The sequence below is a fragment of the Macrobrachium nipponense genome, chromosome 20, assembly GCF_015104395.2.
Source record: "Macrobrachium nipponense isolate FS-2020 chromosome 20, ASM1510439v2, whole genome shotgun sequence".
Lineage (NCBI taxonomy): Eukaryota > Metazoa > Arthropoda > Malacostraca > Decapoda > Palaemonidae > Macrobrachium > Macrobrachium nipponense.
This window is the reverse complement of record NC_061089.1, coordinates 70011543-70083631: the sequence shown is the minus strand read 5'-3', so window position 1 is coordinate 70083631 and position 72089 is coordinate 70011543. Positions and strand designations below refer to the sequence as shown.

The 72089-nt window shown below is 36.2% G+C and overlaps 1 protein-coding gene across 1 annotated transcript; it reads right to left on the bottom strand.

Annotated features, from left to right (window-relative positions):
- Positions 1-35189: 35189 nt before the first annotated feature.
- Positions 35190-59637, bottom strand: LOC135194995 (solute carrier organic anion transporter family member 74D-like). The gene is given in 16 exon segments (XM_064221255.1): positions 35190-35469; positions 35863-35964; positions 37395-37498; positions 38389-38528; positions 39378-39455; positions 40109-40247; positions 40622-40808; positions 41818-41982; positions 42894-43103; positions 43902-44042; positions 44771-44909; positions 44912-44973; positions 46030-46272; positions 51523-51655; positions 52418-52615; positions 59614-59637. Coding segments are annotated over 16 exon segments (2247 nt in total). The 5' UTR covers positions 59623-59637; the 3' UTR covers positions 35190-35272.
- Between the last annotated feature and the right edge of the window lie 12452 nt (positions 59638-72089).

Here is a 72089-nt window from a genome sequence, read left to right as displayed (position 1 = left end):
TTGCGAACACCTGGAGACCCAGAATCCTAAAATAGTCCCATATTTTCGTGCGTCCTTTTAGAGGCCTTTTCTTCCCCTATCGAAAATAATTCTTCAAACTCTGTCCCTCGAGAGGGAAGAACTTTTCTCTCGAGAAAAATTGTTGTTGTTTTTTATCCTGAAGGTTTTATTTCTCTGATTTCTTCCGTTCGCTGGATTTCTTATGATGCCGAAATATTTGTCAGCAGTTCTTTTCTGATATATAAATTGGTGAGGTCAGTCATGGAGATAGATAAGTCAGTGTGTTAGTTCTTTGATATTTGTAAACACACGCACACACCTTCTCATACCTAAACATCAAACAGTTATATATATTTGATATTTTTTGTTGTGAATTGTCTTTTTTTTCATCACAGCGATTAGGAAACATGCAAGACTACATACCTCCAGTGTAGGACAAATTAGCCAGATACTTAAGATTTCCCATTTGTTATACCGGATACAAGGGAGCTCACTTGTGTGTGTTTATACACGACTGCATATTCTTACACTTGTCTTTTCTGGTGTTTACATGAATAGCATTTTCATGCAATGGGAGTTGCAAGGACGTTTACTCTCATATATTTCTATGCATGAATGCGCATTCTTATGCTCTATATCTTGCGGTGTTTATAGAAGTAGACATTTGCATATAACAGCGGGAATGCATACTCGGTTTAAAAGCTTCGCAGCTAAACTGTCGTGTTTAGCATCATTGCTTTGCCAGCGACTATTTCTTTGCCTTGCCAGCGACTATATTTGGCAGCCGCTGAAAACTGTTAAACCCGGATTTGACGGAGGACAGCGATGGCTGTGTTGTTTTTCTGTTCGTCGCAAATGACTGTCGCGGCAAAATAAATGAACCATTTCCAAATGGGATGATATTGAAATGCAAAAAGTTTTTAGGTCGTCCATTCCATTTTGGGCGTTAACAATTTGGGATTACGAGGAATATACATTTTTTTTTTCTTTTGCCCCTCTCCGCATTTTATCGTTTTGGTTCGTTATCGATTTTGTGTTGGTTACAGCGGAAACGTCAATTGTTTATAGATTGGATGGAATACATTGAATGCAGTATTCCGTGAAGCCCGTGTGCTTTACATTTTAATTTAGTATACATGAATAGGAGGCCTTGTTACAATAGTTTGCACCTTCGGCCCCTAACTGTAACCCCTTTCATTCTTTTTACTATACCTTTAGTCATATTGAGTCGAGTTGAATACAGAATTTTGGCCACTAGCCAAGCACTGGGGCCTATGACGTCAATCAGCGCTGAAATGGAAATTGACAGTAAAAAAGGTGTGAAAGGTGTAACAGGAGGAAGACCTCAAGCAGTTGCATTATGAATGAAGTGTTAGGAGAGGGTGGAAAGTCAGGTGGAAAAAAGAGAATATGAAGGTACAGTAAAAACAACGAAAACGGTTGCAGCTAAGGGTCGAAGGCACGTTGCGAAGAACCTTAATTAATGCCTACAGTGCACCGCATGAGTTTCATCGCGTAACTGCGAGTTTTACCTTTGTTTATACCTTCGTAACCTGTGTATACTTTTTTCTCCTTTTGGCGCTGATATTCCATTCCTAAATTCCATTCCTATATTCCATTCCAGTAGTGTGCAATTTTCCTGTGATGTCTCTCGCCTCTCCTTTAGTTTTCTCATTTGTTTTTACTGCCTCTTTATTAAAGTTCGTCGCCCCAATGTCAAAACATTCACTTGGAGGTCCTCCTCCACGGGTCTACTTTGGGGAACTTAATTTTCGGGTAATTTTGCGAGATGAGTTCGAGATTTAGTGCCTTCAGGGGAACTGTTGGGATGTCGTCTAAACTGTTTCATTATCTGGCATGTAAAGGAGAGAGAGAGAGAGAGAGAGAGAGAGAGAGAGAGAGAGAGAGAGAGAGAGAGAGAGAGAAAATGAACCCGGCTCCACTACAAGTTCATAACTTCCTTACACAGCAAAACTTGATAATGTTAGGAAATCCAAAAGTGTTTTTATTTTCTGCTTCATGTTAATATATACCTGTCATTACTCTTTTTCAAATGAGTTGATATATATTCACAGTAATGTATGTGGTGAAACAGATGTAATATAAGTCAAGCATAAAATGGTAGATTTCTATATTTTTACTGTTGACCTGTACTATTTCTGAACAACGAATCCATATTGAGTAAGTATTTAATCACATCTGGCACTGAATCATATACTTTATTGTGGACATGTATATTTAGAGTGTATAAATGTTGCATAGATACAGTTTTCTTTATTGCTAATTTATGATTATGTCTGTTCAATTATCCAACCGTTTTCATAATAATTAGGTATATAGCAATCATCATTTCCTTTTCTTTTCTATGTCAGTTTCCCAAGACTCTACTTGGTAAATATATTTCTGAAATTTAGTATCCCCCGAAATTTCGTTTTCTCGATTGTCAGTTTCAGTTACTAATCCCTTTTTTGAAACGACCTCAGCAAAGTTTATTAAGTTTGAATTAAATTTAACGTTTTGTTGGTACCGTTATTTTAACAATATCTCTTTACATGAAACCTTTCAAAGTTATGTATTTCTCCCACCACGCTCAAGAGGAAGCCTTCGAATGCTTTGTAATCGTGACAATTATTAATAATGATCATCAATGAATATGAAAATACCCTCATTTGCAACGGCCCTTATTACAACTTCTGTCTTCGCTTAATGTAATGATTCTATTTACAATTCACATTCCTTTCCATATTTATCGATAATTGAAATGGTCATTTCTGTCGGTTCAGATCAGAGTAATGTATTCGAGTTTTAACTCTGTCTTGCACGGACAGCTTGTGCAACATACTGTCAATGCAAATAGTCTGAATAAACAAACAGATCGTATGTGTTGCTCATACATTTTCAGCAGTCGAGGATTTGACCATTCCTGCCTTTTGTATATATATATATATATATATATATATATATATATATATATATATATATATATATATATATATATATATATTAAAGATAAATGCCACGAAGGAAAAATAAACGAAGGAGTCTGCGAGATCTTTCGGCTGAAAAGCCCTTTACTGAAGCAGCTACTGACAAAAATACGAGAAAGACAATACAAGAAGGTTCGTATAACTGACAGATAGAGATTATAAAAGGATTAGTGCCTAGAATCCGACACACCTGGAAGATAAGAAACCTTCCCAAACAAGCATAAACAAAGGGTGCAATTAAAGGTTTAAGACAATCATCTCAGATACAATCATCCAGACAATTAAAGGATTATAGGTGACAGCTATACGGAACCTGGTAGACAAAAACCATATTCACAAAAAATGACAGACATACATTACAATAAAAATTTTTTAATAACTCTAAGGCAACTGATTTTTATTTAAGTCAGTAATTATATATTTGAGGTCATTCTTAAACATGTTACAGATACAAGGGTCTAAATGAAAAAGGCCACGACTAACATTGAAATTACAATGAAAAGTAAGTTGTATTAAAGCAGATTCTAAAAGATTTCGTGATAAGACATCTCTTGACCGTGCAATTACTGAACTGTCAATCCAATTAATTCGGTGGTTGTTTTCACTTAAATGAATAAATAATGCATTAGATTTTTGCCCAGTTTTTACAGAGTATTTATGCTGGCTTAGCCTTACTTCTAAGCCCTTGCTCGACTGTCGAGGTAGAAAATTGAGGGACAATCCATACATGGAATTTTATATATTATGTTGTTGCTTTCTCTGGGGCCATTTTTTATTAACATTCTTTTTAGTGTGTTATTATAGGAAGAAACAAGGTTGACATTAAAAGCTTTTAACAATGGTTTAATGGTTTCAAATCCGTTAAAATAAGGCAAACTGAGAATGTTCTTAGAATTTTCTTTCTGTGTGTTGTTTTCAGTATAAAACTTTTTGTGGGCTTTATTATAACAAATGTCTAATATATGTGAAGGATAGCATAAATCTTTCCCTATTATTCTTATGACTTATAAAAAACTAACAAAAAATCCTCTTGATCAAGTCATAAAAAACTTCAATAGCATAGTGAAAAGTATCCTTAAAGAAAAAACAGAACTACTAGGCAAATTGTCAGTCAATTCTCCTTCGCTACCTTACTTATATGGATTAGTCAAAACGCACAAAGAAAATAACCCTATGCGGCCTATTATCAGTACTGTTGGTTCAATTTCATATAAAAACTCGAAATATATCACTAAGATCTTGTCCCCGTTACTTGGAACCATCTCCGATTCTCATATATATAATTCTCTAGATTTAGTTGATAAATTATACAAAATTGCTCTTTGCCCTACTGATAGATTTCGTTAGTTTTGACGTATGTTCTCTTTTTACTAAAGTCCCTATAGACTCTATTTTAGAATATCTTAGCAATGAACTAACTCAGCATGAATTACCTCTACCTATAAGTCACATTATTTCACTCACGAGTTTGTGCATTTGTGATTGTAAGTTTATATTCAATGGTGAATTTTATCAACAAATTTTTGGCATGGCAATGGGAAATCCTTTATCACCATTGCTCTCAAACCTGTATATGGAATTCTTCGAAAAACGCTACTTACCTAATATCATTCATATTCCTGTAAAGTGGTATCGTTACGTTGATGATTGTTTAGCTGTTCTTCCTGTCGGTATTGATGTAAATGATTTACTCTCTAAATTAAATAACCAGGTACCATCGATTAAGTTTACTCTAGAATTAGAAAAAGACAATTGCCTCCCTTTCTTAGACGTTTTGATACATAGAGAACCATTTCAATGTAAATTCAGTATTTTATAGGAAACCGACTAACAACTTAACTTATGTTCATTTCTTCTCAGGCCACCATCTTAATATAAAAATATCAATTTTTTCCTCTATGTTTTTACGAGCATTGCGAATTGTCAGTCCACAATATTTGGATCAAGAAATTGAATACATAAGAAAAATAGGGAAAGATTTATGCTATCCTTCACATATATTAGACATTTGTTATAATAAAGCCCACAAAAAGTTTTATACTGAAAACAACACACAGAAAGAAAATTCTAAGAACATTCTCAGTTTGCCTTATTTTAACGGATTTGAAACCATTAAACCATTGTTAAAAGCTTTTAATGTCAACCTTGTTTCTTCCTATAATAACACACTAAAAAGAATGTTAATAAAAAATGGCCCCAGAGAAAGCAACAACATAATATATAAAATTCCATGTATGGATTGTCCCTCATTCTACCTCGGACAGTCGAGCAAGGGCTTAGAAGTAAGGCTAAGCCAGCATAAATACTCCTGTAAAAACTGGGCAAAAATCTAATGCATTATTTATTCATTTAAGTGAAAACAACCACCGAATTAATTGGATTGACAGTTCAGTAATTGCACGGTCAAGAGATGTCTTATCACGAAATCTTTTAGAATCTGCTTTAATACAACTTACTTTTCATTGTAATTTCAATGTTAGTCGTGGCCTTTTTTCATTTAGACCCTTGTATCTGTAACATGTTTAAGAATGACCTCAAATATATAATTACTGACTTAAATAAAAATCAGTTGCCTTAGAGTTATTAAAAAAAATTTTTATTGTAATGTATGTCTGTCATTTTTTGTGAATATGGTTTTGTCTACCAGGTTCCGTATAGCTGTCACCTATAATCCTTTAATTGTCTGGAGATTGTATCTGAGATGATTGTCTTAAACCTTTAATTGCACCCTTTGTTTATGCTTGTTTGGGAAGGTTTCTTATCTTCCAGGTGTGTCGGATTCTAGGCACTAATCCTTTTATAATCTCTATCTGTCAGTTATACGAACCTTCTTTTGTATTGTCTTTTTCTCGTATTTTTGTCAGTAGCTGCTTCAGTAAAGGGCTTTTCAGCCGAAAGATCTCGCAGACTCCTTCGTTTATTTTTCCTTCGTGGCATTTATCTTTTATTTATGGATTATCACGTTCCTAACTTTCGTGATTCTGTTATACATATATATATATAATATATATGTGTGTGTGTGTGTGTGTGTGTGTGTCTGTGTGTCTGTGTATATATATATATATATATATATATATATATATATATATATATATATATATATATATAAAACTAGATGTTTATATTTTACTTAATTCAAATACTTTTTAGTGTGTGCATATCATGTGAAAGGTGATTTGGGTTTCACAGATTATCTTTAACTCGTTCTTCTTCTGAGAGAGAGAGAGAGAGAGAGAGAGAGAGACTCCTTATTGGCCATTCAAACACTGTATTAATAGCCATTATGACACTGTAATAAGATTTCATGGGTGCTCCTTCTTGCCAATATAATTTCTTCATTGTCTGCTTGGAGCTTTGTAATTCTGTTTGGTTGTTACCCTGTTCCAGTTAATATATTTGTTAATAAATGTTAGTTACACCTTTGTATGATAAAGTGAGCTCTTAATATTAACTGACGATATATTCGCTCTATACTCTTTTGCATGGTAACCTGAGCTACTAGAATCACGGAATCGTTTGTAAAAAGCTCCCATTGTAGCGTAGTGCCGTCAGTGCACCTCACATGGTTCACTGTAGGCATTATTTAAGGTTCCTTGCCGGGTCGTAAGGTCCCTAGGGGCAACCCCTTTCGTTACTTTTATTGTACATCCGTTCATATTCTCTCTCTCTTCCATCTGACTGTCCTCCTCCTCTAGCAATTGTTTCACAGGTTTTCTTCCTGTTACACTTTTCAAACCTTTTCACTCTCAATTTCGCTTTCAGCGCTGATTGACCTCATAGATCCCAGCGCTTGTGGCCTTTTCCCTCAATTCTACATTTCATTCCGTTTCAAAAATGCGAAGTCGACGTTTTACCTCTTTGCAATGATGAGTTACTTTCGGGAAAGAATTGTCCTTCCCATGAATAATATATTTCGTTGGACCACCAAATCGGCCCCGTGTCATATCCCGTGCGTCAGCAGCACGACGTTTAATGAACGCCAAACGCGGCGCGTTTTTTAAGTAAGTGAGCGATTCTCTAACGCGGGCGTTCAACTGCGCAGACAACGGAGATCGATGCGTTCAAATTTTAAGTTTGCAGTGAAAATGAAGTATATATTGCTTCTATTCACGGGATCTCATCAATGCGAGCCTATATATATATATATATTATATATATATATATATATAGTATATATATATATATATATATATATATATATATATATATATATGAATATAAATAATATATATATTATGACGTAGACTATATTTTATATATATATATATTATATATATATATATATATATATGTATGTATATATTTATATTATGACGTTGACCATCGTAATAATATAAAGTAAAATATATGAACACCCTTATATAGCATGATTTCCTGCCAAAAACAAAAAATATTTGGTCACGTGATTTTTAAGGAAAATAAAAGAGTAAATCTGAACCATAAGTCTTTCTAATACATTCGACCCAAACTCGCAGATAAGAGCGGTTCCATTTAGATTGTGAAGGGTCTCAACCCCTACCCACCCACCTCCCACCCCCGGCCACACCAAAGCCTTAAAAGCCTTTCTAACTTTTCCCTTATGACGAGAACGGCCGAAGGAAGGTTCCCAGGAATGGGAATGGGAAGGGATTCCTAATCGCTTTCGTTCTTAAAGTTTTGACATTCGATGGGTTTTCGTTAAGCCTCGCCTCTGCTGGGATGATGATGACCTACTTGCGTCGGTCAGATGGATTCTTGTGGATTTTTATCTTATTTTATTTTATTATTATTTTTTTTTTTTTTTTAGATTTCTGTAAAGAACATTATTGTGCCTGCCTTGTCCTTCCGTCCGCACTTTTTAACTGACCACACTATTTTGTGTCCGTCCACAGATCTGAAAAACTGCTGATGCTAGAGAGAGAGAGAGAGAGAGAGAGAGAGAGAGAGAGAGAGAGAGAGAGAATAACCTATTCTAGCACCATAAAATGCACTATGTTCCCTTACTTCGACAGAGTTGTGATCTGATCTTGAGCATGAGAAGGGGCGAGAGAGAGAGAGAGAGAGAGAGAGAGAGAGAGAGAGAGAGAGAGAGAGAGAGAGAAATTCCTCATTCTGGTAATATTGGCTTCTGAGTTGAAACGCCAGACAGATAAGGTTGCGGTAATGATAATCTTGTTACTGTACCTCATTAGCCAAGGGAGGAAGGCTAATGAACTGTGAGAGCAGATTTTGCAATGGGAGAGGGGTGGAAAACATGAAACAGAGAGAGAGAGAGAGAGAGAGGAGAGTTACAAGGATTAGGATGTCTCAAAGACTTGTTGTTCCATCCTAAGAGGAGACATCGTGCGCACGATTATCTCTATGAGCAGGTTTTACTGTGCATTCACAGTGTCCTCCTAATGATTTTGCCTAGGTTTCTTTTAAACTCTTCCACACTGTTGCTGTTTACAACTTCTGGTGGCAGTTTATTCCACGTGTCACATATATTGTATGTGAAGAAGTTCCCGCAATGAGATGCATTGTATCTCTTCAACTCTTGTCTGGTTGTCGTTTAACGTAAGTAGGTTACTGCCTACTTTCGTTATGCCTATTAAGAGAGAGAGAGAGAGAGAGAGAGAGAGAGAGAGAGAGAGAGAGAGAGAGAGAGAGAGAGAGAGTCAATTCGTGTTATAGTTTGTCCGTCATCTCTTGAAATGAAACAGAACGAGAGAAAAACATCTTTAAAATACTTTTGTTTAAACTTGGAGAAACAGAACAAGATTGTGTGTGTGTGTGTGAGAGAGAGAGAGAGAGAGAGAGAGAGAGAGAGAGAGAGAGAGAGAGAGAGAGAGAGAGAGAGAGAGAGCTTTGAAATACTCTAGTTTATTAAATAAAGGAATATTTATTTTTACTTATTCTTCACTTTGATGGACAAACGAAATTTAGCTTAAACAATAAGTGTCTTTTTTAAATAAAAAGAAATAATATCTATGACCTTTGTAAGTAATTTTTTATTTTTCCGTTGATAATTCTAGATAACTTAGTAATAAAAATGTTTCCTAATGTTTTCAAATAAGATTAGCTAGCAAGAAAGCTTTGAAGAAAACCTTTGATTCTCTTCGCAGTTTGGATATATAAATAGGAAAGTGTCTTCTAGAACGTGCTTAAGACCTTGGATACATCTACAGATGTTATGAAGCTTTCGTGAGCTGTCAGTTTTACGCTCGATTGCCTGAACCTTGGCAACAAAACAAGCTATTTATATTTGCTGTTAACGCTGAGATTGTGGTAAGCCAAACAGCCAAGTATGTTGTGGTATGTTGGATTATAGGCTACGTTAAGATCCGAAAACTTTGATGGTAGATTTCTGTGATTTAGAATATACTATATCAGATTATTATAAGCGATATGTATAGTTGAACTTAAGATATTAGAATGCCCCCAGTCACGTTCAATGAAAAAATACCCATACACTAGGAAGTACATATGAAAATACCTATTCTTAGGAAAAAATATATTAGCATGACAATTACGTAACCCCTGTTATAGCTGGAAAGATTCCAGAAACCTTCTAATATATATATATATATATATATATATATATATATATATATATATATATATATATATATATATATATATATATATATATATATATCTGACACACACTTCGTGTTCTTATTCACACTTTCGCGTATAAAGCTGAGTTAGTGTCATCACCAAGAGACCTTTTCCAAATTCGGAAAATTGTATGAGATAAATAGGTGTGTCCGTGTCGCCCCACCCCACCCCCACCCCCACCCCCCCACCGGCCCCCACCTCCCGACCGGGTATTCATTACATCCCAGGTTGGCGATAAGGCTCTGCCTCGGCATTTTAAAGGTGGCAATTGCTCCTTAAGGAAAGGGTGGAGGGGACCTCGCTCATTTATATAAGAAGCCAGCGTACAGAAAGAGAGAGAGAGAGAGAGAGAGTTGGTAGAGAGAGAGGAAGAGAGAGAGACGAGAGAGAGAGAGAGAAGAGAGAGAACACCATTCAGGCTTTTGAAAGTCTTGTGTGTTTTACTTTTATAAATATTAATTTTATTTTTTACATAATTCTCGATTTTTATTATACAACAGTTTTTTTAGACCGGCAAGATGTGAACTTTTTCTTAGTTGATAATAATAATAATAATAATAAGTAATAATAATAATAATAAAAATAATAATAATAACTCAATTCAATAATTCAGTTAATTAACTTGATTAATTAATGGTTCGCATCTTGCAAAACTAATCGGAACTTTTATGGTCAAAAGGTTGCGTTTGTAAACATATATAGAATAATTCAGTTAATAACTTGATTATACTGTTTCCATTATTGCAAACTATCGGACTTTATTGCAAAAGGTTGCGTTTGTAACATTATTATAGAATATTGTCATCATCATTGACATTATATTTATCTTTCGTGTTCGCATTCATAAAAACCATCAGGCGCTTGTTTCTTTGGTTCTGTCACCTCCTCTTTCTTCCCAGTGACCTTCCTCCTCCCCTCCTTTCCCTCCCCCTCCCCCTCCTCCTCCTCCTTGCATCCGCCCTCTATCCATCTGTCACCCTTTATTGCACCCCTGAACCCATATGGCACCAAGGTCACCACCACCTCCCTTTCCTCTGTTCTTCCTGCAGATTGTATAAAGAGGGTCGTGTAGTGCCATGTAAAGCGGTAAAGGGAACTCTCTCTCTCTCTCTCTCTCTCTCTCTCTCTCTCTCTCTCTCTCTCCTCTCTCACCCCATCAAATGAGGGAGGATGTCGTTGGTCGTAAATGCTTCCAGGCTGCTCATTTCATATTGTGAACGTCTCCCCCGTCTGTCTCCAGCTGCATGATTTATTTCGTATGCATGAATGCATAACATTGGCTGCAGGAGCGCGTTCTGTTTTGTCTTGATATAATGTTATATATATAATGTCTGTGTGGGTGTATAGATTTATATTTCTAACCTTCTATGCCACTGCTGACTTCGGTGGAAGTCGATGACTAAGGGTAACAACTATTGTATTTTCAGCAGTTTTCTTTTCTTTCTTTTAGATTTCTCTTATGTGATTATACATGTGTGGAATATTTGTCATTAAAACAGGAATTTCTTTCACTATTGTGATAATTTCATTTGATATCTATTTTATAACGATAATATCCTCTGAAATTTATAGGAAAATGTCTAATATTCAAGTGAATGTCATTATAGGATCATCAAAGTTCATAATTTGAATCCCTTGAATAAGTGCAAATACAGTAATCCAATATAAAGTCTACGGACATTACTACCCATGTCTCACTTATTACCGAAGTAGCCCAGCGTATTGCAATGTACGAGTTATCACATCGCTGTGACATTTTGTTATTCACAAAGTTACAAATGTCGTTTAATATCTAGTTCTCTCTACTTCTGGGATATCTCTGAAGGGTAGTTATAACTAATAAACGATTCGGTACCATATTTAAGTGACAATGCATCTTGTAATTATTTAAGCCTTTATTATGTGCCTATAGAATGGACTTAAATTGGCCTTCGAAGCGAAACGAGAATGAAATGTAGAAAATCCAGAGCAAGAGAATGACAGATTCGAGGGGAGACTTTTAAAGAAGCGTTGCTGATTACGTTCACACCACTGGAGCTTTTAGGAAGGATGATAAAAAGGAGGAGACGAAGCGTTCAGTGATCGGCCGAGAAGTACAGCCGTGGTGAATAGATGTGAACCTCGGCAGCGGTTGATGAATGGAAAGTACTCGAGCAGGAGTGAAGACGCCGTGAAAGGCGCTAAATGAAGAGCCAAGGCGCTGAGTAAAGACGGGCCTAATGAAAGCCTTTTTAAGGTCGTTTTTATTTTTATTTATTGAAATAGTTGGATCTCAGGTGGGATATTGATCTTGGCCTGATGTCTACCCGTAAAACATAGCTGTATGATCGGAAGTTTTGCCAGGATAATTTAGTTCCACTTATAAACACCATGCGTTTTTAGTGTTTTTTTTTTTTTTTTTTTTTTTTTTTTTTTTTTTTTTTTTTTTTTTTTTTTTTTTTTTTTTTTTTTTTTTGCTATAAACACCATTTGTTTCAGAGTTTTTCTCTATATCGCCGTATATTTTCAGGTTATATTTCTGAAAGGGGATCATTATACATTAAATAAGCGAATACCACTGGAAAATGACAGGTTGGTAGGTCGGTACCAAGCGCTTTCTCCCGTTTATTCAGGAGAAAGCGCTTGGTACTAAACCGTCTGCCTGTCGTTTACCTGTGGTATTCGGTTTTATTTATATATAATACTAGATATATTAGATATGATATATATATTATATTTATATATATATATAATATATAATATACATATATATTATATTTATATATATATATATATATATTTATATAATGTATTAAGGAAAAACAATAAAGAAATTCACAGGAAAATGGACGAATTAATGAAAAAAAAACACCAAAAACGAATATTAAACAGGAAACTTAAGAAGCATGTAACATAGCATATGTAAATTGATACGACCACTTAATATCCGAAACCTCTGTTTGCCTGGAATATACAAAACTAGTTTCTAATGAGCAAAGATTCCCGGTGAGCAAACCAAAACATTAAACCATTTGTGAATGCTTCCACTGAATTGAGCACCCTATCTGAAAAAATGACAATGAAAAAATTAGGCATAGCATAACGAATGTGGAAAAAAGGGGGGGGGGGATGATCACTAAAACAATTGCATCCATTTCAATGTTCCTGAATGTACAGCAAATAACTCAGTTCACTAATATACTGAAAAAAAAGCACCCTTCATTAAATATATCCATCCACGTGTGATTCGTCCGTCAAATCGTTATTAATGGTTTTGGTGACTTAATAGTATGAAACTCGGCTGACATTCGACCCGGATCGAACGAGGAAAAGTGAGGTCATTTGTAATACAGCAACGAGTGAATATAATCATCTTGGTTTAGTTCGTGCACCTAAAACGTTCGTTTTTCTTTGGAAGTGTTTTTGCTTTGCCTGACCCCATCTTATTTCACTCTGTCTTACTACCGTTATTATTATTATTATTATTATTATTATTATTATTATTATTATTATTATTATTATTATTATTATTATTATTATATTAGTTATTCCTTATTATTATTATTATTATTATTATTATTATTATTATTATTATTATTATTATTATTATTGTTCCACCTGAGTTTTGTTGTGCATTTCTATTAATCAGGTTGGCAATTAATGTTATATTTTTCTTGTCAGAATATGCTGTTCTTTCAATGAGTCTTCTCAATTTTCTCTGTATTGCCAAATTATATTTTAGTATAACGTCTTTCTGGGTATTTTACTTCGCATTATCTCTCTCTCTCTCTCTCTCTCTCTCTCTCTCTCTCTCCCCTCTTCCCTTGGTGGAATTTCACGGAGCCCCACTGCCCTTAATATCACCAAGGGTGATATATCACCTGGCTCTCCAAAATAGCTTGGGAGAGTACACAGTAAAACTGCCATACAAACTGGTGCTATTTGTAGAAGACTAATCAGCTTTATTGCATAGGTGGGTGGAGTTATACTCAGCAGTTATAAATATTACTTGAGACATTCCTGCCAGTTTCATATGTAGGTTCAATGCTATCCTTGTCTTTTTTATCCTTAAAAGTTAGTCTTAGGAGAGGAATTTTAAACACATGACATTAGTATATTTGAATTTCAGTGTTTTCAATCATTTAGTCCATGTAATGTTTTTACCTTATGTAACAACAAAATACATCAACATGTGCACATAAAAGAAATCCCTTTACTTATATAAAAACAAATTGCAAAAGCCCTTGAGTTTTGATGATGATTTTATTTTCGCTGTTGTCAGAAAGAATTGAAGAATTCCTCCCTAAAAGAGAGACGTATTTGCAGAACCTTTTATCTTCGCTGTTGTGTTTTTGTTTAAACTGGTAAGGTAGATAAAAGGGAAAAGGGAATCTTTTTTCGCCTTTCATTTTTAATTATTTTTCTCTTCTTTTCAGTCCAGTAGCCACCTGCGCAGTGGAAGATATAATAATCAAGCCAGAACGACTGTAAGGTAAGGTTTCTTTAAACGTTTGGTTACTAGTTTTTGAGTTCTAGTTTTCAAGTTACATATGAATTTGACCGTAGGTAGACCATTTTCAGATGTATCCACAGTGCAAAATCTTTGATTAATGAAAATTATTTAAGTCGTTATGTCTTTGTAGAAACTTTATTGTCGTTCATCGATGTAATGTGCTAACGCAAAACGGCCGTACGGAAGTAATTTGAACTACAGCAGTTATTTCACGCGTGTATATATATATATATATATATATATATATATATATATATATATATATATATATATATATATATATATATAAGTCTATCACATTACGTGATTCATATACATATATCGAACTACAAATGTCCTTTAATATCTAATTCGCTCTCCCTAGAAATTAATATATTTTCATATATGTTTAACCGAGGGGAATTTATTAAGCGATAATAGAATTGGCGATCGACAGGCGCGAACCATCGACCTCTCAATATCAGGACTGGCAGTGAAGCGCCAGACCACCCCGCCACCGTGGTCTGGGGCTTCACTGCCAGTCTTGGAATTGAGAGGCCGATGGTTCGCGCCTGTCGATTGCCAATTCTATTATCGCTTAATAAATTCCCCCTCGGTTAAACATATAAGAAAATATATTAATTCCGAGGTAGAGCGAATTAGATATTAAAGGACATTTGTAGTTCGATATATATATATATATATATATATATATATATATATATATATATATATATATATATATATATCTATATATATATATATTGGTAAAAATGTTTTGTTACAACAGAATTCCGTCTTATAAAAGGAACCCATAAAAACGCAAAAAACGCCAAATATAGGGAGAAAATACTATATTTCAGAGACTACTGTCTCTCTCTTCTGAAATATAGTAGTTTTCTCTCTATAAGAATTTGGCGTTTGTATGGGCTCCTTTTATTATATATATATATATTATATATATATATATATATATATATATATCGATATATATCTATATATATCTATATATATAATAATATATATCTATATATATATATATATATAATACTATATATATCTATATATATCATATATATATATAATATATATAATATAGATATAAGTAATAATATAGAATTATATATAATTATATATAATTATATATATATATATATATATATCATATATATATATATTCTATAATATATTATATATATATAATATATATTAGATATATATAGATAATATAATATATTATAAATTATATATATAATATTATATATTATATTATATATCTATATATATATATATATATATATATATATATATATTTATATATATATAACATAACCCCCTGCAACAAACCACATCAGTTATTGTCCCTCCACGATTCAATTTTTGGATGAAGTTTGGCCCTGTCGCGCTGGTGGGTTGAAAAGTTACCTTTTCGATCGCTAAGTCGGTCGCGTCCTCGTTCCTCGAAAATATGAGATGGAGTTGATCTTCAATCCCGTGCAGTGGATCGACTTGGAATCTTTTTCCTTTTTTAAAATATTTGTATATAAATACGTTTTGAATTGATTATCCTTCAAGCCTTTTCATATTTATATGGTGTTATTCACTTATTTATTTATTGCATGTGTAAATATATGCGTTGTTTCTTTTTTTTTAAAGTGTATAAAACCATTTTTAAACTACCGGTTGGTTTCATAGTACATACGCGGTAAAGTATTATTAATTGATTTAAAATGAATGTGTTCTGACAAAGCTTTGTAAAGCAGAATTTCCGTGGTAAATATTCAGTGAATATTTGTTTCATGTTTTATTTTCGTTTGGCGGATTTTCATTTTGTATTTTTGTATCATTCACCCGAATTAATTTTTAATTTTGGCTGTTGCGTAAATATACATCGTGTGTGTGTGTGTGTGTGTGTGTGTGTGTGTGTGTGTGTGTGTGTGTGTGTAATGCCTTCAGTTGAAGAGTTCAACCTGAGTATATCTTTCCTTTCAAGTTGTTCCACATTCCAGCTTTCCCAGTGATACGTATCCGACACATTTACTCCTTATGCCATATGAAACTGCATATATCAAGCAGTGGAAAGAAGTGAGATTGGGCGCGTTTGATTGATGGCTCCTACCTTCCCTACCCCCTCCCCCCTCCCCCTCCCCCCACACCCCCAACATCCTATGCTTTCCACTCTCCATTCAGTCCCCGAGTTCGCTTGATTTGACAGACTCCATCAATCCGTCAAAGCCCTGTCTTGCTCGCAGCTTAGATAAAGACTCGTCACTGTCAAGGGAAAGATCAGTCGCAAAAATGATGAGGTGTGAAGTGTTTGGGGGTCTATGAAATTGATGTTTTTCTTAGTGGTTTAGTAAACAACAGTTCTGTGAGCTGGTGGTTTGTCTTTTATTCAGATATTTTGGCAAGCGTCGTTATCAAAGACTGATGTTGTCTTATGTGGCCATTGTACTTAACTTGTTTTTCGAATTTATGTAGTGAGAATATACAAGAGGTATATGTTGATTATATATATCCCACACGTATGTGTCATTGTTATCGACACGCTATGTTTCAGTTTTTTTTTTTAATTCTTTCGTCTCTCGTGTACTAGAATGACCAATTTTCCAGAATATATTGATGTGTTGTAATTACCTTATTTATTTTTAATTTAATTAACGACAAACGTAGGTAGAGCAATAATTATTGTAGTACAGTAGCCGAACTATAATCGAAAATTTCTGGCTTTTTTTTTTTTTTTTTTTTTTTTTTGAGGGGGGGGGGGGGAATAACTGAAACATACATTGGTATTTATAAATTCACTATCGTTTCTTCACCAAATTGCCTTGACGGGACGCCACATCAACAAGCAAATAAACCAATCAAGATTTAATTGGAAAGAGTCGACTAAGCTGGAATAGTCATGTGACTTATAAAATGTCCAGACCCACTTGATATATTAATGAAAATATTACTGAAATGGAATACTCAGTAACTCGTCTGTCAGATGACCTATTTGCAGATTAAAAACAGCTGACCTTCGGTTGTGAGAAGAAATTTTCAATTATTTAATGGATGTAACTGGCATAGGTATAAGCCGAAGTGTTCTGATAAAAGGAATTGGATAGTAACTGACATTACGGCAGTCTGTTGTGTAGTGAAGGAGTAATTGCTAAAACTTAAGTTGATTGGCTAATCTTTCGCCTATCCATTTTGAACAGGTAATCTGCAGGAGCCAACGTTGCCTTTTGTTAACATTTATAACATTTACGAAGCGGGAGAGATCAGCTGCAGTGAAACGTTATGTTATGTATATTAAATGTTTGTTGAGGTGGTTGGTCAGATGTGGTGCAATGTTATGTAATGCATATTCAATGGCTGTTGGTTTGGTCCATAATATCCACATGTTTATGTACTTCTCCGAGTGTTTCCTTTTACTTAAGCATGCAAGTAACCTACTAGCCTGCCTGTTGTATCTATAACATCTTGGTGACTTGTTTCTACAACACTAACAAACTTATTCGTCACATTTCTGTATATTAACCAGAAATATAAAGTGACTATTTGTCGTAAAATGAGAAACATTCCAAAAAACGTAGGATTAATATAATTTCAAGGTTACTGACGATGTCAGCAATCATAAGGCAATCATGTTATGCCACACTGGACAGCTAGAATATTGTTTTCATGACATTTATGTTGGGATACACATTATTTCGTGTCAGTTAGGTGATTATGAAGTAAATTACATAAAACTTCGTCCATGACTCATGATATTATCGTTTACATGATGTTGATAATTGATTTAATAACTGCAGGTATTTATGCTTATAATTATCTCATGTGAGTTTGGTTTGATGATATGGAGTATTTTATTTGCTGAAATTGTGGACAAATGACCTTGATTTTATTATATACATATTATGAAGTTTAGGGATGTAAATTATCTATATATATATATATATATATATATATATATATATATATATATATATATATATATATATCTATATATATATATATATATATATATATATCATTATATATATATATATATATATATATATATATGTGTGTGTGTGTGTGTGTGTGTCTCAAGTATAAAAAACGTTTTAAAGCTAAGGACTATATTTCAGAGGACTAATAGTCCTTAGCCTTAAACCAGGGTTAATTGCCTTATACTTTGGGTATTATAGGTATCCTATATATTTATATATATATATATATATATATATATATATATATGCATATGTGCATATATATATATATATTGCATATATAAATAAATAAATAAAAAATATAAAATAATATATAGATATATATATTATTTATAATTATATATATATATATTATGTAATATATATATATCATATATATATATATTTATTTATTATTTATATATGCATATATATATATATGCACATATGCATATATATATATATATATTATATATATATATATATATATATATATATATATATATTATATATATATATATATAGTAGATATCTCAGCAGATACTGGAATAACTAATTATTATATGTTATATTTACTCTTTGTTTAAATCTGTTTTTAATGTATCCTGCCTTATTATTCATACGTATGGAATTCATAATACAGTTTACTATAAGGCCTATTATATATTTATCTGACCTGACAAATTGATTAATTAAAGGAATATCAGAATCTCTAAATAAAAGGAACAAGCAACTCGTCCAAATTGCAAAAGTGACTAATTGTTTGGCAGTCATAAACCTTTTGAATTCCATTATCAATATTCTTAACGCCGGATACAAAATGACCTCGGTTTAATGAAAGCGAGATGGGGCTGTTATATTAATTCATCAGTGTTGGACGGTCACCATTGTATATTATTAAACAGAGGTGCCTGTCCCACCTGATATGAGCTGGTAAATTATGCAGCGGATGAAATAACTTCCCGCCCCCCCTCCCCTCCCTTTGGTTCCACGGGACGGCCCAAATGCACACTGGAGTTCATCCCCGTGTGACCATGATTCCATATGAAATATAAAACGGATTATTTTACCGGACAAAATTGATTACAAGTGACCCCTAATTGACATGATTCACTTAATTTGAAAAAAAATAGATAGACATATAAAAAATTGTTTCAAATTGCTTGACGCTCCACGCTCTCCGCCAGCGAAAACAATTCATTTGCAGCGTCATATGCTCCGCTGATCATCGAATTAAACCGGAATTTAAACCAGAATTCAAATCGCACTGCACTGCTGTTTGAAGTTTGTTAGGGAATAATGTGTTTTTCGTTTTTTAGTTTTCTATAAAAGGAAACTATCGAGATGGCTTCTTTGGCTGTTTGTCCGCCCTCAGATCTTAACAACTACTGAGGCTAGAGGGCTGCGAATTGGTCATCCATCCTCCAAGCATCAGACATACCAAATTGCAGCCCTCTAGCCTTAGTAGTTTTTATTTTATTCAAGGTTAAAGTTAGCCATAATCGTACATATGGCAGTGCTGTAGGTACCATCTGCCCATGGGTCGTGGTTTAGAGTTTCATACAGCACCTGTGATTGTTTATCGTGTTAAAATCATCCACTTATGGGGCATGAAGTTGGTGCTCTGTAAATAATATTGATACTGAGGTGTAGAATTGTTCCTGACCTTTTGACCCCAGGGTCAATGCAGGGTGTGGTATGTGTGATCTGACATTGTTATTCAGTAATTACATTAATAACGCCATTATTGTATTTGTCAATTATACAAAGTGGCTTCATTTATGTAAGATGCTAAGATGTTGATTTGACGGAGATTAATGAAATTTACAAATATTTACCTCGACGTTGCAACTTCACCAATCCTAGAAACGGTATTAAAAATTCAAATATAACAAGATTCTCTCTCTCTCTCTCTCTCTCTCTCTCTCTCTCTCTCTCTCTCTCTCCTCTCTCTCGTCTCTCTCTCTCTCTCCACTCGTCTTTCAATTTTAAACCTACTTTCTCCTGGTGCTGTCCTTCTTTCTCGTAGCAGATTCTCTCTCTCTCTCTCTCTCTTCTCTTCTCTCTCTCTCTCTCTCTCTCCCGAGTTACAAAAATATATATATTTAATCCTGGGTTTAATGGTCCAAGCCAAACAACTTGCCCTTTTATGCATATCGTGAACTGTTGCTGCTCTCCGACGTCGGGTAAATAAGACGAAACTAAATATTAAACATACTTCGCTGGCGAATTCTGATCGTGTTTACCTTCCGCTGGGTCTTTTTGGGTCTTTTTGGGTCTTGCTGGGTCTCTCTCTCTCTCTCTCTCTCTCTCTCTCTCTCTCTCTCTCTCTCTCTCTCTCTTTCGCTTTGCCAAATAAACTCGCCTCCGTGCTACCACTGAAAGAAATTGGAAAATGTTCGAATTCTTTTGGGTCGATTCGTTGAGTCAAGAGAACTTGCTCGGTTTGTAATGTAATGCGGTTGTTCTTGGTGATTCCTGCGTCGAGGACATTTAGATGATTATTGGCAGTTAGTTGGGTAAAAATTGCTATATAGTTTGAATTATTTAGATAATTAACTGTGTTTATTGAGGTAAAAACTGCTTCACAGGAATTATTTACATAACTGTTTGGTGAGGTAAAAACTGCTTCATGGAATTATTTAGATAACTGTGCTTAGTGAGGTAATAACTGCTTCTCAGGAATTATTCAAATAACTGTTTAGTGAGGTAAAAACTGCTTCATAGGAATTATTCAGGTAACTGTGTTTAGTGAGGTAAAAACTGCTTCATAGGAATGAATTAGATAACTGTTTAGTGAGGTAAAACCTACTTAATAGTTTGAGTGATTCCTGATCGTAATCGTTTATATTTTTATCAAAAGCATCTGTCAGAAATTATGTGAAAATTTATGGAAACAGATTCCTTCAATCCTTACAGGTTGACAATACCCCAAAATACTTCTTTGGGTCACTTGAATTTACAGTAGGAGAAGTAATATGCCTTATATTTTGTTATTTACCTTCATCCTTGTCACTAAATTTGCTCATTACCAAAAGTAGGTTCCAGTGCTTGGGCGTGTTCCTAAAATTTCGTAATCCACACATCCATAAACCCTGGTCACTCTTGAGGTTGTGCAATAAACCCTTGTCAGTCTTTAGTTGCACAAGAAACACTTGCCTTTCTCAAGTTTCGATTTACCAGTCAGAGATTTATCCAAGTTCTGTTATGAATGGATTAGTACGTTTGTGTTCTTGCAACTTGGCTTCAAGGCCACTTGCCTTTGATATTACCCGTTTAATTAGCTTTTGACCTTCAGTCAGTCCTGTTACTGCAGTCACTAGACCACTGAAGTTTCTGCAAAGCTTGATGTTTTGATGTTTTAAACAGCTGAGGAGTAAACATTACTTTCAACTCTTTTCATGCAGTATGAGACTGAGGGCGTTGCCTTTCAGGATAAGCCTGTGAATGCTTCCTTTGACGAAAAGGGACTATTTAGGTCTCTCTCTCTCTCTCTCTCTCTCTCTCTCTCTCTCTCTCTCTTCTCTCTCTGTGTGTGTGTGTGTGTGTGTGTGTGTGTGTGTGTGTATGTGTGTGTTTGTGCAACAGTGTTTTATGAGGTTACAGTTCAAAATAGTTCAATCATTATCTATTTCAGAGCTTTTACGTGAAATACTGTATTAACCTCTCTCTCTCTCTCTCTCTCTCTCTCTCTCTCTCTCTCTCTCTCTCTCTCTCTCTCTCTCTCTCTCTCCGTGCAACGGCGTGTTTTGTGTCTGCAGTTTAAAATAGTTTAAATCACTCTATGAGTCTTTGCTATTTGAAAGCTCTCGTATTCAACATTGTCATGAACATTATTATAGATCTGATGCTCGATCAGCCCTCATTATTGATGAAATCCGTCCCCAACCCACCCAAACACTCCCACCTATTCACGCATCAACCCCCCCCCCCCCCCCCCGCCCCCCCAACCCCCAACCGCCGTGCAAAAGAAAACATTTGGTCGGGTTGTCTTTAACTTCGCCTTTTTCTCACGATTACCGAAGTGTGATCAAACTTGTGACCTCAAACAATCTCGAGGTGGAGGAGGAGAAGGAGGAGGTGGTGGATAAAACGTCTGTCGAGACGTTAGATGATTTATATGTAAATATCAACAAATCAGCACAGAGTGATTATAATCATGTTCTTAATATAAGATCCTGTAGGATTATTAATATTTTATCAAATTATTCAAACGAGGTGCTTTTTCGATCTATATTATATTTACAAAGGACACTGAAAGATAATTTTTGTTATGCTTTTTACCGAAAAGCACGAAAATATCCCCGTCAAAATATAGCTCATTATATTTCTCGACCAAGAAACCTGATACCTTTCGAGAAATTGTAACTTTGGGATACGACTCGATTTTCGCTCTGTGAACAAGGTCTTCCGTCTCCCTTTGAAGTTCAGCCTTCAACTTTTTAGCCTTAGTTGATTTCAGATATTCGTTCCTTTTGTTATTCAAGCGTATCTGGGGAAGGGTCTGGAAAAAGGTTCCTTTTGTTATTCCAACCGATCTGGGAAAGGTTCCTTTTGTTAATCCAACCTATCTGGTAAAGGTGTAGGAAAGGTTCCTTTTGTTATTCCAACCGATCTGGGAAAGGTTCCTTTTGTTATACCAACCGATCTGAGAAGGTTACTTTTGTTATTCCAACTTATATGGGAAAGGTTCCTTTTATTCCATCCTATCTGGGAAAGGATCTGGGAAAGGTTCCTTTTGTTATTCCAGCCTATCTGGTGAAGGATCTGGGAAAAGGTCCTTTTGTTACATCATCCGATCTGGGAAATGTTTCCTTTGTTATTCCAACCGATCTGGGAAAGGTTGATTTTGTCATCCTTGATGCAAAGCGTTTGAAGAGCTCTCCCTGAAGAACTGAGTCACACGATTTCTTTCTATCAGGAAAATATTGATGCTTTGATAAGAAGTAGTTGGAAAGAGGAGATTGGTCGAGCGTAGTTTATCGTAAGTTTATATGCGTTACATTTTTATATAACCGAAAAAGGAGATGTTTTTTCTTCTCTGATCAAGATGCGTTTCAACTGAGATTGAAGAATCTGCTGGTAATCGTATCACTTAAACAGTAAGGGTAGTATTGGAATACACAATGTAAAATTAAATGCACACACACACACACACACACACACACACATATATATATATATATATATATATATATATATATATATATATATATATATTATATATATATATATATATATATCTTACAAGTGTGTATTGTTAGTGAAATCACATATCGTGTCTTGCTTGGAGACAGGTTGTAAGGGGCAGCTTACTTGAGTGAAGGAATTTGAGTACGTAAGTGTTTAACCGATAGATTGCTTGTCTTGTAGTCAAGTATGTACATTCGTTTGTACGGATGTTACAGGCCTAATAGTCCAAGGCACTTGCGAAAGCCACATTCTTTCTGGTGAGATCAAAGAGGTCAGGTGGTACACGCCAAGTGTTGGGAGAGAAAGCCCCCATCGTAAAGGTATGACACATATTTTGTAAGACTTAGAAAACCGTTACCTTTGAAAAGAGAGAAAAGTGTGAAATACCTTTTTTTTTACTTAAATACTTTGAAAAGAGTCATGTGTGAAGTATATCTTTTATCCATTATTATCTTTATTACAGATGGGTGCTATTCCATGGCTAATTTAGAGACGGGATTCTCTAACCTGACTAATATAATGAACTTATTGACATTTTGGGTCTGGGAGTGAATTCTTAGTCAGGAGGGTACGTTAACTTACTAGTTTTCTTTATGGGCAGATTTGGGTTTCTTGTCATTATGACTTGTTAATCATTTTGTTCTATTTTATATTCAACTGCTTTGGGTAATAAATAGCATATTTTTATACTTACGAGATCTTAACAGCCTAACAACAGACAGAGGGCACCATTGACAACAGGTAAGGGTTCCAATTTGTGTAGCTTTAATAAAAGGGGGGTGTAATATATATATATATATATATATATATATATATATATATATATATATATATATATATATATATATATCTCCATCCCTATAAATCCACCCCCAAGGTCTGGAAGGGAACACATCCGGCTTTGGAAAAGTTAAGAACGAAGGATCAAGGAAATCCTTTTGCTTAACTTCGGCGCCGAAAGGATTTAGAACTCTCTCCTTCCCCACGGAAAGTTTCCTATTATACCGACACAAGTTGAACCTACATCTCGGCCACCTTAGCATTCAACGCCATTTCTCTCATCAGAGGTGGAGGTGAGATCCCAGTGATAAAAAAGCATTGTGTGAGAGGGATGATTACTGCAGTTGCGATACACGTTGTATGTGTAGATTACTGCAGTTGCGATACACGTTGTATGTGTGGATTACTGCAGTTACGGTACGCGTTTGTGTAGATTACTGCAGTTACGATACACGTTTGTGTAGATTACTGCAGTTAAGATACACGTTTGAGTAGACTGCTGCAGTTACGATACATGTTTGTGTACACATACTATGAGACGTAATGTAATGTGAAGAAAAACAATCATACCGATTTTAATTTTTCTTATATTAAGAGTAGTACTTCACTCATTTATCGACTCAATATCAGATATAAAGAGTCCATAAAATTCAGCTGTTTGTTTATAGCCCGTCTTTTTTTTTTTTTTTTTTTTTTTTGTCTCTTTTGTACTGAAAATTAAAAGTTTTTTTACTGAAAATTAAAAGTTTTAAAATTGGGATTAAGAGGCTGATATTGAAGAGGGGTTATCAGGTTGACTTGGAGTTAAACTTTGGGGTAACGGGGCTGACAAACTTTAGGAACCACTGGTTTAGACGCAAGTATCTGCTTTGACTGATCATTATCACGACTCGCCACGAAATACGAGTTCGAAGTCATTAATTCAAGTAGCTTTTAATTACGCCGTGAAGAGCCCAAGCAGCAGATGAATTGCTTCTCTAAAACAACACATGTGAAAGGCAGCAGCGTCAAGTTATAAACGAGGGATATTTGGTTAATGAGGAACGAACGTGTCTCCTCTTTTGTAATTATGATGATTGGAAGATGAGCGAGTTGATTCGTAATTGACACCAGTTCTGAGTTAATTAAGTTCATTTTGGAGTCGGAAGGGTGTCGTGTTATTGTGTGATGTCTTGTGTTTGTCTATTTTTTTTATTAATTATTTATTTATTTATTTATTATGTCCCTTTATCTTTCAAGTATTATTTTTCCCTTTTTGTTTATTTTTGTACTTATTTATTTATTTTTTATGTACCTTTGTCTTTCATGTTCCATTTTTTCCTTTTTGTCTATATATTTATTTATGTATTTATTTGTTTTTTATGTGCCTTTGTCTTTTATGTGTCATTCTTTCCCTTTTTGTATTAGTAATTTTGTATGCTGTGCTATGCTCTCCCTCTTACAAATTTTGCTTTTCTACTTTGTAGAGAGAGAGAGAGAGAGAGAGAGAGAGAGAGAGAGAGAGAGAGAGAGAGAGAGAGAGAGAGAGAGAGAGAGAGAGAGAGGAGTAGCACAGGTAACAAAGGTCATCTTGGAGGGTTTTTTTATTTCAAGGGTGATCAGTTTGTGTGAAGGAAAAGCAAAAAAAATTTATTGACCTTATTTCTACAATTTTTCATTTATTCTTCATTCCTAAAATTTCATCCTGACCTCTTCTTGTTGAGCTAATCTAAATTCACCCAGAAGTATCTTATTCTAAGATAACTCTCTTCGATAGATTTTAAAACCCTCTGCAGTTTCATAGCAGTCGTAAATATTTATACGTAAAATCAAATGAAAAGCGGCATCTGGCCAATGTTCTTTGAAGCTTTGTCCATGATTCCCGTAGGTATATAGTAGTGCCCTCAGTGCACTTCACATGGTGCACTGAAGGCGTGACTTGGATTGCAGGCCTTTTTTGGTCAAGTGCCTTCAGTGCAACACTTTATTCCTTTTAATACCTTCGTTTCATAATCTCATTCTTCCATCTTACATTTCACCTACTGCGAGGATATCCTATTTCACTTTTCAGGCCTTTTTTGCTCAAGTGCCTCAGTGGCGTGATCGGTACGGTCCTGACATGCGAGTTCAATTCTCTGGCATTCCATTGAGGGGGTTAGAGATGTGTATTTCTGGTGATAGAAGTTCACTCTCGACGTGGTTCGGAAGTCACGTAAAATGCCGTTGGTCCCGTTGCTGAATAACCACTGGTTCCATGCAACGTAAAAACATCATACAAACTAAACAAACTTTTTTGCTCAAGTTTCCCTTCCAGCGCTGAATGACCTGAAAGGTTCCAGCGATTGGTCAATGGACTAAGCTTTATATTCCATTTCATTTCAAGGAGACTATGATTCTTAATTCCTCATATCCAATATAGAGTGCTTTCAGCATTTCTCTCTTCCTCGGGGCGTAGAGTGAGTCAGACGTCCGCTCCATCTTTTTCCCCCCACCGAGTCCTTACTTATTCACGTCGCATGTTTCCAGGGACGTGGCTGGAAAGAAGGATGATGAATCTCCTTGTCTTAATACTTCAGTCCCTTCTCTCTCTCTCTCTCTTCTCTCTCTCTCTCTCTCTCTCTCTCTCTCTCTCAGAGGAGAGAGAGGGAGAGAGAGAGAGAAAGTGGGTGAAATTGATATATATAGTTTTGCCGTCTTATCTTTAAAAATGTGTGTGTGTGTGTGTGAGAGAGAGAGAGAGAGGGAGAGGTATCATTTTTCAGCTGCTGGTCTAATCTCGTCAAACGCTCCCATGCCCTCTCTAAGACACTCGCGCGAGCGCGCATGCCACAAAGGCCGTGCTCTTAGCATTCAGCATTTTCCATTTCTGATCAATTTCGAAGTCCAGTTTTATTTTATTATTTTGTTAAATGTGATGTCCATCAATTAGGGTTATTTTATCACAAATATAATTGCATAAGCATATATTTATGTGTGTAGATGTCTTGTTTTACACTTGTCCACTGAGAGAAGAGAGAGAGAGAGACGAGAGAGAGAGAGGACGAGGATCGAGAGAGAGAGAGAGAGGGGAGAGGAGAGAGAGAGAGAGAGAGAGAGAGGTGGGCTTAAGTTTTATTTAATGGCAGTTTAAGCTCAAGGAAAACTTACATTTTCTTAGAAAGACGAGGCCGATGTCATGATTTCAAGCACAAAATATAGAAGACTAATTTAAAATTGCTTTTAACCCTTAGATTTGTTAAATTATTGACTTAGATTTCAATCTATTTATTTTTTTTCTTTCATAATAACTGATCTCTTACTGTATTGCCCATTACGTTCTGTTACGTCATTGTATTGAACACCATAATATTCTTTGGAAGCTTTAATTTCAAGTCATTGGCCCCTGTGGTGATCTTGTTCCATATAATAATAATAATAATAATAAGAAGAAGAAGAAGAAGAAGAAGAAGAAGAAGAAGAAGAAGAAGAAGAAGAAGAAGAAGAAGGACGACGGCTTTTTAAAAAAAAATACTATAACACTTGCTAATTAAAGTCCCTGACTTCTAATAACACAACAAGTGTAAAAAGATATTTTCTAACATTTTTGTCATGCTATCACCTTGACCGGACCAAAGTTCTCTTAACTTATTTTGGTCTCCTCATTACCAGCGATAATGATAGTAATTATGATGATGGTGGTGGTGGTGACAGCGATATCGCTTATATCTTTTTTTGGGAGAGAGAGAGAGAGAGTGTGTGTGTATGTGCGTGTCTCATATATTTTGCGTCCAACCATTTGGCTGCTAGAGGTTTTAACTCTGAAGGCGAAGCAATTTTAAACTCGGGGGAGAGGAACTTCAAAGCTCATTTAATTAGCCGCTCTATTGACTCTTCCAGGGAAATATAGATTTTTTTTTTTTTTTAAGTCAGGCTGCAGCACGAGACGCAGAAGTATGTATGTACGCAGCGCCTGAGGGAGAAAGAAGCAACATGAACGTGCTTCTTTGCCTCCATTATAGCAGCACAAATATGCTGCCTTTAACAGCAGGAGCAACAGCATGAATGTGCTTCTTTTAACAGCAGGATAAACAACGTGAATGTGCTTCTTCTAACAGCAGTAGAAGCAACACGTTTGTGCTTTCAACAGCATGAGAAACAACAGCAATGTACTTCTTTAACAGCAGGAAAAGCAGCACGAATGGGCTTCTTGAACAGCTCTCTCTCTCTCTCTCTCTCTCTCTCTCTCTCTCTCTCTCTCTCTCTCTCTCTTAAAATGATCTAAACGTCTGATGAAAGGGATACAAATGAAAAAATACGTTTTCCAAAACAACTTGAAATACATTATCCTCTCTCTCTCTCTCTCTCTCTCTCTCTCTCTCTCTCTCTCTCTCTCTCTCTCTCTCATTTATTATTCATGGACGTTTCGCCCCCCTATCGAGTTTACTGCGTCCAGATAGCCTACCCTCCCCCACCCCCTCCCCTTCTAGTAGTGTTCACCCCTACAAGATGTATCGCCCCATAGACCTTGACCCCAACACTGAATAGTAAGAGGAAGGTTTAGGAACCCCCACAAACATCACATTCATATTAAAGACAGTTATTTGTTTTATTTTTATTTTGAATCTGTTTACCTTTGACTGAAGTTATACTTTTATGCAGAGAATGGTGCGAATTCTCTTCTTGACCAGCCAGTAGTTGACACATTGTCCAATTCTTTCAGTTAGCTGACTTTAGTATCTAAATCAAAGCTGTGTTGTTGGAGTAATTCAATATTTTATATTATATATATATATATATATATATATATATATATATATATATATATATATATATATATCCAACGTAGCACGAAGGAACAGTTCCTCGCTGAACGAGTGGTTTTCGCGCCCGGCTGCCAATCCGGTGGTCCGAAGTTCGAATCCCGGCTCGGCCAACGCGGAATCAGAGGAATTTATTTCTGGTGACAGAAATCAATTTATCGAGATAGTGTGGTTCGGATATCACAATAAGCTGTAGTTCCCGTTGCTGGGTGATCAATTGGTTCCTAGCACGTAAAAAAAAGATCTAATCCTTCGGGCCAGCCCTAGGAGAGCTGTTAATCAGCTCAATGGTCTGGTAAAACTAAGATATACTTAACTTAAGCACGAAGGAAACACGTACTTGAGAGTATCCTCAAATCCACGGTAGAAAGGAAGTGAGACAGGGACTTAGAACAAGTGCTTTATCGTAGTATTACTACATTTTTCGATTATATATATCTATGATATATATATGATATATATATATATATATATATATATAGATATATATAGTATATATATATATATATATATATATATATATATGTATACACACACACACACACACTCGCATCAAGTAATTCCTTGTTTACACGCATAAGCATCCAGGCGTGTAAGAAGACGAGGCATTGTCATATTATGTCCTTTCATCTTCCCAACCTTTCAAAACCTCGCGTCCATGTCCATGGAAAAGGCGATACCAGCAGCAAGCTCAGTACACAGCCTTTTTGAACTACGACAGCAGCAGCAACAGCAGCAACAAGGCAACAGGGGGGGGGGGGGGCCAATTTTTTAAGGGGGCACTCTTTTCGAAGATTTGCCCTTTGAAGCAAATGTTTTGGTCGCCAGCAGCAACTTGTGTCGTTCCCGGGAAAAATCTTTGCTCGTCGTCCTTCGACCTGAGTGAGATCTCTCATTCGAGATGTTTTCCTCCCAGGTTATATATATTCGTGTCGGAATCTTATATTTTTTTCTTTTTTTCTTTTTTCTTTTTTTTCCAATTCTGAAGCTATTCAGCAGCATCAGCTTTCTCCTCTTCCTCTTTTCTTCTCAGTCTCTCGCGACGACACAACAACTTTATTATTTTTTTCATTTTTATTTTTCCCACCTTGAGCGAATGTTTATTGTGGGGAAAATGTATATTTTACCAACTGTTTACAGCTGGGATTCATTATTATTCTTATTGTTCATTAATACAGGTTTTTATTGAAGTTAATGGCTTATTTCAGTCGCTTCTATTTTCTATACAAGGTTCTCTTATTCTTCTTATTACTGACTTTTCTTCTTTTCTCAAATTGGCCATTAAAACGCTGCTGAAATAGCCATTATTTTAAATAAAACCTGTATTATTATTATTATTATTATTATTATTATTATTATTATTATTATTATTATTATTATTATTATTATTATTATGGAAAACGACCCTCTTTCAAACATTGTTAAGAAGAATGGGTGCGTTTAGAGAATTCATTTATGATTAATTTGTTATTCTTTTTTATCTATATTCTGATTCAGCAATATTAATTTAAAACATGAATATTGGCCAGTTTATCAAGTATTATTGCTGAGCCTGAGAAAAGCAAGTAATAAGAAGAATAGAAAAGTTATCATATAGAATCAATTCGCTAAATACAGCCATTCCTCCTTAAGAGTCCATCAGGGCTGCGAAGTGTGGAAATGACGTCACGATACGGCTATCTTGTCCACATTGTGATTAGGTGTGGAGTGTGGAATCCACACGTAAAAATTTCCACGCTTTTTACCTAAAAAGCGTATGCTAGTTAAAATCTAATAAGTTATGAAAATTTTGTACTATTCCATTTTATACGTATCACACACAAATATCCATAGAAATAAATAATTAGTTTTTATCCTTTTTAATTTGTGGATGCGTTTGGATGTTTATCAGATGCATAACGCTGACCGTTGATTCATGTGCAAACCAAGACCTATTATAGAATATAAGCTAGATCTTGACCGTACGAACTGGCTGGCTCCAGCTCCAACCAGCCTCGGTTACCTATTCAAAATTATTTTCAATCTGGTCCTCAACAAAATCTACATTTATTTTTTTTCATAATATTAGAGAGTATTCTTAATTTGCTTGTTTTGATGGTATATTTTCTTGAAAATTTTGTGAAATATATGCATACATTCATACTGCCATTTGGTAGCAAATTATTTTTCAGCGATGCACTTTACAGCTTGGCAATACGCATTGCAATATTTGCTTGTGAAAATGATTAATGTGCCTGTATAATCAGTTTGGTTATTCTTCAACTACGGTGACATAAACTTTTGAAAGGAACGGGCTTTAATGATTTCGTAACTGTAATTCGTTTAACGTAAGACCTTAGCAAAAATCATAGGCCTAGTTTACCAGTATAGATGATAGCGCCCATGATTTCGTTGTCAGTTGATATTGCCCTAAAGGGCCTAAATGAATGACTATGTGTATAACAACAATAAAAGTGTGAGAAATTGTATAATGCAGTTGTAATTAAATCCTCATGTAAAATTAATGGTTCAGTACATTAGCCTAGGTCCAGGATACGTTGCGAGTTTACTTTACTCTAAAAATTAAGACAGTTATAACACTGGTGTTTACTATTACATTTGCAGCTTCAATTCTTTATGAAAGTGATTGTAATTATGTAATAGCAATGATACAATACAGTGATAACTATTTTTTAAGTTCACTTGCGAGCATATAACCAACAGTGTTAGTTGGCCCAAGATATAGGTCTATTCATGATATTTATGGCAATAATGCCGGATTGAACATCATTATAAATTTATCGTTATATTTCATTACGATGATGTGATTAATATGCCTTATATATATAGACTTGTAAAACACACATGGTTACTTTTTTCCTCGTCAAATTAAACAAGTTTCATACCAGTTTTTCATCATCAAATGAAAGGAGTACCGACTGTTGTTGAGAAGTTTGCTTCTTTTACCCTTTCACAAAAAAAATTAGATAAAAATCTAACTAAATGTTTAAACAATATGAGCTAAAACTCGGAAAGGGTCAGTGTTTATCCTTATTTATCACGTTTAAAAAAAAAAAAACCAAAAAAAGGCTATTGGTTTCGGTGGGAAGTTCATAACGCTAAGTTTTTGAGACTCAACAAGGATCACGATAAACAACTTATACATTCCTCAGAGTTCGATAAAGTTGAATATATTGCACAACTGGCAACTGTCTGAGACCGAGCGTGGATTTCCTTAGTGTGGAAATCTGGCAGCCCTGGAGTCCATCACTTTCCTCATATGAGTGCTGTTTGTCTAGGAGCACACTCTTCTGCATGAGTCCTGGACTGCTTCGGCATCTAGTTTTTCCAGGTTCCTTGTCAGGGATCTTAGGATCGTGCCTAGTATATTATTATCTTTTTTTTTTTTTTTTTTTTTTTTTTTTTGCTCTATCGCAGTCCTCCAATTCGACTGGGTGGCTATTTATGGTGTGGGGTTCCGGGTTGCATCCTGCCTCCTTAGGAGTCCATCACTTTTCTTACTATGTGTGCCGTTTCTAGGATCACACTCTTCTGCATGAGTACTGGAGCTACTTCAGCCCTCTAGTTTTTCTAGATTCCTTTCTTTCAGGGATCTTGGGATCGTGCCTAATGCTCCTATGATTATGGGTACGATTCCACGGCTATCCATATCCTTCTTATTTCTATTTTCAGATCTTGATACTTATCCATTTTTTTCCCTCTCTTCTCTTCAACTCTGGTGTCCCATGGTATTGCGACATCAATGAGTGATACTTTCTTCTTGACTTTGTCAATCAACGTCACGTCTGGTCTGTTTGCACGTATCAACCTATCCGTTCTGATACCATAGTCCCAGAGGATCTTTGCCTGATCGTTTTCTATCACTCCCTCAGGTTGGTGCTCGTACCTTATTTACTGCAAGGTAGCTGATGTTTCTTGCACAGGCTCCAGTGGAGGGCTTTTGCCACTGAATCATGCCTCTTTTTGTACTGGTTCTGTGCAAGTGCCGGGCATTCGCTTGCTATGTGGTTTATGGTTTCATTTTTCGTATTGCACTTCCTTCTATGGGAGAGATGTTATTCCGTCTATCGTTCTTTGAACATATCTGGTTCTTAGGGCCGGTGATCTTGTGCCGCTGTTATCATTCCTTCAGTTTCCTTCTTTAGCTCTCCCCCCTCTGTAGCCATTACCATGTGTCATCGCTGGCTAGTTCTTTAGTCTGTCTCATGTATTGTCCGTGCATTGGTTTGTTGTGCCATTCTCTGTTCTGTCTGTCATTCTCCTGTCTCTGTATATTTCTGGGTCTTCGTCTACTTTTATTAGTCATTCTTCCCATGCACTCTTTAGCCACTCGTCTTCACTGGTTTTCAGATATTGCCCAGTGCTCTGTTCTCGATGTTGACGCAGTCCTCTATACTTAGTAGTCCTCTCCCTCCTTCCTTTCGTGTTATGTATAGTCTGTCCGTATTTGCTCTTGGGTGTAGTGCTTTGTGTATTGTCATATGTTTCCTGGTTTTCTGATCTATGCTGCGGAGTTCTGCCTTCGTCCATTCCACTATTCCTGCGCTGTATCTGATTACTGGCACTGCCCATGTGTTTATGGCTTTTATCATATTTCCGGCGTTGAGTTTGACTTGAGTATCGCCTTGAGTTCTCTTCATATATTCGTTTCCTGATCGTGTCCTTCATCTCTTATTGTTTTATATCCCCTCCGTCCATTATTCCCAGGTATTTGTATCCTGTCTCATCTATGTGTTTGATGTTGCTCCCATCTGGTAGCTTTACTTTATCCCTTCAGTTCTCGTTTACTTTGCCTTTTTGTATGTTGACTAAGGCGCATTTTTCTATTCCAAACTCCATCCTGATGTCCCCAGATACAATTCCTTACAGTCTGGATTAGGGTATCTATTTCCTTGATGCTCTTATTATTATTATTATTATTATTATTATTATTATTATTATTATAGCGTATTTATTTTAATTTTCGTTGGTGAAACGGCCCTCTATTTGACCGTAGATTTTAGCATACATCCCAAATAAGCTGGAGGTTGGATCATGCCTAGTTCAACTTAATTCTGTTCGTCAACTTTTGAAATAAAATTCACAATAATTTTTAGGCTCCCTTTTTTGAAGAGCTACGTTCAAATTGTTTTGTTTTTCAACTTAATTCTGTCACTCCAGTCTATATATTTGTAAAGTACTATAGTAGATTCACATCAACCGTGCATTTGATGTCTAGGCCAGTCACTTACGACGCTCCTGATTGGCTGTTGATAAGCCAATGACAGAGCTGGAAACAGTCTCTCTCGAGAGTTCACATGGGTAGGATCTATGTTCCACCTCTCCTGAGGGATACGTCTTTCAAAAGTATCCGTCAGGAGGGGTGGGACATACATCCTGCCTATGTGAACTCTCGAGAGAGACTGAGTGTTTCCAGCTCTGTCATTGGCTTATCAACAGCCAATCAGGAGCGTCGTAAGTGACTGGCCTAGACATCAAATGCACGGTTGATGTGAATCTACTATAGTACTTTACAAATATATAGACTGGAGTGACAAAATTAAGTTGAAAAACAATCTACTGTTGTTAACGGAGCTCCGAATCTTTACTCAGAAATAGCACTGAATCCACATAATCGTAAAACACTAATGATTTATGACTTGCAAAAGCTTTATTTAACAAACACCTTTTTTAGTGAGAGTTATTTTCTTGAAATTTCAAAAGGATAGCTGCCAAAAACCCTTTGTCAAGAAGTGTATATATATACACACTCACATACATTCGCTCCCGGAACTGATAACAGGTTACGAGATACATGGGCCCAATATTCTGCCTATATCTCTCGCCGCCTGTGTTGCGATATCTGCAATAATGGCGAAATTTATGGTTTAACGCCGAGACCTAATAGCGCGATTCGCTCGACATCATTTATACGGCCCAAGTGGTTAAGTCTCTAGACATTTCCGAGCCTTTCTATCTTTGCCAGTTTTGACTGATTCTCGTTTTTAGTTTTACAAGAAAACTATTGGGCTGGCTTTGTCTGTCCTTCTGTATTTTCAATCTGTCCGCACTTTTTTTCTGTCCGGCTTCAGACCTTAAAAAACTCAGCTCTTACAAACTACTGAGGCTAGAGGGCTGCTAATTGGTATGTTGATCATCCACCCTCCAATCGTCATGCATGCTCCTTAATGGCTCGCTCTCTCTCTCTCTCTCTCTCTCTCTCTTTCTGAGTTTCAAGATGTGACAGCTCAACTATGTCTCTCTCTCTCTCTTTCTCTCTCTCTGAGTTTCAAGATATGACAGCAAAACTGTCAGGTACTATGAATAGCTCTCTCTCTCTCTCTCTCTCTCTCTCTCTCTCTCTCTCTCTCTCTCTCTGAGTTTCAAGATGTGACAGCTTAACTATCTCTCTCTCTCTCCTTATACTCACATCCCACATTTTTCAGTAAAAGAAAAATCACCATTAATTATTATAACGAGTTATATTTTTCTTTTTGTGAATTGAATACATTCAACTTTTCTTTTTTCTTATTTCTTTATTCTTTCTCATTTCTTTATTCCGTTCTTTTCCGGTTCCCTCCTTTCGCTTTCCTTCTTATTCAGGGGTTCAGACTCTTCGGTCTTTCCTTCCTTCTTCTCCTGATTCTCGAGGTCTATTTCATCCTCCCTTTCTCCGTAAAGGTCCATTTGTCGACTGTAGTGGAAGACGACGATGTCCCCGATGACTGAGATGAATATGAAGACTGGAATGACAGATGGAGAAGGATGGGATTAAGGTCGACTGACGTTAAGGAGAGAATTGTCAAGGCATGTATAGGATATATACTTTATCTTATATATATGTATAATTGAATCGTGGCTATACCTTTACTTATATATATATATATATATATATATATATATATATATATATATATATATATATATATAAATTTATACATATATATACACACATTTACACATGTATAGATATGTGTATTTTTTGTTTAGATACATACTCCAGGTTTTTTCATAAGAATTTATACTAAAAACAAAAAGCAAGGGTCGACTTGATAGCTCACTGGAGAGATTTCTATGGAGAAAATATATTAAATATATTAAAAATAGAAAACCAAACGTCAACATCGGCAGCTTACTTGCAGGAACCAGATGGATAATGAGTCGAAATTTATCCGAGTCGTAGAGCCAACAGTTCCCGTATTTCCCGCAAGTCTTGTCCCAGATCAGACAAGCAGAATCTGTAGATAGAAGATAAAATGCATTCATTGACTGAAGACAAATGATGTGAAGTACTGATAGAGTTTATTGAAGTTATGTGAAGCATATGAAAGGTTTTCTGACACACGTCTTGTCCCAGATCAGACAAGCAGAATCTATAGATAGGAGATAAAATGCATTCATTGACTGAAGACAAATGATGTGAAGTACTGAAATAGATGTATGAAGTACTGATAGAGTTTATTGAAGTTATGTGAAGCATATGAAAGGATTTCTGACACAAGTCTTGTCCCAGATCAGGCAAGCAGATTCTGTAGATAGGAGATAAAATGCATTCATTGACTGAAGACAAATGATGTGAAGTACTGATATAGAGTTTATTGAAGTTATGTGAAGCATATGAAAGGTTTTCTGACCCAAGTCTGGTCCCAGATTAGACAAGCAGAATCTATAGATAGGAGATAAAATGCATTCATTGACTGAAGACAGATGATGTGGAGTGAAGTATTAATGGAGTATATGGAAGTTATATGAATCATATGAACGGTTTTTTATTATAATATAACCAGTGGAAGTTAATTAGGCATTACTGGAATAATTGAAAGTTAAAGTGACGTTCAAGGATAAGACGGAAATGGAAAAATGAAAGGATTGTTGGTCGACAAATCGGAATCGGGTTAGATAAATCACGACAGGATTTGTTGATATTACGTAAAAAAAAAAAAATAGTTTTTTCATTGTTCACCGAACAGCCCAGGAATAAATAAAAGTTTATTGGAATTGAAAAGACAAATCAAATTAACAGCTAACTCTAAAAATACGTTTTATTGACGCAAATTAAATTACCATCTAACTCAAAATATACTTTTATTAACGCTTAGTGTTGTGTGTGCTATAAAATAATAAGATATACTAAAGAAATGGCAATACAATTGTTATTTTTTATGGTTCATAAATTAAATTCATCTTAGTCCGTATAGCGTTAATGAAATTCTTCTTTAGGAAATCAACAGTCATCCCAGTAAAAAAGAATTTTGTTTTTAGATGCCCTTTTTGTATACTGAAAGGAAAACTATTGTGCCGGCGTTGTCTCTCTGTCCGCACTTTTTCTGTCCTCCCTCAGATCTTAAAAACTGCTGAGGTCAGAGGGCTGCAAATTAGTATTTTGATCGTCCACTCTCCAGTCATCAGACATACCAAATTGCAGCCCTCTAGCCTCAGTAGGTTTGATTTTATTCAAAGTTAAAATTACTCATAATCGTGCGTCTGGCAACGATATAGGCTAGACCACCAGAATCATACTGAGACCACCAAGTGATAGATTATTTTCGGTGGCCTTGATTATGCGATGTACAGGAAACTCGATTGCGCCGAAGTTCTTGTTTTCAAATAAAACTGAATTTAACAACTGAGCAATTAAATACATGACTTCGTTATTTGTCCAACTTACCCACGATGGCTCCCATGATGATAGGTGCAGGAATGAAACCGAAGAGGCTTATGCATACTGTAATGGTGCCCAGGGCAATGCCCTTGTCTTCGTCAGCCACAGATCTGAAACGAGTTGTGGGCATATTGGGGATATGGTCAGATGTTCAAATAAGGCTTATTTGTATTGTCATATGCTATAATAAGGCTATTTTCATTGTCAGATATTGATATAAGGCAATTTATTTATTGTCAGATGTTAAAATAAAGTTATTTTTAATGTCAGATGTTAAAATAAGGCAATTATTTTAATGTCAGATGTTAAAATAAGGCTATTTTTATTGCCAGATGTTACAATAAGGCTTTTTTATTGTAAGATGTTAAAAGGGCTATTTTTTAATGTCAGATGTTAAAATAAGCCTATTTTTATTGTCAAATATTAAACTAAGGCTATTTTTTACTGCCAGATGTTAAAATAAGGCTTTTCTTATTATCAGATGTTAAAATAAGGCTCTTTTTATTGTCAGATGTGATAATAAGGCTATTCTTTATTGTCAGATGTTAAAATAAGGCTATTTTTATTGGCAGATGTTAAAATTTAAAATAAAGCTATTTTTATTGTCAGGTGTTAAAATAAGGCTATTTTTATTATCAGAAGTTAAAATAGTGCTATTTTTCTTAAAATTCTCTAAATAATTAAAGCAATTTATTGTCATTTTAATATATTCTTGTCATTCCTACTTTTATAAGTCGATCTCAAATTTAATATTTTATGGTATATTCCAATTCTAGTCCACGCTAGTAGTTAGGGACACTTTCTCTCTCTCTCTCTCTCTCTCTCTCTCTATCTCTCTCTCTGTAACGTTCCAGTCATGCAAGACACATTTGTTGGCTGTCTTCTTTACTCAGTATCCTAGCAGACATAGAAATAAAGTTACTGCTCTCTCTCTCTCTCTCTCTCTCTCTCTCTCTCTCTCTCTCTCTCTCTCTCTCTCTCTCTCTCTCTCTCTCTCTACCTTATGTTGATGAGACTGCTTCCAACTCTCCCCGTAGATGCCACAGTTTTCACGACCATCTGAATGATGATGTAGTAGAAGAACTTGTCACAAGTTTCGTCACAGTATCCACTCGTGGCGTATCCGAATTGGCTTTGGCCCTGCAGGTGAAAATCGAAATTTACGGCTCATTTCAAAGTTACTGAATCACAAGTGAATTGGTCAGGATCAGGTAGATTTGTGTAGTTCAATAGCTGAGGGGTAATCATACATTTTATTACTGTGGGGAAATATGTGTATTACTGTGGGGTAGTGCTTGCTTTACAATTGGTAAGTGGATATATTACCTTGGGGGATATATACATTACTGTGTGGAAATGCGTTCATGACTGTGGGGAAGTACGTACATTACTCTGGGGAAGCGCATACATTACCATGGGAGAATATATACTTAACTGTTGGGAAATGTGTTCATTACTGTGGGGAAGTGCATAGATTATTTTGGAAATACGTACATAACTGTCGGGGAATAAGTGCATGAAAAATGCGTACATTGTCGTTACGAGTGTCAGATGTTAGAATCTGCACTGATAAAACAACAAGGTAATAGGATCAACTTTTCCAGTGGGGCCTTGGACTCTGACCATATAGACAATGTCTTCCTTAAGGCAATGATGAAGCGGATTAAGACAGTTAACAGAACCAACGTCGGCTTAGTGGTGAGCTCAGGCATCACCTAAGGGCGTATCTCCCACTATATATTTCACTAATGTAACTCCCTCTGTCATTCACTACTTGATAAGGGTTGGAAGTTAGTCCTTATCTTTAAACCAGAGTGTTTTAATGGGGGTTTTATATATATATATATATATATATATATATATATATATATATATATTATATATATATAGATATAGATAGATATCTATAATATATATAATGTTTATATAAATTCTATATATATCTATAGTATATCTAATTATATATAATTGTTACAGGCAAATGTTTACCTGCTCTGTGAAGTTGTCGAAGTTTGTCATGCCCAAAGGATCTGTCGTGTTCGTTATGCAACGGCATCCACTGTAGACCTGAAAATAGACTTCTCATATAAATAAAAAATGATCGTTGTGCTAATGCCAGATTGTCCTGGTATGTTGTAGGAAAGTAATACATTACGTAGTATACATTTATGTACATTTATAACTGTACTAATACCATGTATAATTGGCAGAACGTCGTCCAACTGAAATTTATTATATTTTATTTAAGTCAAGCTGTTATACACTTTGAGCTAATTAAACTCATACATTAATGGAGATCATTACATCTAGGAAAGCAGTTATGACACTGAAGGACTCCTTGATTTTTCATATTGATTTTATTTGTTTTTAGTAGCATGTGAAAAGATTGTGAACAGAAGAAAATTTATGTACCACAACATTCAAGGGTTCCTTGATTTTTCATAACATCCTTTATTTGTATTTTTTAGCCTGTGACAAGATGGCTGAAATAGTGTTTTTGTAAAATGGCTATAATACTGAAGGGTTCCTTGCTCTGCTGATATTCTTATAGTGACCATCATAGTAACCCAATATTTCCATAGTGTCCAAAGTCTATATTATCTTTTTTCATGTTTCATGGGTCAAAAACAACTCATTTTCAGTTGAGTGTCAAAACCAACTAACGATCTTCAGAATTCCACTGGGGAATTAATGATATGACGATATGACATTTAACTTACTATTGGACTCGCTGTGGTATCTGCAGCAGTGCACCCAGCGTAGCAGGGGGAATAGAAGAGCGTCTTCTGGTCCTCTGAACAGATCGGGGTGAATCTGTCCGAACACCCGCAGTCAGCTGAGCAAGGCGGTAGAGTTGACCTGTGCATTATTGATAAGATACATTACTTCATGTAATTGAATTTAGTCATTTCTAGTCTCCATAGTGTCATCACTGTACCTCACGCGATGCATTGTAAGCAGTACGTGAGGTTCTTTGTGGCATCCCCTAGGTCTTAAGCTGCAACCCCTTCCATTTCTCTGTTACTATTCCTCCGTTTCTATTATCTTTCATCCATCTTGCTTCCCTTAACCTTCTCCTAACAATTGTTCCAATAGTACTTTCAGCGTTAGGTGACCCCCTCATAGATCCTAGAACTTGGCCTCTGGCCTTATTCCAATTCCAGCTCATTTTAAGTAAATACTACCTTTTATGTCAGATATGTGCGTCTAGCTATGTAAAAGGCTACCCTTACCCTTCCACTGGACCAATAACTTGGAGCTTCGGGCAGCCAATGAACATGAGGACGATGTAACTGCAGCTCTGCAGGAGGGTGATGAAGATGTTATAACCAGTGACGAACCTTGGCCCAGGCTTGGCCCATCGCAACACCGCCCCGCCCAGGCCAGTGCCAAGAACGAGGGACACAAGGCTTGTGACACCTGGAAAATTAGTGGTAGAATTTAGAGAGAGTTTAGATACTGGCATTCCTTTTTAGTTCTAGGGAACCAGTGTTTAGCAACTGCCTCATGTCAGGAGCATTAAGGATGAACTGGTATTTTTTGGGCATTTTTTATATTGTCTAGGCACTGTTCTTCCGTTTTAGTTCTTGAGAACCAACTTTTAGCAGCTGACTCATACCAGGAGCTTTAAGGATGAAGTGGTACTTTTTTTGTTCATTTTTGATATTGTTTAGATACTGGCCTTTCCTTTTAGCTCTAGGGAACCAGTTATTGTAGCAACTGGCTCATGCCAGGAGTTTTAATGATGAACCGGTACTTTTTTGGCAATTTTTCATATTTAGATACTGGCCTTCCCCTTTAGTTCTTGGGACCCAACTGACTCATGCCAGGGGCTTTAAGGATGAACTGGTACTTCTTTTGGTCATATTTTAATATAATTTAGATACTGACCTGCCCTTTTACTTCTTGAGAACCAACTTTTAGCAACTGAATTGTGGCAAGAGCTTTATAGAAGAACTGGTAGGCTACTTTTTCAATCTCTTATATTGAGGCTGATCGGACAATTTTGGACTAAATATTAATGGTTTTGCCATCCTTATAAATGATGAATCACAGGCAGTTAAGCTCAAGCAAGGAAAATTCATTCCAAAACAAGCAAGAAACGATTATTGCAGCTACCACGTTGGTAGTTAATTCATTACTCAAATGCTCTGCATGGTAACCATTGATCTGCCAATCTGTATGTGCAGTGTTATGTGCCCTTACGAATTAAAATAAGCTTGGAATTTAAGATATTACCACTTAGAATGAAATGCTTATGAAGGTCTGTAATGATCATATGAAGATTTGGAGCTGCTACCAAGATTCTTCAGGCAAGAAAAATTGTCTGCATTAAAAAGGATGTTGAAATGTTTTCATATAACCCATATATTATATATATAATGGACCACTCTTCTATCAAATGATCCTCTGAAAAGCAACCTCCTACCTGTGTAATAGCTGGAGTCGGAGGTGCTCCTCCGAAACTGATTCTCCAGGTACTTGGGCTTGAAATTCCAGTAGCCTGAGGCGGCTAAGACATAAACGACTGTGTTGAAGAGGTTTCCAACCCAGATTTTGTTGGTGAAGATGCGCTTCAGGGCTTTTTTTAGATCTGGAAGGAGGATATCCGTTTGGAAACGAGATTTAAGGTTGAGTATCTTTTACCATTACGGAGAATTGGGACTTTCGTCATTAACACAGCAGGAAAACTCTTTAAATAAAACAGGGGGCCTGACAAGAGAGGTTGACATCATTGAATAAGGTAGTTCAGGCGCAGTCTTATACAAAATGTTTTAAGTCTACAGTGTTTCTATGTTTATTATATAAAATGTTTCAAGAGTCTACAGTGCTTCTATGTTTATCGAAGTGTTTAGCTTTCGATTTCGAAGTGTTTAGCTTTCGATTTATTTTTAGATTTATTTTGCCTTCATTTATTGTGATTTATAATGGAAATTATATGAAGAACTGTTGAAATGCTTTGATGTTGTGTGTGCTGCTGCTGCTAGTACTCATCGTACGAAAACACATACTCCTTAAACTTGGGAATTGAATAAACGGGAAAGAATCAGGCTGTGTAAAAAGGGAAAATAGAATATGAAGTATAATTTTGACTGTTATTTGGTTTCCTGATTACTCTGATAAAGATACACTCATTATCCAGTTCCCATGTCGCGGTTACATTTGTAAGCTCGACCTATCCAGGCAAAAACTGACGTTCTCCAGCCTAACAGAATTAAAAATCATTAAATAAATAAATAAATAAATAAAGTAATCTATTTATTTATTTATTTACTTATTTATTTATTTATTTTTTAATCAATACAGATAAAATAATAAATAAATAATAAATAGACAAAAAAATTTTGAAAGGGCAACTCATTCTCGAAGGTGGGTTTTTCTCTCTCCTCCTCCTTGGTTGTGGTAATAAATGAATAAATAAATAAATTAACTAAGTAATACAGATAAAAATAATGTTAACAAATAATTAAGAAGCAGATGAAAAATTTTGAAAAGGCAACTCACTCTCGAAGGTGGGTTTTTCTCTCTCCTCTTTCTTGGTTTTGGCCAGAGAGGCGAAATACTCTATGCCCCTCTTCCCTCCTGCCTGGGCTTCCTTCTCCGCTTGCCTTACCACTCTCTTGGACTCCCTCTTCAGCGTGGCTGGTAGCTTCTTCGGGAAGAGGCTCAGAAGACTCGCGGCAAAGATCAGGTTGCACCCGAAGAAGAGGTACCCTGGAAGGGAGCGAGATCTTCAGCGGTTACATTCTAGGAGAAGGAAACTGTGGCTAACGCATGGGAGCTTCCCTTAGGGTAGACCACTGTATAGCAGGTTCTTTGCAGCAGAACCCCTTCTTTGGCCTCTAGCAGCAACCACTTTCGTTCCTTTGTACTGTACCTCCATTTATATACTTTATTTCTGCTATCTTACTTTCCACCCTCGCCCTTAGAGTTGTTTCAACTTGGTTTCCAGCGCTCAGTGACCTCATAGGTCCCAGCGCTTGCCCTTTGGCCTAAATTTGATATTCCATTTACACAAGGGAGTTGTTTTTTCAGTGTCATAGATAAATCTGTTTGATAAATAGAAAATGAAAAAAAAGTGTGGCTTGTTCTAGAATCTAGGAAGTGAGATATTGAAAACTGACACTGCTTCAAATCCTTAAAATGCAGATGTCCAAAAAAAAAAAAGAATTTCTTAAACAAATGATCAAAAAGACATAATATCTTGACCTATGAGATATTGAAAATAAATACTGCTTCAAAGTCTAAACTGAAAGTGTTCAAAAAGATAGAGAATTTCTTACACTAATGATGAGAATAGAGAGAATATCTTGACCTATGAGATATTAGAAATAAACTGCTACAGAAAAATTTACTTCTCAAAAAAATAATTATAAAAAAGATAGAATACCTTTACCTGTGAGATAATGAAAATAAACATTTCTTCAAAGTCTAAACACAAAATGCTCAGAAAAGAGGAAATGGTTAACCAAACAATGAGAAGAGAAGAAGAAAGAGAGAGAATAGCTTTACCTATCCACCAAGCCCCGTACCACCTCGGGTCCTTCCTCGTAAGATTCGGTTGCTCCGAAGGGACGATCCACACAGAGAGGCACTTCCCACCTACGAAGTATCCACACACTGGCCCCAGAATCCTCAACATGAAGGTGGCCGCTGGGGAAGACAGAATCGGGTTATCAAATGCCAATAGTGCACCTCATTCTATGCTCTGTAGGCGTTATTAAGGTTCTTTGCAGCGTCACTTCTTTGGCCCCCTACCTGCAACACCTTTCATTCCTTTCATTATACCTCCATTCATATTACTAGCAAACATGCGCATACAGAAACTATGCATGATAAATTCGTACAGTAACTAAGTCTACGGGCATAACCAGCCCCGTTTCACGGGGAGAACCAGCTCCGTTTCAGGAAAACCCTTCTCGCCCCCACCCCCTTCGGAGGAGGGGATGGGGGAAAGGTAGGATGAAACCCCATTAAAAACCATCTTATGGGTCCCCACTATAACTCTGCCAAGTTTCATGCCCATCGGACTAGCCGTTTGGCCGTGATTGAATGACAGACGGACGGACAGACATAACGCCCATTATTGTAAGATGTTTCTTCGATCCTACTTTCCTTAACCCTCTCCTAACCATTTTTTTTTATAGTGCAATTGCTTTGAGGTTTTCCTCTTGTTAAACCTTTTAAAACCTTTTTGCTCTTATCATTATAGGTCCCCAGCACTTGACCTTTCGGCTAAATTTTATTCTTCATTCATTTACATATCATCAAAGCGCTTCATTCATAAACGTTTGTCACAGGAGGCTTCGCAAACCAGTAAAATCGACCTTTAAATCTCTTGAGGATTGTAGTAATACCAGGAAACTTTAAAATAGCCTTACCGTAGTATATAGGATAGCTCTTCTTGCTGATGTTATCGTCCATATAAGTGACGCCGATGCTGTAGAACATGCTGACGGTCACGCCGACGCAGAATTGCGAAATGAAGAAGAAGATCACGGGACCAATGTAAGACCCGCCCCTCCACCACCGTCTTCGGCATCGCAGGTGTCCTCCAGTTGGGAGTAGCAGAGTTCTTGCTTTTCTGGGTATGAGAACACATCGTCATTAAAGCAAAAATTCATATGTTTCGAAGGGCAGGGGGCTCTTATGATTGGACGATAATCATGTTGATTCTGAAAGTACTTTTGCGCATGTGTGTGTGTGTGTTTTTTCTAATTTCTTGTGCATAAAAGCAATGATTTATGAAGGAAAATGGTCTAGGAGAACAAGATGTACAGGACAGAGGAAGATGGAGAAGGCTGACTAGAAACAGCGACCCCATATAGAAATGGGGAAAGCTGAAGGCAAAGAAGAAGAAGAAGAAGAAGAAGAAGAAAAAGAAGAAGAAGAAGAAGAAGAGGTATTTTGTCACTATTCCTTTGTTTGTGCTGTTTTAGCATGTCACAAGAAGAGCAGAAAACCAAGCAATTCATGACGGTCTGTTTCGAAGAGCAGGGATTGAAGACTGGTCGATAATCATAATGAATTTGCAATTAATTTGTTTTTTCTTTTTGTACTTTAGTCAATTTCTTGTGTATGAAAAATCCTGTGTTGGTTTTAGCTGTGATTTAACAAACAAACAAAAAATGTTAAATTGTCTGTATTGTGTCAATTTTTGAAATAATGGTCTGGCAACGATTTACTGAAAAAGGAAATGGATTACACTTGATAATGAGCCTGCAAAACCACTTGATTTCATTTTCATTGAAAGACACTGAAGTCGCAGAGAGAGAGAGAGAAAGAGAGAGAAAGAGAGAGAGAGACTTCACCAGATCATTAAAAGAACACAGATTCAGAGAATTCAGAGAGAAGAGAGGAAATGCTAAGAGAGAGAGAGAGAGAGAGAGAGAGAGAGATTTCATTAAAGACACAGGAGTCCCAAAAGTTGGAGAGAAGAGAGAGAGAGCGAGAGAGAGAGAGAGAGAGAGATTTCATTAAAAGACACAGGAGTCCCAAAAGTGAGAGAGAGAGAGAGAGAGAGAGAGAGAGAGAGAGAGAGAGAGCCTTCATAATTTCATTAAAAGACACAGGAGTCCCAAAAGAGAGAGAGAGAGAGAGAGAGAGAGAGAGAGAGAGAGAGAGAGAACATAACGCTTACTCTGTGTCGTTGTAATATTCTTCAACAAAGCAGCGGCCGCAGCTTGCTTAGAAAACTGGGCAATGGAGATGGCATCTTGCCCAGGCCCGTAGATGAAGTGGGGCAGGGCAGCTGCAAAGCCGGAAACGGCTGCCATGAGGGCTCCGACGCTCATCCATCGGGTACGGTGCCCGTAATTCCCGTAGTACCCGAGTAGGATGGATAGGATTACTTGGGACACGTCGTTGCCGCTGAGGATGGTTCCTGCAAGGACAAGGATAAAGGAATATGGTTCCTTCAATAACGAGGAAAATAGTATATGATTCCTACAATAACAAGGATAAGGGAATATGGTTCCTGTAATAACAAAGAAAGAGTACATAGTTCCTACAATAACAAGGATAAGGGAATATTCTTCTTCCTAGCTTAAACCCATTTTTATATGGGGTCGCCATTACGAATGAGTCGTCTCCATCGATTTCTGTCTTGTGCCTCGTTCTCATTTATACCTTTCAATTCCATATCTTCCCTTACACAATCACGCCATCTCTTTCTTGGTCTTCCCTTCTTCCTTCTACCCTGCACTTCCATTTCCATCGTATGTCTTCCAACATGACGTTCCTCCCTTCGTAACAGGTGTCCATACCATCGAAGCCTTCCTTCCTGTATTTTCTTCGATATTTCAGCTACCTTTGTTGATCCTCTTATATACTCATTTCTAATCCTATCTTCCCTTGTTACTCCCGACATCCATCTCAACATTCTCATTTCTGCTACATCCATCTTCTTCTCCTCTGTTTTCCTCATACTTGCCGTTTCTGTTCCATATAACATTGCTGGTCTGACCACCGTCCTATGGAACTTTCCTTTCAATTTCAGAGGGACCTTCTTGTCACAGAGTACCCCTGATGCAGACCTCCAATTATTCCAACCTGCCTGAATTCGGTGTCTCACCTCTTGGTCCATGCTTCCACTATCCTCCAATACGGACCCTAAGTACTTGAACTTCTGTACTTTCTTTATTTCTTCCCCACCCAATCTTATGCTACTTCCACCGTCCTCAGTAATACTAGAACACATATATTCGGTTTTTGATCTGCTTATTCTCATTCCTCTCTCCTCAAGTGCTGCTCTCCACCTCTCCAACCTCCCTCCAACTCCTCCTTCCCCTCTGAACACAACACAATGTCATCCGCGTATAATATGCACCATGGCACTGCTTCTCTAACATCCCTGGTCATTACATCCATCACGATGTTGAAGATGAATGGGCTAAGTGCTGACCCCTGGTGTAATCCAACTCCTATCTCAAATCCATCCGTCTCACCAACACTACTCCTCACTCTAGTATACACATTCCTGTACATCTCCTGAATAAATTCTGACATACTTTTCCGGCACCATCTTCTCCCTCAAACATCTCCATATTTCTTGCCTTGGCACTCTGTCATAGGCCTTTTCAAGGTCTATGAATACCAGATGCAGGTCTCGTTGTTTTTTCTCTGAATTTCTCCATTAGCTGCCTTATGCAAAATATTCCATCCGTTGTGCCGCTTCCCTTCATAAATCCTAACTGTTCCTTCCCTATTCTAACTTCCTCTCTCAGCCTGCTATCTATGATTCTTTCCAAAATCTTCAACGTGTGAGACATTAGTTTTATACCTCTATAATTACTGCATTCCTGGACATCACCTTTACTTTAAATATAGGTATCAATATGCTTTCCCGCCATTCTTCTGGTATCTTTTCCTGTTCGAATTATTTTTTAACCTCATCAGATCATACAAGATGTCTACCCCTTCCTCTCCTAAGGCTTCCAAAACTTCGACTGGGATTAAGTCAGGTCCTGTTGCCTTCCCATTTCTCATTCTTTTTAAGGCTCGTATCACTTCATCCCTAGATATCCCCATTACCATTCCCATGTTTACTTGTCCATCCTCTCTTACAAGTCTTTCATTTTCTTCATTTAGCAGTTGTTCGAAATACTCTTTCCATCTTTTCAGGATGTCTTCTTCCTTTTTTACGACCGTACCATTCCTATCTTTCATTTGCTTAATATGGGTGATGTCCTTTGTTCTTTTATTTCTTACTTTTGACAGTTTGAGCATCTTACTCAACCCTTCCTTGGTTTCCAGTTCATTATAAACCTCTTCATATGCCCTTGCCTTAGCTTGAGCTACCACCCTTTTTACTTCTTTGTTTCTTTCTCTTAATCTTTCTCTGTCCTCCTGCAGCTGTGACTCTTCAAATCTCTTCTTTGCCTCCCTTTTACCTTTCACCACTTCCCCCACCTCTTCTTCCCACCTCCCATACTATTCCAGATGTTTCCCCTAGTATCTCCTTTCCATGTCTTCTAATCACTGATGCATTATGCCTCCACCATTCTCCCACATCTTCAATTCCCAGATCAACCTCTCCCAGCACTCTTCTCCTGAACTCTCTCTTCTTATCATTATCCCTCCCTAACAATTTATACCACTTGATTTCTTTACCCCATTCGTTTTCGTTTTCTTTTCTCTTTTATCTTTAAATCCATACAAAGGAGCCTATGTTGGGGGGCCACGTGGTCACCTGGGATAACTTTACAATTCCTGACTTCCACCAGCCTTGATCTATTGTAAAGGAGGTAATCTATTTGTGTGCATCTACCGCCACTCCTGTATGTTATCAAGTGCTCCCTCTTCTTTTTGAAGAATGTGTTCACTATTGCCATATCAAAGGACACGGCAAAGTCTACTATACTCTCTCCTTCTGGGTTTCTCTCCCCAATCCCATGTCCTCCATGCACACGTTCAATTACATCCTTTTCATTTCCGACATGTCCATTAAAGTCTGCCCCCACTACAGTCCTCTCCTGCTCTTCCAGTTCTTGCGTTACCTCACTCATTTCGTTCCAAAAACGGCTCTTTTCTTCCTCTGTGCAGCCCACTTGTGGAGCATAAGCGCTAATGATGTTCATTGTTTCCCCTCCATAACATATCTTCACTCTCATAATGCGGTCATTCTTTCTACTCACTTCCGTCACTGCATTCTTCATTTCCCCCGACAACACTACTCCAACGCCATTCCTACCCTGCTCATTTGCTCCACTATAGATTAACTTGTAGCCATCCCCCAGTTCTTTAGCTTTATTACCCTTCCATCGAGTTTCCTGCACACACAAAATATCCACTCTCTTTATCCTCATTAACTCTGCCAACTCTCTTCCTCTTCCTGTCATAGACCCAATATTGAGCTGGCCTACTCTGATCACATTTAGAGCTCGCTTCTTTAGCTGCACCCGCTCATGATGCAGTAGCCCTCGCCTTGTCACAGAGTTAGGGCGATGTGTCTGTGCGTCGTTTACGGAGTACGCCCTAGCCCTATTCTCATCAATATCACGACTCATTCCATTGGTTTTGGCGTGGGTTTTTACAGTCGGATGCCCTTCCTGACACCAACCCTCCCTATTTATCCGGCTTGGGACCGGCACCCATTGAGGCTGGCTTGCCCCCACAGGATAAGGGAATATAATTCCTACAATAACAAGGATAAGGGAATATACTTCATACAATAACAAGGATAAGGGAATATGGTTCCTGCAATAAAAAGGATAAGGGAATATGGTTCCTGCAGTAACAAGGATAAGGGAATATGGTTCCTTCAGTAACAAGGATAAGGGAATATGGCTCCTTCAGTAACAAGGATAAGGGAATATGGTTCCTTCAGTAACCAGTATAAGGGAATATGGTTCCTGCAATGACAAACATAAGGGAATATGGTTCCTGCAATGACAAGGATAAGGGAATATGGTTCCTGCAGTAACAAGGGTAAGGGAATATGGTTCCTTCAGTAACAAGGATAAGGGAATATAGTTCCTGCAATAACAAGGATAAGGGAATATGGTTCCTGCAATGACAAGGATAAGGGAATATAATTCCTACAATAACAAGGATAAGGGAATATAGTTCATACAATAACAAGGATAAGGGAATATGGTTCCTGCAATAACAAGGATAAGGGAATATAGTTCCTGCAGTAACAAGGATAAGGGAAAATGGTTCCTTCAGTAACAAGGATAAGGGAATATGGTTCCTTCAGTAACAAGTATAAGGGAACATAGTTCCTTCAATAACAAGGATAGGGGAATATAGTTCATACAATAATAAGGATAAGGGAATATGGTTCCTGCAATAACAAGGATAAGGGAATATGGTTCCTGCAGTAACAAGGATAAGGGAATATGGTTCCTTCAGTAACAAGTTTAAGGGAATATAGTTCCTTCAATAACAAGGATAGGGGAATATGGTTCCTACAATAACAATGATAAGGGAATATATTTCCTACAATAACAAGGGTAAGGGAATATGGTTCCTGCAGTAACAAGGATAAGGAAATATAGTTCCTGCAATAACAAGGATAAGGGAATATGGTTCCTGCAATAACAAGGATAAGGGAATATGGTTCCTTCAGTAACAAGGATAAGGGAATATGGTTCCTTCAGTAACAAGTTTAAGGGAATATAGTTCCTTCAATAACAAGGATAGGGGAATATGGTTCCTACAATAACAATGATAAGGGAATATATTTCCTACAATAACAAGGGTAAGGGAATATGGTTCCTGCAGTAACAAGGATAAGGAAATATAGTTCCTGCAATAACAAGGATAAGGGAATATAATTCCTACAATAAAAAGGATAAGTGAATATAGTTCATACAATAACAAGGATAAGGGAATATGGTTCCTGCAATAACAAGGATAAGGGAATATGGTTCGTGCAGTAACAAGGATAAGGGAATATGGTTCCTTCAGTAACAAGGATAAGGGAATATGGTTCCTTCAGTAACAAGGATAATGGAATATGGTTCCTTCAGTAACAAGTATAAGGGAACATAGTTCCTTCAATAACAAGGATAGGGGAATATGGTTCCTACAATAACAAGGATAAGGGAATATAGTTCCTGCAATAACAAGGGTAAGGGAATATGGTCCCTGCAGTAACAAGGATAAGGGAATATAGTTCCTGCAATAACAAGGATAAGGGAATATGGTTCCTGCAATAACAAGGATAAGGGAATATGGTTACTGCAATGACAAGGATAAGGGAATATGGTTCCTGCAGTAACAAGGATAAGGGAATATGGTTCCTGCAATAACAAATATAAAGGAATATGGTTCTTGCTTTAACAAGGATAAGGGAATATAGTTCCCTCAATAAGAAGGATAAGGGAATATGGTTCCTACAATAGCAAGGATAAGGGTATATAGTTCCTGCAGTAACAAGGATAAGGGAATATGCTCCCTGCAGTGACAAGGATAAGGGAATATGGTTCCTGAAATAACAAGGAAAGGGAATATGGTTCCTGCAATAACAAGAAAAAGGAAATATGTCGTCTACAATAACAATGGATTTACTGATACATTCTATAGAAATATTTGTCTGAATGTAATACATGAATTCAATTTCTCTCTCTCTCTCTCTCTCTCTCTCTCTCTCTCTCTCTCTCTCTCTCTCTCTCGGTATTCAGTTTACCTGTCTGTTTACTGGTCAGACCAAACCGCTTCTCAATTGTTGACAGAACTGACACGGTGTAGGTGAAGAACATTCCATGGGTCATTCCTGTCAGGCAATAGACAAGGATGTAAATCTCCTTCTTGGCCAGGTACTGGAAAATAGATCGGGTTCTTAAATTAGAAAGAGTGATTAGGAGAAAGGTTTGGCATTTGTTAGGTTCATACGTGTGGAAATTTTTATTTTTTTTATGGTTATTGTGAAGTTACTGGTAATTGTTTCTTGCAGTTATTTTGCGAGTGGTGCAGTGTATAGATTTTTTTTATGTTTTACTCTTTATTGATCTACTTTTCACTTTGTGAAAGAAAGTTCATACCAAAGTGACATCGGACTCAACGTTGTATTGAATGACTTTGGGTAAAAACATACGTTCCCCAAAAAAGTAAAATAAATAAATAAATAAAGGGGCGGGCGAACTTTGGACTGATAAGTGTGTTTTTATTTTTCAAAATTTTAATTAAAGAATATTTTTCATCCCATCCCCTCCCAAACCCCCCTCCCCTCACCTCAAGTTTTTTTTTTCTCCAATTCCTGTAGCAAGCCATTTTAAATACATTGTTTCTTTAAATCTTAAGTCGGAAACCCTGATGGACAGTCAAGTGTCAAATTGCATTACTTTCATCAACTTATAGACCTCTTAATTAGCCATGAAACCTAATGTTGTTCTTTTAGAATCGCTCTATTTGTTTATATGTATTGATATTTTGAGAAATAGTGTGCTCAAAAGGGATTTAGAACTAGGTTCGAAAGAATTAATTTTATGAGTCAGCTTAAGCCCCAAATGCTAAGAAAACTATTACCTCTCTCTCTCTCTCTCTCTCTCTCTCTCTCTCTCTCTCTCTCTCTCTCTCTGTACCTGTAGCCATTTGGGCTTGAAAACCCCAAATCCGCACTTAGTGTCTTCGATGTCTTGCTTGTTGTGGAGAATCTCCTCCACTTCCGCCTGCTTCTTCAGCTGTTCCTCCGTCAGCTTGGTCCCGCTGAGGTCTCCGAGCCTCTGCTGGACATCCTGCAGGAATTTCCTCGCCTGGCTCATCTTCAGAAGCCAGTTGTTCTGGAGAAAGGAGGAATAAACTAGGATGGTTCTTCTTCAACGGCAAATCCATCTTAAGATTTGTAAAAGGACAAACAGTATGCACCCTGAGTTCGATACCTTTTGTGTTTAGCTTGACAAACGGCACAATGTATTGAGGTAATTGTTTATTTTTAATGTTAAACAATTTAATCTGGCAATTATGAATTTTCGGCAGTTATAATAATAATAATAATAATAATAATAATAATAATAATAATAATAATAATAATAATAATAATAATAATAATAATAACTTTACAGATGATACAGTTTATTGATGTAATAGTAGATTTTTAATGTACAAGTTCATCACGACATTATGAATTTTAAGGAGTTGTAATAATAATAATAATAATAATAATAATAATAATAATAATAATAATAATAATAATAATAATAATAATAATAATAATAATAATAATAATAATAATAATAATAATGTTGAGAAATTCAGTCTCGTGAAGAACAAATTGTTAAAAAAATCCACAATTATATATTGAAATATATTTCTATGTAAAAAACAAATACTTTCGAACACCTGAACGGTGTTCCTCATCAGTGTAGACGTTAGTAATAATAATAATAATAATAATAATAATAATAATAATAATAATAATAATAATAATAATAATAATAATAATGGTCAAATTTATCCTGGCCCCTGAAGTTGTTACATGAGGCCAGGAATATTCAGCCTTGACAGGAGAGTAGACTTGTGACCAGTAATTAAAAGACGGTGCTGTCAATATCTGATGTAACCAACTGAAATGACAGTCGGATAATGTTGGACTGTACTCGGCATCGAATGCCCAGGCATGTGGTTCCATTGTTGTCGCTCGTATTGTTGTTGTAGTTTTATAGTCTCTTATATATATATTTTTTTTTTTCTTTATTCTGGCTTGGTGACAAACAACGCGATTATCTAAGGCATTCCTTGTTCTTGTTCAATGCTTTGATAAATAAATAGTCACCTTGAATGGAAATGTGCTTCGTCTAAGAAATAAATGCTTTGTATATGTGCGTTGTATATGATTAAAGACACAAAGTTACTGACGATTGAAATACATAATTTAAGGTTAAACAATTAGATAGGTTGTTGACATACTCGGCACCATTTGAATTATTATTATTATTATTATTATTATTATTATTATTATTATTATTATTATTATTATTATTATTATTATTCAGAAGATTAACCCTTTTTATCATGAAACAACAGTAATTCTCGTTAATCAAGAACTCGTATTCATAACATTTCTAAAGAATCAAAGCTTTTACTCACTAACAAATAAAAAAAATAAAACGGTATAGAATTTTAATCGTGGATAAACTGGATAAAAATTAATAAAAAAATTCTTATTTCCCAACACTTCCCGATTTGATCGAAGCTTGTATTCGTAAATATTTCTAAAGCATCATTTTCATTAGAGATAAGATGGATAAAAAAAATAATGGATTAAACGGGTAAACATTTTGGATCTTTCTTGCCTAACCCAGGAGCCATTGACTTGAAATACAAGCTCAAAAAGCCTATGGTTTTAATTTCCAAGTAGTAACAAAAGGTAATAGGAGATACAGAAAGAGATCAGTCATCAGAAAAAAAGATATATTAATACAATTACTTACACAGCGAGAACACCAGAGAACTATTGGATATTAGTCTGTTAAATCAAAAGTTATCTCCTACGACCATCTCCTTGAAGTCGATTTTCCAGCGAATGAATTGGAAGAAATATAATCGCTTTTATTCAGAGCCCAAGACACTTTTCATATTTTTCTGTAGTTCTTCTGTAGAGTAATTTACGTAATTAATTAGCTAGGATCACGACTGCTCTCTCTTTGCATCCTAAATTTCCATACAACATCTAAAACACATTTCAATACACTGCGCACGTGAAGTAAAAATTACCTCAAAGGACTTTCACACACAACCCGACGTGGTATATACCCACGAGAGGTGAAGGCAATGAACTGATTAGGATCTCGTTTGTGTCAACATTTTAAGGTTCCACTACACGTTAATGGCCCGATGCGATTAGAGACTTATCAATGCACTTCAGTTCCTCTGTAGTATAGGCCTGCTTCTTGCTTTCAAGTTCCGATCGGGAAGAGCTTTGTTGACGTTATTAGGCCTATCGTATCGCTGATGAAGGAGTGTGTATGAGATAATATCGCTGTTTGGGGAGATTATATATATATATATATATATATATATATATATATATATATATATATATATATATATATATATATGAGAGAGAGAGAGAATGTTGAAAACTCCCAGGCAATAGAAGGTAATATTTTTCCACTTCATTTCAGGTCTTTGACAGACAGACACAGATGCCTCTGTGGCGTTGAATGCTTAAAGGAGAGAGAGAGAGAGAGAGAGAGAGAGAGAGAGAGAGAGAGAGAGAGAGAGAGAGAGAGAGAGAGATGTCAATTTGGTTGAATGTTTAAAATTGCTAGGCGATAGTATACGTTTTTTTATTGTACTTTTTTTTTTTTTTTTTTTTTTTTGAGAGAGAGAGAGAGAGAGAGAGAGAGAATATCTGTATCAGTTGAATGTTGAAAGCTGCCTGGCAGCAGCAATAATTCTTTAGTAAAAGAGTAGAGAGGAGAGAGAGAAGAGGAGAAGAGAAGAGCGAGAGTAGAGAGAGGAGTAGAGATGTATCAGTTTGAATGAATTGTTTAAAGCTGGCCAGGCAGTAGCTAATATCTTGTAAGAAGAGTAGAGAGAAAGAGAAGAGATAATAGAGAGAGATAGAGAGAGAGAGAGAGAGAGAGATGTATCAGTTGAATGTTGAAAGCTGCCAGGCAGTAGCTAATATCTTAAGAGAGAGAGAGAGAGAGAGAGAGAGAGAGAGAGAGAGAGAGAGAACGTTTCTATTCGGTTGAACGTTTTAAAATTACCAACCAATACGTTTATTTTCAATTCAGTGCTACCCACATGACTTCAATACACCTGCATCTCGTAACAGATGAGATCCCAAACCATTTGTCTTTCAATTGTGGGCTTTGTTTGGCTTTGATCTGAAATCATCAAAAGATTGATCAACCTTTCGCTGCCGTTTGCGTGTTTTCAGTGAATTTTTATCACAGCCTTTGTTAAATGATTGTAAGCTTTAGTAAACTGTTGGTGATTTTCGTTAAAATTATATCAAAAGAGCAAAGCAAGTCTAATTGTCTATTAGTTTCACCGCGTAATTTTTTGATTCGTCGATTCTAGATGAACATCCGTGAAAATGATGTTAGAAATAATGATGCTGTCTTGATTATTACCATAATTATTGGTTATATAATTATCCGCCGAAACATAAATCAAGAATCTTGTGAGAATCTGATTGCTTATTGATTATCTTATTGATTTTACAAAACGTGTAAAGTATATCTGTTTGTTTTGATTGTCAGCGTGTTATTTTTGTTTTGTCGAATGTAGATAAGTATTTGTAAAGAACAGGATGTTTAGTGTAATGATGTAGTCATTGTGATTAATATTACTATTGGTTATGATTTGCCAATGAAGCTTGAGTATGAGTCTGTTGCAAGATTTGATCGTTTTATTCCTTATACATTACCACCAAGAGTGGCATTTGGTAAACTTGCTTATTCTTATCCCCTTTATTTAGTTAAAATGCATTTTCAGCCACATTTTTTTAAAGTAAATTTTCTCTAGCTACTCTCTTCCCTTCTTTTGTATGAATTTTCTGTTGTGTTCTATAGCACAGTCTGTTTCAGATGTCTGTTTAGAAAAGAAAGATTCTTGGTGAGGGGGAGGGGTCCTATTATAGTCTGATATAATCCTTCTTATGCCTTGTAACAACATAATTAATATATTTTTTATATTTTTATTTCTTGCATATTTCCTATAACGAAGATAGCGTGTTTGTAAGAATTAAAGATGATCTAGTCTATTATATAGCCAGCTGTTTCCTACAGGCTTTTTAAATCTCTCACACTCATTTCACGACCTTGCACCATATGTTCCATATAAATATGTTGCTTACAAATATGAAAATCATAATTCGACAAGTCCAAAAGCTGTCTGTACAGTACCTCTTTTTCAAAGCTCCTGAAAGTGTGTCACAGTGTGGTGTCACCAGATGTCAGCACTGCTCAGATGCCAGTACTGCTCTGTGACTGTGGTGACTGGGAGAGAGAGCGCAGCAGAGTCTGATCACTGGAGACGACTTGTTTATGACCTCGAGAGACTTCAAATGTCCCCAAAATACAGAATTAACTAACTTTGTTGCTGAGTCGAGTATTCTGTAAAATAATACGTCTGAGAGGAGAGACCATTGTCTTGAAAGTGTAAGAGTGTATTGACACGTTATATTCAGTATCAAGGTGTTGAGAGAATCATTGGCCGGCGAGCCTTTTACGACTAAAATCAGAAGTCACCATGACGAGGGAAATGTAATCGTCGTTTAGTAGTCCGTGGTGTGGCATAAATAGTATAAATTCGCCTTTACACAGGTCTTCTTTTCTCAGTCCGTATTGGCCTTGCTATGGATCTCATAAGTGACAAAGTGTTTCCAAGGCGAAACGATGTATCACATAAGAAAAAAACTTATTCCCTCTTCAGTTCCTAGAACTTGAATAGAAAGTCTTTGTATTTCGCTTGCTCGGGGAGTAAGCCTACAAACTACTTTGTTGTTTTATGGGAGTGTAGGCGGGGGGCGGGTGGTGTTGGTAAGAAAGGTTTATGGAAAAGCATAAAAAGATCTGACAAAGGCGTTTCACTTTGAATTAAAGATACAGAAATTTTAGGGTAGGATATTTATGATCTATTGATTAGAATGGAAATGTAAAAAATAAATTATGTGCAGATTAAACAGTACAGAACAATTATTTCTAATAAGATATAGCGTATTTATTTTAATTTTCGTTTGCGAAACAATACTTTATTTGACCGTAGATTGTAGCATGTGTCCCCGAGTAAGCTGGAGGTCGGATCACGCCTCTTTTTCTATTGTGGGGACAAACTTCTAATATATAAGAATTAGAATGTTACCCCAGGATTGTTTTCATGATTACTCTTACTTTCTGGTGATAGAAGTTCACTCTCGACATGGTTCGGAAGTCACGTAAAACCGTTGGTCCCGTTGCTGAATAACCACTGGTTCCATGCAACGTAAAAACACCATACAGACAAACAAACATGATACTCTTACGGTATGTAAACAACTGTAATCTGTATCTGGGAACAATTGAAAGATGAAAAGGGAATGCAATAGATCTTATACCATCTGCACCCAGCCAAAAGAATGTGGAAAGAAATAATTTGAATATAGCGCTTTCATGTATTTCTACACCCCGTCTAGGTTCAGGTACAAGTGGCTTCTACAAGGATTTGTAGCTGTACCCTGATGAGTTCTAGACATAAATATGCTTGATACAAGTCACGTAGTTCATTTTTTGTTATTTATAAGTGAGACCTTTCTATATTTCCCTAATGAACACCATAATATTCTTTGGAAGCTTTAATTTCAAGTCAGTGGCCTCTTTGGTGGGCATGTTCCATATGGGTTCATCTTCTGAATGAATAATAAATAATAACAATAAATGTAGCCTGATATTTTGTTTAAACTTTGCAAAGTGCTTTCTCATGGGTCAACCAACTGTTAAGGATGAGCTCAGATAAATAAGCTACGCATGACGTCAACCTTCAGATCAGATCAATTCAATGGAGGGTACAGTAGTTAGCCTTGAAATGTTATATAGTCAGTTGCAGACTCACAATATAGGTACTCGGAAAGTTTAAGGATTCGCCAAGGGTGGTGACAAGAGGAGCTTAACGTGGAATAGTAATAATTCATAGAATCGTTGAAACTTACACTTGTTTTTTCACTTAAAGTTGAATTTCATATGGGATATAGTTTCTCTCTCTCTCTCTCTCTCTCTCTCTCTCTCTCTCTCTCTCTCTCTCTCTCTCTCTCTCGTAATGCAAAGAACTCGTTTCCTCCTTACGCTTGTATATTCGAACTAGTTTGGATTTTCTAAACAATTACTCTGACGCAATAGCATCGGCAACATATGCGTTTTATCCTTTACCCACCCTGAGTGTGGTCAAGTCGGCAACGCTGGTTTTCACAGAAATCTCACAATAGACACCGAAGTCAGTTCACAGTCATTGTGTTTTTCCAGCTTTCTTTGTGCTGCTGAAGGAAAGCCCCACTTATTGTGTCCAGGCCAGGCCGTTGGTCGAGGCAGATCCTTGTGGATGCATTTGTGTCAAATTAAAATATATGGAGGGCATGAATGGGGTAAATTTGCGTGGTAAAAAGGTCACCAAGAGAGATTTCAATCGTTTTTTTTTTCTTCATAAAAATTATACTCCAATGTGGAAACGTGGCGCTCGATCATAAAGATATATATATATATGGGGGTACAATCCACAATGAAGTAAATTCCTCTTGTAGTTTAAAATATATATTTCTTGTATAGGATTAAAGCTTTGACGCCATCAACTGTGGTCTTGTTCACTTTAGTGAACAAGACCACAGTTGATGGTCGAAAGCTTTAATCCTATACAAGAAATATATATTTTAAACTACGAAGAGGAATTTACTTCATTGTGGATTGTATCCCCATTTACTTAGAGGTACGACATAGTACCTGGCTTCTGCATATATATATATATATATATATATATATATATATATATTATATATTATATATATAATATATGTATGTATATATTATATATATATATCATATATACATTATATACTATATATATATATATAATTATATATATATTATGTATATATAATAATGGATCGTATATATATATGTATGTAATTAATATGTATGATATATATATATATATACATATATATATATATATATATATATATATATATATATAATATATATATATTATATATATATATATATATATATAATAGAGCTAAAGTCATCATTCTTCCAAAAGATAAATACTTAGGATAATTAACTTAAAAAATTACACTTACGAGTGCCATCAAACCCACATCAGTTACGACGCCATGATTATCTTCGACCCAGACCAGGAGAAACGTGACTAAGCATTAAGAGCTCTGGTAACATGAGTACGTACAGTTGTTAAACTACGATTTCGCTCTTGGGATGATCACTTTACTCACTTGAACACTTAGGAACGCACATTAATTTCATAAATGGCCGAGCTGGGGTGCATCCCTTGTTTCCACAAGCTTTGGTTTGACTTAAATGGTTACAGTTTTCCATTGTCAGCCCCACTGCGTCAGAATAGACGATTTTCAGGGAACCATTTCAAAATATAATTCATTAAGTTTTGGACTTGATAACCCTCCTTCCTGGACGTCGTTGACATTTACGACAATCTTGATCCTGACAGTCGCTACACAATGTTGTCATACCCAAAGAGAAAAATATTTGATATTTAAGACTCTTCAGACATAACTTGGCTCTTAATTCCCGTTACTTAGACGTCCCTCGGTGTGACGCTGATTTATACGAAAAACTTTATCTCGGATTATTTATTTTTTTTTTTTAAGAAACTCGCGTGGGACAATTGTTGAAATGAATGTTAATGAGGAAATTACGTATTTGTTAAGCCTCCTTTCACTTTTGATGCCTGTGACTTTTGCTGCTGTGTTGCCAGTTGGATGCTAACCGATCAATCTCCGTACCTTTGTCATTTCAACAATTCGGTGGCGTTCATAACTGACTAGTTTATCAACTGTACTGTTATAAATTGAATGATTTTGATGGTGTTATTACTTGAATGGTTTAGACGTTCACTCACTGTTTTGACCTACACCAGTGTACAGTATTTTTAGCTTTTGCAAGAGTCCAGTCTTTATTATTGTTTATAGATTGGGATAAAATATGAGATGAAAATGGGATTGAGAAATCGAATCTATATGCAGTTTTTATTAAAGGAAAATTCCAGCATAAAACGCATTTGTTTGGCGTTACTATGGGCCAGTAAGGAAATTATTTTACGGTCGGATCAGTCGACGTCTGGATATCCTATAGAATCCCATTCAAAGCTGTAGTGCTCCGTTTTCTTTGATAGTTATATGGCATCGTTTTCTTTTGTACGTCATGACGCAGTATGCACTCGTTTTCATTGCTTATTTACTAATTCTAAGTATTTTATTTATTTATTTATTTATTTCGAGATAACGTAAGATATTAAAACTAGATAACGTAGTGGTTTATAATCACCGTTTTCGTTTTTTGAGTGGATCATTAGTTAACGCAGTTAACACAATAAATAAAAGAAAATAAAAAAAACTCTATAAAGGAAATAAGTAAGTTTAAGTTTTCTTATGCATTTTTAAAGATCCTTAGAAAGGAGGCTCATTGAATTAAGAGATAACTATCCATTTCTCTATAGCTGTTTCTTTTCATGTTAATATTAATAAAGGATTTTTCATTTATCCATTCCCTCAAATGCTTTGAAGCAATCTTTGTATGGGTAGGGATCTAGGTAGAGTTGGTCAGGTCAGGACAGGTCAGCTGGGATTAAGATATGCATACTTACGGCCTTTGATTGAGTTCAATGGTCCTCAAAGGTCGTCTTTAAACAATCTCCAACAATTTTGACTGTTGTATGTAATAAGTATTCACCTCACTTTTTGCTTTATATCATCTCCAATTGCATTTATTGAATTCTGTTAGAGAACATTAAAAATGGTTAAGGAAATAGATGTAAGGGACTATGAGAGTTAAAACAATGAGAGAGAGAGCGATAGAGAAGAGAGAGAAGAGATAGACGGAGACCGATGAGGAGAGAGCGAGAGAAGAGAACGAGATGGGATAGAGGACGCGAGGATGAGAGGAAAAGAGAGGAGAGAGAGAGAGAGAGAGAGAGAGAGAGAGAGAGAGAGAGGAAATGCCTTAACACTATTAAATATGATTAGCAATTGTGACCCAAGAGTGAAAGTATAAATATCAGCTTTGTGTCGTATGCTGATTAAGTTTCATTTTTCAAACGTATCGATTCAGAAATTTAAAATATAAATGAAATAAAAAGTGCAATTTAACTTTTTTTTTTATGGACCAGAGTGTCATCAGCTCGTTATATTATATCAAGAAAAACTTTAAAAAAGCAACGTACCTGAGGTGACTAGTACAGCTGTTTAAGTCTGATTGTTAAAACCAAACTAACCTCGTGTTTAAAAACATTAATTATTATCTCTTCAGGGAAGAGACAAAAGGACAAACATGGGTCTTTTTAAGTTTACGTACATTTTTTTCTATTTATTTAATTTGTTCATTCATTTTTTTATAAGTGATCTCTTCTTTCTGTATTTCCCATTACCTTCTGTTATTTCTTTCTAATGAACACCAAAATTTTCTGTGGGAGTTTGGCCCCTGTGGTGGGCTTGTTCCATATGAATAGGGTTCATCTTCTAAATAATAATAATAATAATAATAATAATAATAATAATAATAATAATAATAATAATAATAATAATAATAATAATAATAATAATAATAATAAGTGGTACGAGCACCAACCTGAGGGAGTGATAGAAAACGATCAGGCAAAGATCCTCTGGGACTATGGTATCAGAACGGATAGGGTGATACGTGCAAACAGATCAGACGTGACGTTGATTGACAAAGTCAAGAAGAAAGTATCACTCATTGATGTCGCAATACCATGGGACACCAGAGGTGAAGAGAAAGAGAGGGAAAAAATGTATAAGTATCAAGATCTGAAAATAGAAATAAGAAGGATATGGGATATGCCAGTGGAAATCGTACCCATAATCATAGGAGCATTAGGCACGATCCCAAGATCCCAGAAAAGAAATCTAGAAAAACTAGAGGCTGAAGTAGCTCCAGGACTCATGCAGAAGAGCGTGATCCTAGAAACGGCACACATAGTAAGAAAAGTGATGGACTCCTAAGGAGGCAGGATGCAACCCGGAACCCCACACTATAAATACCACCCAGTCGAATTGGAGGACTGTGATAGAGCAAAAAAAAATAATAATAAATATAATAATAATAAGTATAGTATAGAGGACTGCGTCAACATCGAGAACAGAGCACTGGGCCAATATCTGAAAACCAGTGAAGACGAGTGGCTAAAGAGTGCATGGGAAGAAGGACTAATAAAAGTAGACGAAGACCCAGATATATACAGAGACAGAAGAATGACAAACAGAACAGAGGACTGGCACAACAAACCAATGCACGGACAATACATGAGACAGACTAAAGAACTAGCCAGCGATGACACATGGCAATGGCTACAGAGGGGAGAACTAAAGAAGGAAACTGAAGGAATGATAACAGCGGCAAAAGATCAGGCCCTAAGAACCAGATATGTTCAAAGAACGATAGACGGAAATAACATCTCTCCCATATGTAGGAAGTGCAATACGAAAAATGAAACCATAAACCACATAGCAAGCGAATGTCCGGCACTTGCACAGAACCAGTACAAAAAGAGGCATTATTCAGTGGCAAAAGCCCTCCACTGGAGCCTGTGCGAAACATCAGCTACCTTGCAGTAATAAGCGGTACGAGCACCAACCTGAGGGAGTGATAGAAAAAGATCAGGCAAAGATCCTCTGGGACTATGGTATCAGAACGGATAGGGTGATACGTGCAAATAGACCAGACGTGACGTTGATTGACAAAGTCAAGAAGAAAGTATCACTCATTGATGTCGCAATACCATGGGACACCAGAGTTGAAGAGAAAGAGAGGGAAAAAATGGATAAGTATCAAGATCTGAAAATAGAAATAAGAAGGATATGGGATATGCCAGTGGAAATCGTACCCATAATCATAGGAGCACTAGGCACGATCCCAAGATCCTTGAAAAGGAATCTAGAAAAACTAGAGGCTGAAGTAGCTCCAGGACTCATGCAGAAGAGTGTGATCCTAGAAACGGCACACATACTAAGGAGAGTGATGGACTCCTAAGGAGGCAGGATGCAACCCGGAACCCCACACTATAAATACCACCCAGTCGAATTGGAGGACTGTGATAGAGCAAAAAAAAGAAAAAAATAATAATAATAATAATAATAATAATAATAATAATAATAATAATAATAAAAGAAGAAGAAGAAGAAGAAGAAGAAGAAGAAGAAGAAGAAGAAGATGATGATGATGATAATAATAATGGTAGAACCCCAGGAACCTGTCGACAGCCCAATAAAAATAAATGTTTACCCTGCAGGGAACTTCAGGTAGCGACTGTGTATACGAGTATAAAAGGAATGCAATAAAAAGATACGAACTCTGTTATATATAGGTTTTTTTTATTTATTTACCGTTCTTTTTTTTAATAAGCTTTCTAAAGTGTCCTTGCAACGGCGTCTAGCCAGTCTCGGAAGTTTCATTTGTTGATCGCTATCTCGGGTGGAAATGAATGGGGGAATTTCTGAAAAAATAATTATAAAAAAGCGTAAAAAAAAATATTGACCGCTACATATTTCAGGAGAGAGATGAAGCAGTTGACCTTCTCCCAAGCGATTTGTATTCCGAGAAAACTGGACATGATATTCAATTGCAAACTGAGAGAGAGAGAGAGAGAGAGAGAGAGAGAGAGAGAGAGAGAGAGAGAGAGAGAAAATATCTTTGTATGTCTTCTCTGCGCTTTTAAATTAACAGTTGGTAGAAACCCCAAAACCACATGATTTACAAAATGGTTCGTAGAGGTGAGAGAGAGAGAGAGAGAGAGAGAGAGAGAGAGAGCGAGAGAGAGAGAGAGAGAGAGAGAGAGAGAGAAATACGCGTGAAGATGCTAATAGTATTCTTGGAAGCGTGCCGTAATTCGATATGTATCTGTCAAAGATTTCTATTATATCTGCGCTTTGAAATTAAGAGAGAGAGAGAGAGAGAGAAATTCTTGACAACGGTGCTACAACGATACCCAAATCGGTAAACGAGTATAAATTTCATAAGATCTCTGGTCATATATACCCTTTGAAATAGAGAGAGAGAGAGAGAGAGAGAGAGAGAGTGACAGTGTGCGCGTGTAAAAGCCCTTGCTGTTGCCAGTGTAATTTTTGCCCCCTGACCGCCGTTAGTAGAAGTAACCTCCTCCTCCTCCTCCTCCTCCTCCTCCTCTGAATAAACCAGGAATTCCTCCTTTTAAGAGATGAAAGACTGACGGCTGATAACTTATAAGTAGTATTCACCTCTCTCTCTCTCTCTCTCTCTCTCTCTCTCTCTCTCTCTCTCTCTCATTCAATGCTGTCATTCGGGGTCACTTTGTACCTCTGAGAAATAGCCAAGGAAATGACAGGTTTCTATTTTTATTTTTATTTCCTGGAAAATTATCACGTTAAATATAAATGCCCGTGTAGTGCTAATTTAATAATGTACTTCGCTTGCATAGAATATTCAGTCTTTTGTCCAGTTCTCGAAAACGTTGTTCCTTACTAGCTTTTTTTCTGTTTTTTTTTTTTTACTTCAATTTGAATTGTACGCGGTTTCGTAACCTTTCTATTTCGCTTGTTACTGTCATGGGGTATTTTCCACTCAGAAATACACCTGTTTTCCTTCATTATATATATATATATATATATATATATATATATATATATATATATATATATATATATATATATATATATATTGATTTTGATTAACCGTCTCTGAATTCCAAAGATTGTGATGCTGATTATATTGGCATATATTCTGGAGTGCCAAACTTGATTTTTGTAATGTAGGCAGATCGTTTGGGATTCAAATTGTGATGTGATTAATAATGTTGGCATATTGAGAATAAACCAAACGTAATTATCGTTAATGACTTTGGACCAGTAATGCTTGTAGTTATGAGCACGATTTGATTGGAATTCTCGACGAAATATTTCCAACTCTGAAGAAAGTTGAACTAACAGAAGTTATGAAATGTTCAACAGAAGTATGGAAGGTTCAGGAAAAGTATGGAAGCTTTAACAGAAGTTATGAAGGGTTCAACAGAAGTATGAAAGGTTAAACAGAAGTCTGGAAAGCTCAACAGAACTATAAAAGGTTCAACAGAAATATGAAATGTTGCACAAACACTAGGAATGACAGTCTCTTACTAAATCCTTTGCATGATTAGTATCGTAAATGGATCTCAAACTATTCCTAGGTTGGCTTTTTTTTAAGTTGGACTTCCCACAACGAAACTATAGAGTTGTCTCTTGCTAATCGTTCGAGTAATATCAATCTTACTAAAGCATTTCAGCCATTTTCGCGATGACAATATTCTCTCTCTCTCTCTCTCTCTCTCTCTCTCTCTCTCTCTCTCTCTCTCTCTCTCTCTCTCTCTCTCTGTCTGGCCTTCAAGGGTACATTTTTTAAATTTACTCTTTTGGCTCTGCCCTTAACTATTATGCCTTTAGAACTTTTAGATTTCGTCTAACCTGACAAAAATGCTTTCCGTATTTCGCTAGGAAGGTCAGCTGTTTCCGAGAAGCTGAAGTTTTCGTTTAGTCTCCACATAAAGGTGTCTGTATTCACTGTTTTATTTGTAATTAGTGTTTATTTTGTTGTCTGTAAATTTGAAATTTTTGACAAGTTTACTGGTGCCGAGACATTGAGTCGTATTTGGCTGTATTTGTACAGAATACACTTCGTGCTTTATATATCCTTTGAGCAGTACTAAAAGAAATTACAAGTCCAATAACCAGTCCAGGACATTTTGTGACACATTCCAGCTTTCTGCTGACTTCTCCTGAATCCAGGTGTATCGGTTATATTTTGAATTCCTTCATATTTATCTACTTTTTGCCTTTATCTGTAACTTGTCTCTCTGCAGGCTGATATCTCTTTGGAGCACCAATGGGTTTATTAAAATCTATCAACTCTTTCCATAAAGGTTATCAGCTGAAGATTTAAAGGAAGAAACAAAGAAAGAAAGAAAAACGAGAAAAGGTCTCTGCTTCAATAGTCCTTTTCTTGGCTTCTGGTATACGAGTTCATGTTGACCTTCAGACCAGCAGGAATTTCTCTGCCACTGTCTGAGACATTTGACTTGATTATATGGCGAGAACTGATCGGCTTTCTGCTAAAAAGGAAAAGATTGGCCTTTTTACTTCCTCTCCGTGTCTTGTTACTAGGAATACCTTGTGAGGGCATGCCACGTGATTTGGGTTTGTCAACGTGCCCAGTTTTTGTACTTATATTTAGATTTTTTTCATCGACAATTTTCCTTTTCTCTCTCTCTCTCTCTCTCTCTCTCTCTCTCTCTCTCTCTCTCTCTCTCTCTCTCTCTCTCTCTCTCTCTGGCATTCTGTTAAAAGAAAAGTTTTTCCTGTATAAACTGTATTAACTTGTTCCTACTTATTTGCCCAAAGATACATTGCTTCCTACTTACTTACCCAAAGATATATTGCTTCCTACTTATTTACCCAAAGATATATTGCTTGGAAATGGCCCTTGAATTTCGAATTTTGACTAAAACCTTTCTTGGGGGACGCCAGCGTCTCTCTCTCTCTCTCTCTCCTCTCTCTCTCTCTCTCTCTCTCTCTCAAACAGTATTCTGTATACATGGTTCAGGCTAATTTTTGAAGGATCATGTACCACAGTGACCACAAAGGCTTGTGGTGTCTGTGATCAATTTTATTGTGTTATCACAAACAAATATTTAGTCAGTGATCTCTAAGTTATGGGCTAAGTTGTCAAAGTAGAAAGGGTTAATTCAAGGAATCTCTATATTCTTAAAGTTGCTATAGATATGGATCTTCATTGGAACTTTAAGCAATACCAGTAGTCATATGCCCAATAAATCCAACGTTTCATTAGTCGTATTAAGATGTTACCTCAAGCCTTATATTCTATTCCTCTGAGGTCACCCTATAGACTTACTAAGAATAGTTGTTAGGTTTGGTTTACTGATTAAAAAATCAAATTTTGCCAATGTTATTAAACATGAACGTAACAGGCATGTCAAAGATATAGAAGTATATATGAAATTGCAAGGAAGGATAATAATTAGTTTTCTTAGAAGGAATCATCAACCGATGATTCATAAAACTACACGAATTTAATGAGTAACTTAAGCATACATTCAGAAAAAGCTACCGCCGTACGAGGAACTTCACATACAAACAAGGTGATCCAACCTCCAGCTTACTCTAGGTGCATGCTTAAAATCTACGGTCAAATAGCACCTGTTGTTTCACCTACGAAAATTAAAATAGATACGCCATATTTTCTTAGAAGTAATTGTTCTGCCCTGTTTAACACTCACTCTATTCATTTTTGACATTTTAAGTCTGATAAATAAATCATGAATATCCTATCCTAAAATTCCTGTATCTTTAACTCAACGTAAAACACCTTTTTCAGACCTTTTTTAAGGCTTTTTCCATAGGGGTTTCCTACCCCTCCAACAAGAATAGCAACAGCAGCAATAAAGTAGTTTGTAGGCTTACTCCCCGAGTGAGAGTGACAGGTCTCAGCCAGTATACCCTTATAGTCTTAAACTATTACCCAAGACTGACCTTCGAAGCGATAATTGGGAGACGAAGAAAATATTCTCTCTCATGATACATTTTCTGGAAGTAGCTCGGCATGCCGGGTGGGATCGTACGATTTCGAAATTCGTCTCGGTGTTTAAAAGGAAAAAAAAAAAGGAGGGGGTCGGGTGGGGGTACCATTTTTCTACTTCATAATCACGTGGGTAGTAATGTTGCGTCTTGCAACCCAGGGCTGGATAAGGGTTCACGGCGAGATTTTGCACGAAGTGACCGCTCGCGCGCGCATGGGTACACAAAGACACGCTCATATAAAGTGTGTGTGTGTATGTATATATATATATATATATATATATATATATATATATATATATATAATATATATATATATGTAATGTATATATATATATATATATATATATTATATATATATATATATATATATATCTGAAGTATAATAGCCGTCATTACACCGCACGCGGTGTACTGTAGCCATTACTAAAGATTGTTTGCAACGTCCCTTCAGCACCCACTTTTTTAGCCTTTTACTTTACCTCCATTACACTTTCACGTTTTTCGATCTTGCTGTCCAACTCCTCCTATTTTTCATTAATTGATAATTTGATTCATTATTAGTGGATGTTTTCGTGTATGTGTGTTCCATTGTTTGTGGATAATTCACCTGTAAGAGAGAGAGAGAGAGAGAGAGAGAGAGAGAGAGAGAGAGAAAGCAAGGACGTTGCCTAAGGACGTTGCCTACGTAAGAGTGACCCTGGGATCTTGAACAAAATAAAATATCATGTTTCCTTCTGGAACTTCCTGTGCCTTCTCCTAACTCCTGAAGAATTTCCTGTGTTACAGAGCTGGGCTTATTTGTGTTCATTATTTGGATTCCTGAATCTAAAAAAAAATAAATAAAAAAGAAAGAAAGCTGAGATTAGATGCAGAGATAACCTCATTCCACTCTGAAGCCCTGTAATTACTAGCCAAATCATATATTGTATATATTTTCTTCTTTTTTTTGTTGTTGGGGGGGGGGGGGCTGTCTTGAACATACTTTGACTGGGTGATGAGACATGAGAGGACGAGGAATTTCAAATGGCTGAGAAATATACAGTGTTAAATTTTTAGAGGTAGTATTTTGTTACATATTTATATATATATTTTTGCACGTGCTTTATTTTTATTAGAATTGTTTTTTTTTCACTGTTTATCTCCGTCAGTTTTTCGGGCACTTACTTACTTAAAACCCACATTAAAATATACCTCAAACCTTCTCCGATACACTAAGTAACATAAGGGTCCTCTGTAAGGCTTACAGTGTTCCATCTCACTCTTTCCCTTTTACGAAGAAATAATTATTCCTCAGACCAATTCTTTGGTTATATATATATATATATATATATATATATATATATATCCTATATATATATATATATATCTGGTAAAAAAGTTTCTGTTACAACAGAATTCCATCTAATAAAAGGAGCCCATAAAAACGCCAAAATATAAAGAGAAAATACTATATTTCAGAGACTACCTGAAGAGAGAGACAGCAGTCTCTGAAATATAGTATTTTCTCTCAATTGTTTTGCGTTTTTATGGGCTCCTTTTATTATTATTATATATATATATATATATATATATATATATATATATATATATATATATCTATATCTATATCTATATCTATATATATATATATGTATATATATATATATATATATATATATATATATATATATCTATATATATATAGTATATATATATATATATATATATATATATATATATATATAATATATATATATAAGTATGTATGTCCAATAGTTACAACACCTATGACTTTTTTATGGGTACGTTACGAAGACACATTGAAGCCCCCAAGATCTTGGGTACCTGAAGTGTCTCTCGGGGTCTTTGGGTATGACAAAACCCTGCCCATACATGGACCTTCCAACCAAGAGAGAGAGAGAGAGAGAGAGAGAGAGACTCTAAAATTCACTGCCTAGTCCCATCTTATTTGGCTCGAGATAGTAGTGTGCAAAGGTCCCATTTACCCGGCCAAATGACAAGGGTGATTTCCAGGCGAATTCCAGGAATAATCGCTGTCTTTGCCGTCGTAACGACAGACGCTGGGACGATGAAGCTCTCTGCTGCCTGGCGTTCCGATGACTTATCAGTTCTTGAAATGATGAAGCTGTTTCCAAGGTAGCTTTGAGAGTAGAAGGGTTGGGGAAACTGTCATGAATTATTGATATTTACCGAGCGATTTTGTGTGTGTGGACGAGAGAGAGAGAGAGAGAGAGAGAGAATGTCTGTTTCAGTCCTGGGTATTCATTCAGTCTCTTGTCTTCTGTTTGTGGTAATCAGGTTCTGTTTCAAAAATCCTCTTGAGCAGAGAGAGAGAGAGAGAGAGAGAGAGAGAGAGAGAGAGAGAGAGAGAGAGAGAGGTCTCTTTCACTCTTGGTTATTCAGTAATTTTAATCACATGTTTTCTGTTCCAGGCAACCTCCTTCTGCTATAAAAATTCTGTTAATTCAAATTCTTTAATGAAAGAGAGAGAGAGAGAGAGGTGGGGTTGCTTTACCTCTAATACAGTTTCTCAAATAATAGGTCTGCTTAATTCCTGGGTTTTCAGAATTTTAATCAGTCCTCCAGAGCCTAATTCATTATTTCACGAGAGAGAGAGGGGTCTGTTTCAATCTTGGATATTCTTGTAGTCACTTGTTGCATATTGCTTCTTACCTGGTTCTGTTATGGAAATATTCTTAAACCGAATCCATTATTTCACTAAAAGAGAGAGAGAGAGAGAGAGAGAGAGAGAGAGAGAGAGAGAGAATCGAGTTTCTACCTGTGCGCAAGAAGTGCTTGTAAAAAAAACAAAAAAAACGGATCCCTTATCAAATTACATATTACCTGGTTCCCCCACCCCCCACCCCCCACCCCCGGGGCCCCACCCACCCACTTGTTACATGCGTTCCTCTCAGGCCTTGATCAGTCTCCCCCGAAGAAGATGGGGTATTGGGTATTATTCCGTGTCTGGGAATTGCTTCAATTTTTTCCCTCCTTTTTTACGAAAGTTCTTTAATGCCCCATAAGTAGGGGGGACTGCTGCATCCAGTACGAGCTGTGTGAGTGAATGATGAATGCAGATGAAGGGATTGGTGAATTAATGAGTGTTCTGAGAGCAGTCGCCAGTCGAATTAGGACTGGTATTAGCAATGCGTGTGCCGTAAATTACCATTATGTTCCTGCAGGAACAATAATGTTCAAAGATCGAAGGGTTATTTAGACGTAACTTTTTAATGGCTTTTTTTTATTTTTATTTTTTTTAAGTGGGAGATGAGACGAAAGGCTTATTATGTGTACCCTTATGTTTCTGCAGGAGAGATATGTTCAAAGATCGAAAGAAGGGTTATTTAGACTTAATGTTTCAATGGCCTTTTTTTTTTTTTTTTTTTTTTTTTTTTTTTTTTTTTTTTTTTAAGTGGGAGATGAGACGAACGGCTTATTGCTACATAGCAGCACTCGAGAAATTTGTTAGAATTCTTTTCATTAAGTTCGACAGTAAGTGTGTTTTGGAGTGTGTGTCGTGGAACTTTGAGATTATAATTAGTATTTTTTTAAATGCGTCTTTATATAGCCTGTTAGTGTGAGCGTGTGCGTGTTTGCACTTGCTTATATCGAAGAAGGCTTACTGTAATGTTCTCAGTTCAAAAGCTCATTAGTATCCACGGTGGAATGTCTGACTAACAGTGATCTCTGGTCTACCGAAAGCCTCATAGTATCTTCGGTGGAATGTTTGAATAAAATGATCTCAGCCAAAAGCCCCTTTGTATCTACAATGGATTGTTTGACTAATAGTGATCTCAGGTCTACAAAAAGTCCCTTGGTAGCCACGGTGGAATGTTTGACTAATAGTGATCTCAACCAAAAGACCCCTGCATCTACAATGGATTGTTTGACTCATAGTGATCTCAGGTCTACCATAAGTCCCTTGGTATCCACGGTGGAATGTTTGACTGATGATCTCAAGT